At 39.1% G+C, this 53,356-nt stretch overlaps 4 protein-coding genes and 1 long non-coding RNA gene across 5 annotated transcripts in view; all 5 read right to left on the bottom strand.

Annotated features, from left to right (window-relative positions):
• LOC143849739 (uncharacterized) overlaps positions 1 to 165 on the bottom strand; it is a 1,278-nt gene extending 1,113 nt beyond the window's left edge. The window contains exon 1 of the long non-coding RNA XR_013235792.1: positions 1 to 165. This exon is cut by the window's left edge and continues 118 nt beyond it. This is a non-coding gene — a long non-coding RNA (uncharacterized LOC143849739).
• A 13,693-nt stretch (positions 166 to 13,858) lies between these two features.
• On the bottom strand, positions 13,859 to 14,491 carry LOC143850048 (uncharacterized). The gene has a single exon (XM_077359371.1). The coding sequence runs from the start codon at positions 14,489 to 14,491 to the stop codon at positions 13,859 to 13,861; it is 633 nt and encodes a 210-aa protein (XP_077215486.1).
• A 2,394-nt stretch (positions 14,492 to 16,885) lies between these two features.
• Positions 16,886 to 25,835, bottom strand: LOC143851587 (uncharacterized). Its single transcript, XM_077361057.1, has 7 exons — positions 24,033 to 25,835; positions 22,214 to 22,304; positions 21,568 to 21,725; positions 21,426 to 21,477; positions 20,959 to 21,041; positions 20,724 to 20,817; positions 16,886 to 17,793 (listed from the first exon to the last, which is right to left on the bottom strand). Exons 1-7 carry the CDS (start codon positions 25,638 to 25,640, stop codon positions 17,078 to 17,080), a joined length of 2,802 nt encoding a protein of 933 aa, XP_077217172.1. The 5' UTR covers positions 25,641 to 25,835; the 3' UTR covers positions 16,886 to 17,077.
• A 3,783-nt stretch (positions 25,836 to 29,618) lies between these two features.
• LOC143851322 (transcription factor SCREAM-like protein) lies at positions 29,619 to 31,446 on the bottom strand. Its single transcript, XM_077360709.1, has 4 exons — positions 31,253 to 31,446; positions 30,408 to 30,533; positions 30,110 to 30,280; positions 29,619 to 29,882 (listed from the first exon to the last, which is right to left on the bottom strand). Exons 1-4 carry the CDS (start codon positions 31,328 to 31,330, stop codon positions 29,787 to 29,789), a joined length of 471 nt encoding a protein of 156 aa, XP_077216824.1. The 5' UTR covers positions 31,331 to 31,446; the 3' UTR covers positions 29,619 to 29,786.
• Positions 31,447 to 38,974: 7,528 nt separating this feature from the next.
• On the bottom strand, positions 38,975 to 51,620 carry ER-ANT1 (endoplasmic reticulum-adenine nucleotide transporter 1). Its single transcript, XM_077359292.1, has 3 exons — positions 51,190 to 51,620; positions 40,398 to 40,769; positions 38,975 to 39,626 (listed from the first exon to the last, which is right to left on the bottom strand). Exons 1-3 carry the CDS (start codon positions 51,454 to 51,456, stop codon positions 39,315 to 39,317), a joined length of 951 nt encoding a protein of 316 aa, XP_077215407.1. The 5' UTR covers positions 51,457 to 51,620; the 3' UTR covers positions 38,975 to 39,314.
• Between the last annotated feature and the right edge of the window lie 1,736 nt (positions 51,621 to 53,356).

The following is a 53,356-nucleotide window of genomic DNA, read 5'->3' on the forward strand; positions in this document are numbered from 1 at the left end:
TGGTCGAAACTGTAGAAATAAAGGAAAAATAATGGTCAAACAAAGCAATGGAAGCTTCTATCTTCCTCTGTTTCTTCTCCTTCGTCAATCGAAAATAGAGATTAGAGTTTCTAGGGCAGTTTTGGGCTCCTAATCAGTCGCTGACAAGGATGGAAAAGAGGGAGTAAAAGACCCAAGAGAACTCTCTCTCTCTCTCTCTCTCCCTCTCTCTCTCTCTCTCTCTCTCTCTCTCTCTCTCTCTCTCTCAAGCCCCACCATGTCCAAGTTCATAGAGACTAAATTTTATTGACATGTCTAACCAAAGAAATTAGGAGACTATAGATCACGGATTTCATCTTAAACACTTAGGGGCCATTTGGATACGCGGATTTTAGAATACAGGATTTCTTCAAAATTGTAGCAAAGGGACAAGAGAAGAAGCGGACCGGCCGTCATTTTTTACTCAGTTTTTACTTCTCGCCCTTCTTTTCGATAACAAGAGAGTAGCAGATCCTCCCATATTTCCAGGTTTTAGAAATCTCAGGACGCAGGAGAGATTTTTTTAACCTGAATTTCTCACTTAAAATCCAAGAAACATTGTCATGACAACATACATCTGCTTGATCAAAAACCCTCTTTTACACTGTTTTCAAACTAAAAACTTGGATTCTAAAATCTGCGTATCCAAACGGCCCCTTAAGAAAAACAAAAATCTAGGACATTTGGACAAACAAACATATATAAAAAGGAAAATAAGAAAAGTTGTTCAAGTTCCTTGCATGTCACATGTACATAATCAAACCCAACAAAGTAGTCTGCAACTACAAGTCTAGCCTATTGTCTCTGGACCTGCCACAATTTGATCCTAAAACCTTGGATCAATGAAGTATCTTTTTGAACCCCAAAGACTCAAAGAGAATTTGGAGAATTGCTTTTCGTTTGGTTTTCTCTTTCAGACAAAGCATCCATGTGAATTGGCAATGAAATCATGTAGGTCTTATATAGGGATCCAAGAAAGCAATGGTAGATTACTAGTATCCCATGTGCGATCCATAGTTAATAGTGATCACATCTTAACAATGATTGTTTGGATAGTATACTCCTCAATTAATACTCTCAATTTTGACAATCTTGGTTTTACTTATGGCGCTGATACTCTCAATAGGTATTCAAGAAAACCTAAATGGGCACCACAAAACCAAGAAAAGGAAATCAAAATACCAAAAGAAACAAAAGAAAGGGGGGAAACGAAAAACCCTAACTTAGCAATAAAAAAAATCAAAGGAACAGAAGTAAAAAAAGAGTGAAAGAAGGGAAAATCTATTCCCACCAGCTACATCTAGGCCATCATAAACGCCTCTATGAACAGTACCAAAGGTTCCTCGTCCGATTACCCTCTTTATAACGAGTTTTGTGGGGTCAATCAAACAAATGGAGAGAGATAGGGATGGTCGAAACTGTAGAAATAAAGGAAAAATAATGGTCAAACAAAGCAATGGAAGCTTCTATCTTCCTCTGTTTCTTCTCCTTCGTCAATCGAAAATAGAGATTAGAGTTTCTAGGGCAGTTTTGGGCTCTTAATCAGTCGCTGACAAGGATGGAAAAGAGGGAGTAAAAGACCCAAGAGAACTCTCTCTCTCTCTCTCTCCCTCTCTCTCTCTCTCTCTCTCTCTCTCTCTCTCTCTCTCTCTCTCTCTCAAGCCCCACCATGTCCAAGTTCATAGAGACTAAATTTTATTGACATGTCTAACCAAAGAAATTAGGAGACTATAGATCACGGATTTCATCTTAAACACTTAGGGGCCATTTGGATACGCGGATTTTAGAATACAGGATTTCTTCAAAATTGTAGCAAAGGGACAAGAGAAGAAGCGGACCGGCCGTCATTTTTTACTCAGTTTTTACTTCTCGCCCTTCTTTTCGATAACAAGAGAGTAGCAGATCCTCCCATATTTCCAGGTTTTAGAAATCTCAGGACGCAGGAGAGATTTTTTTAACCTGAATTTCTCACTTAAAATCCAAGAAACATTGTCATGACAACATACATCTGCTTGATCAAAAACCCTCTTTTACACTGTTTTCAAACTAAAAACTTGGATTCTAAAATCTGCGTATCCAAACGGCCCCTTAAGAAAAACAAAAATCTAGGACATTTGGACAAACAAACATATATAAAAAGGAAAATAAGAAAAGTTGTTCAAGTTCCTTGCATGTCACATGTACATAATCAAACCCAACAAAGTAGTCTGCAACTACAAGTCTAGCCTATTGTCTCTGGACCTGCCACAATTGGATGATCCTAAAACCTTGGATCAATGAAGTATCTTTTTGAACCCCAAAGACTCAAAGAGAATTTGGAGAATTGCTTTTCGTTTGGTTTTTTCTTTCAGACAAAGCATCCATGTGAATTGGCAATGAAATCATGTAGGTCTTATATAGGGATCCAAGAAAGCAATGGTAGATTACTAGTATCCCATGTGCGATCCATAGTTAATAGTGATCACATCTTAACAATGATTGTTTGGATAGTATACTCCTCAATTAATACTCTCAATTTTGACAATCTTGGTTTTACTTAGGGCGCTGATATTCCCCTCTCCCCGCCCCTTGACGGCTGGCTAACGTATTCCCACCATTTGACCGCTCTCTCTCTCTCTCTCTCTCTCTCTCTCTCTCTCTCTCTCTCTCTCTCTCTCTCTCTCTCTCTCTCTCTCCACACACACAACAGGAACAGTTGGTGGGCCCAACAGAAAAGAACGTAGGCCCCGCCCATACCACACCATAGGATAATCCAAACCGTCCATTTGATGGGCCATAAACATAAACAGGTTGCGTCCCAAAATATTTTTCCATAGGTGGATCCTAGCCCTCCGATCTAAGTAGAAACTACATCTTATGCAACCTCTATAGATTGTAGGGTTGTGATCATCCTACAGAAATGATTTTTGGGGCACAACCTATTTACATTGTGGCCCATCAAATGGAAGGCTCGGATCATCCTATGGTCTGAACGGTACACTTCATTTTCAAAAATATGGGTGGGGCCTAAATTGGTACGAACCACACCATAGGATGATCCAAACCATGGACGGCTCGGATCATCCTATGGTCTGGACGGTACACTTCATTTTCAAAAATATGGGTGGGGCCTAAATTGGGCCTTAATGTTACTGTACGAACCACATCATAGGAGGATCCAAACCATGGACGGCTTGGATCATCCTATGTTGTGGACGGTACGCTTCAATTTGAAAAATATCGGTGGGGCCTACGATTGGGCCTTGATGTTAGTGTACGACCAACTCCATAGGATTATCCAAACCATGGACGGCTTGGATCATCCTATGTTGTGACGGTACACTTCAATTTGAAAAATATCGGTGGGGCCTACGATTGGGCCTTGATGTTAGTGTACGACCAACTCCATAGGATTATCCAAACCATGGACGGCTTGGATCATCCTATGTTGTGGATGGGCCTTAATGTTACTGTACGACCACAGGATGATCCAAACCATTCATTTGATGGGCCAACCCTTTTGGGGGCACAACCCATTTACGTTATGGCCCATCAAATGGACGGCTCGGATCATCCTATGGTCTGGACGGTACACTTCATTTTCAAAAATATGGGTGGGGCCTAAATTGGGCCTTAATGTTACTGTACGAACCACATCATAGGAGGATCCAAACCATGGACGGCTTGGATCATCCTATGTTGTGGACGGTACGCTTCAATTTGAAAAAAAATCGGTGGGGCCTACGATTGGGCCTTAATGTTACCAACTCCATAGGATTATCCAAACCATGGACAGCTTGGATCGTCCTATGTTGTGGACGGGCCTTAATGTTACTTTACGACCAACTCCATAGAATGATCCAAACCATTCATTTGATGGGCCACAATGTAAATAGGTTGTGCCCCAAAAATCATTTCCATAGGATGATCACAACCCTACAATCTCTAGAGGTTGTATATAAGATGTAGTTTCTATTTAGATCGGAGGGCTAGGATCTGCCTATGGAAATGATATTTTGGGACACAACCTATTTACGTTTGTGGCCCATCAAATGGACGGTTTGGATTATCCTACAGTGGTATGGGCGGGGCCTACGTTGTGTAAAGATGGGCCCACCAACTGTTCCTGTTGTGTGTGTGTGGAGAGAGAGAGATCCAGCCGTCGCGGCGCGGGGGGGGTGGGGGGGGGGGGGGTGGGTGAGAGAATACAAGGGGTGGGGGGAAATATCAGCGCCCTTTACTTAATAAAAACTTTCATAAAAGTACTTAGTTTTTTGCATGATTGAATAATATCAGTGCATACCACGTGCTGTTTTTTTTTTTTTTTGTATACCACATGTTTGAAGAGATAATATTAATGAATAGCTTATTGAGCTACTTAACCTACTAATACTAATTAAACTATTATTAAATGTAATTTTTATATGAGCATACTTCATCTCAATTATAGAGGAGCAGGAGGCTTTAATATATTTTTAATCCCTGAGTTATGGAAAAGTTGTGACGCTTGAATCTGCGTCCATACTACAATCTGAGTTCTCAACCATGGGAAAACTACTTTTTCTTTTATAAAGCCAAAACTCACAACATCTGATACCCGTTGCAAGTAGTCCTGTGACTTAACGTATTTTTTTAAAGAAACTCAGTTAAAAGCTGCCGACATAGGAGATCCGACCCCACCTTTTGCTCTGTTCACATTAACAACAAAAATAAGAGAAGTTTATCCTGTGAGTTACAATAAAGTCTTGCCTTGTCGTCAACAGATAGTCGTCAATTTCATTATGTTGGGCATTCTGAAATTCTTTTTGATGGGGTGTAAAGCTCCAGCCTCTCACAGGCCGCCACCTGTCCTGGAGTAGGTGAACTCCAGCCTCTCACAGGCCGCCACCTGTCCCAGAGTAGGTGAGCTCCAGCCTCTCACAGGCCGCCACCTCTCCAGGACACCTGTCCTAGACACCTCACCAGGTTTTTCCCTATAAATAGGGGTTCAAAGCTGACGGGTAATGCGAAAAAACCCCTCTCCACCCAAAACTCTTAAGACTAGCTCTGCACTCCTGCTAATACTGACTTGAGTGTCGAAGGGCCTGTCCGGAGTAAAACCCGGGTTGGTCTTCTGACCTCGCTTGCCTCTGTGCAGGACTCTGCCACTTCGCTCTCCTTCACTCCGGTCCCTCAGGACTCAGCTCCTCTGGTCATCCAGCTCAGCTCTTACGTCACTGTCGTACCTGTTACCGATTTTCGGTCTAACACTTTTCAAATGAAACGTTTTGGCATTCTTTATTTTTTAGTGTTATAATTCAGAACTGATGCAACACAAATTTTTAACTATTACGTATTTGGAAGTTTGATAAATCTAATAGAAACTTAAGAGAAGACCAATAGAACATGCTAAAGAAGAAGGTAAATAATGTCTTCAAATCTTTCTCCAGCGTTATATTCTGTTTTCAAAGAGTATGGTGGGTTTCCTTTTAATCTTCTTGGGGTTTTCTCCTTTGTAATCGAGCAACTAAGAACAAAAATACAGCGGAAGTAGATTTTTTCCACACCAAGAATGATGGAAGGGAAGAAGAAAGAAATAGATAACTTCTATTTTTTCTTTGAAGCAATAAAGCAGGGCTCAACAAAAGGAAGACCAAAAACGTTTTTTGGAAGCTCTCTCTTTTTTCTTCTTTTTTTTCATACCTTTAAAACCCATGAACCTTCATTAAATAAAGCTGCAGTACCGTAAGAAGATAAATCAAATACCTAAACACAGGGGTGTCAACGGATCCACTTCGGATCAGATCCACCTATGTCACGGTCACGATCCATTCAAATTCCTTATCGGTCGGATCGGATTCGGATTGTTCTTCGGATCCTACTTTCCACATCACGATCACGATCCATTTTAAATCAGACCGTCCATCGAAGTGTCCTATTATGTCTTACTAAGCTTAGTACAACAATTAAATTTTTTTTTTAAAGAGTTAGAATGTCACTCCACCATAATGAAAAGCAGTGATCGACTTCAAAGAAGTGACTAAAAACAGGGGGAAATATGTATCCACTATCCAGTATTCTAAGAAGATAATAGAAACCAAAAACTTAGCAGGAGTTTTCCGTGCTTATTGCTCGGATGCTGGGAAGGGCAAGGTTGCTGCGATGGTGAGGGTGAGGGTGAGGGTGAGAGCAATGACTAGCGATGGCGAGGGTGAGAGCAATGACTAGGGACAGAACATGGAGTAGATGGGTTATGGTTACAGATAGGAAGATGAGATGAGATGTTCCACAAATGGGGAGGGGTTACTTACACGGGAGGGAATAGGAGATTTATTTCGAAAAGGAAATTTCATTCAATAAAGATGGAAACCGGTAACTACTAAAAGAATATGACTATTTTGACGAGAATACCCCCACTTAGCATTGATGTTGTAATGATTTTGAGGGTATTACTGTAAGATGATTTCGGATCGTGACTGTCCCTAAGGACTTTCGCAGCATGCCTGGATCCGATCCGAAAATTTTCAGATCATATGATTGGGAATCCGAAATATGCCCATGGACCCTCTTGGTATGCTTATATCCCGTTCATTAAAGTTCGGATTCGGATGGTCCATCGGACCATCTGGATCCATTGACACCCCAACCTAAACAAACTAAAGTGCCTTATAAATAAAACTTTCCAAAACAAAGCAAACCTAGTCTATTAACTAAAAACAAAAGATAAAATAGGAAACCATAAATACTATCAAGCTTGAATTATTTTCAACAATCCCCCTATTAGCTGCTAAAATCCACCGCCACTAACATCCGCCAATCTACCACTGGTGAACACACAGAAATACCCAAGAGCTTGCACAAACAAGGTGGAGAAAATATATGCCAACAAATCACAACCACCAAAGGAAAGCAAAACAAGCAACCACAAGAAGACAAGAATATACGTGGTTCACCATAGGGTGGTGCCCATATGTACGATCCTAGGGCACTTCTTAGGGAATGAACTGTCGATCGCTAGTTGGTTCTAAGGAGGGGTGTTCGGCCGGCCGCAGGCACCCACACTAAATCCCCAAGGAATAATCTGATTTGGTGACTCCTGAGTTTTTATTATCTGGGCTCTTAGGGGTTATTTTTCGGGGATAACCTTGAAGATCAAGGTGTGTCTACTCGAGAAGCTCTGGCTCAGCATTGGAGTGCTAGACTTCGTATGGTCGCAAATGCATAAAATGAGTTGTCTACACTTTCTTGCAATTGCATTGAATAGCCTTCTTGAAACTGATAACATCTTGAAGATCTTTGAAATATTGTCGTAAGATTGTTGACGAAAACTGGGTAGGGGATGTGAAAGATTTGGTGGAGATATAAAATAGAATGCTGCTTCAATTCAAGGCGCATTACCAAGTTGCTTTCCTTAAGACAATAGATTGATGAGTTGTTATGCACAAGTTTCCACAAATTTGCCTCCAAGCTATTGATGCCCGCTGCCATTATGCACAAATGAAAACAAATCCTAAACACCGTCGGATTCAACAAGTCTATGAGACACTAGTTTTTGTTTCTGCAGAATAACAAATAACCAGAGAGAAAGAAACGAAAATATAACAAAAAGGAGTTAAAAAATCTATAGAGAGATTGGAGAAGGCTATGAAAATTTCAAAGTTGGTGGTCACTACTTGGATTTTTTAGAATGGTAGACTTCTAGTACTCCTTTTATGGACCTTCTGGATCCTTATCACTTTAAATTGCACCTCTTCATCACATTTGATCAATGTGGGCTGACAATCTGACCGTTGGATCATACCTGATTATGATTATACGGTCCAGATAGACTCTAGATCATGATTGTTGGCTAGTATAAAATTTCATTTTGCCCCGTAATGGCTATTTGACCATTGGATCGCGGCTTATCACCAATTGTGGTCTGGATCACACCCGATTGAGTTCTAATCGTTGGTACGAGTCTGGTCATGATCCTGCGGTCTAGATTACACCGACCAAGTTCTAATGTGTCCATCATACTGTCTAGATCGCATTGAATTGGCTTTCGACCATTACCATGCGATCCTACAGTCTAGATAATATCTGATTGAATCCCACCACTGGAACAAAACCAAGGATGATTCTGGGTCAGATCACAGCCGCTCGGGATCAAGCTAATCCGATCACCATACGATAACACCAATCAATTGAGATCATCAAGGATTACGATCAATGGCACTGGTATAATCGGAAAAAATCTGGCGCCTCATGATGATGTGTACGAGCGCGAAGTGCAAAGCCCGTGAAAAAGCAGCACCAGTGCCCTACGGAGCATGCGGTGCATGAGGCAACCCCATCACTTGCAAAATGACATGTGCTTTCAGTGGCGTGTGGCCAGACGGGGTAACCCTACTTTTAAAATAAATTATCCAACACAATGTCTTTACCACAATACGACGGGCTCTTTATAGAAGAGTTGGGTTAGCTATCCCTCATTGATTATCCCGGGACACTTATAATAAATCAGATGAAAAAATCAAACTAAAATTCCTGGACTGGATATGAAGGTCCCATATGTGCAAAGGAACTAAGAAGCATAGGAATATCATGCATCCAACATCTCCCATATCATAATTCTGCTGTGTCTTATCTAGCAGTGAAATGTAACAGGTCCAAAAAGTACTCGTACTACGAAGATAAGTACAAACCCATATCTTCCACCAAGTTCATGAACTAAGGCTTAGTTAGAGCAATGAGGAAAGCTGTGCTAACGTGGAAAGGTTTCCCATTGTTTCTACTTAATTAAAGTTGATAATAACACGCCTGAGCTCTTACCTTTAAAAAAAAAAAAAAAAGACTTAGTTAGAGGTCCACAAAGGATATGAAGGATATGGTTGTTGGCAATAATGTTTTCTCTCACTGGAGGATGCCTAATCCAAAGTGAAATGAAGAGTGTTAGGTGTGGGATAATGGAACTCGGGTAGTTGGGGCTTAAATATAAAAAAAATGGAAGCACATTAAATGAAGCAAGGCAGTGAGGATGGATTTTATTGAGCCTGCTCTTGTTGTTGGGAAATATGGGACCTCTGGACGTGACATGGGATCTAAATATATATTGAGTGGTTCTCACTTGTGCTCCAACAAGAATGGCAACCCATATTTTTGGATGGAACCTTGCAAATCCCTAGGATCAATCAATCAGACATGGGAAGGAGAGAGAGAGAGACGTGGGCTGCAAGTAGACCTGGCAAAAGCGACCCGTGCCCGCGGGTCGACCCGACCCACCCGCAAATTTGCGGGCACGGGTCTGAGTTTTAGTGACCCGCCAAAACTAACCCGCAGGTGACCCAACCCGCAAAAACACGGGTTGGGTCGGGTCAACCCACGGGCACCCGCAAGTCACTTGGCTTTTTAAAGGGTGGTGATTTTGTTATGCTAATCTAGTTAGATGGCTTTTTTTTCTAATGCAAAGGATGGTGATTTTGTCATGCTAATCTATTTTTTAAGGGTTTGATGCCTAAATAGGTTATGGCTGGCACCATAGAATATAAATAGGTTGTGGCTAGCACCATAGGTTGATCCCAACCCTCCGATTTGAATGTTAGAGGGTTGATCACTTGATCCTAACCCTCTATAGATCGGAGGGTTAGGATCAACCTATTGAAATGATTTTTGGGGCACAACCTATTTAGGCTGTGGGCCATCTAATGGACGGTTTGGATCATCCCACGGTGCCGGCTATACCCCCCTCATCAAAATCCAGTGATAATATTTTCCAAAATAAACTACTGTTTGAATTTGCAGGTGACCCGCGGGCCGCGCGGGTCACCAAAATTCTGAAAATGCGGGTCATCTCCTGACCCGACCCGTGTGACCTGCACCCGCATCACCCGCAGGTAGACCCGGCCCGACCCACCCGTTTGCCAGGTCTAGCTGCAAGGCAAGGAGTTTTGAAATTTTCCAAATCTCCCAAAAGTATCTAACGTCTCTTTCTAAAATTGGGAAAAGAAAGGAAGCAGCATATTTTTAATTCAAAGCAATTTCTATTTGAGTCTGGTTAAATTAAGGAACTTAATTATTTATTGCTTTTTAAGCCTTTAGGTGGTAGTAGTTGATTTAGAAAGTAGAGTTTTACTTGGAAAAGAAGTTAGTGTTTTATAAAAACCTATGTGCAAGGGTTGTTGCACAGTTCATGTTTGTTTTATGAAATAAAGAAATTCTTTCTTCTTGGTAGAGAAGTTATTTATCTTGTTCTTCGTGGATTCAACGAGTGCCCTTCGTGGATTCGAAGGTTTATTCCGATCGGTGTTGACATTGATCAACCTCGACTCGTTCTTCGCGCTTCCAGCTACGCCAGGTGGTATCAAAGCCCCGCTACTTTTCATGGCTTCCCACGGAGAACGAGAAAATCAAGAAACTGTGACGGTAGAGATGTTCAATTCTCTAAAAGCTACCGTTAAGCAAATAGCGGAGCAATTGACACAGTTAAATCTTGCTGAGTGCGAGCAACCCCAAATCGATGACAGTGATTGACGACGACACACTCAAGCTTTACCACGAGTTTCCCTTGCCGGTCCTAGAGATACGTATTTTCAAGACGACGATTATTTTAGCTAGGAGGAATTCAAAGAAATCATCCATCCAAGACATGCTCGTGGTTGTGTTCCGCAAGCCACGGCTCGTTATCACGAATATCATATTAAGGTGAATTTGCCCGAATTTAACGGCCAGCTACACATCGAAGATTTTCTTGACTGGCTCGCTGCGGTTGAAAGATTTTTCGACTATATGGAAGTTCCCGAGGAAGAGAAAACAAAGCTTGTGGCGATCAAGCTTAAGGGAGGTGCTTCAGCATGGTGGGAGCAACTTCAACTCTCTCGTACGAGGATGGGAAGCGACCAATCCGGACGTGGGCACGGATGCGTCAAATCCTTCGTGAGAGATTTCTTCCCATTGATTATGGTCAGGTGCTCTTTCAATAGTACCAGAATTGTCGTCAAGGTGGTAGATCGGTTCGAGATTATACGGAAGAGTTCTACCGGCTATCGTCTAGAAACGATATTTTGGAGACTGAGGCACAACGAGTGGCACGCTACAGAGGAGGTCTTCATCAGGCGATCTATGATCAAACCACCCTCCACCCAATTTAGACACTGTCTGAGGCGGTAAAAATGGCAGAACAAGTTGAGACTATGCTTAACCGTTCGGCCCGTATGAATTTTTATGAGAGTCAAACCGTTGTAGAGACATCACAAATGGCGATTCCGATGGCGAAAGAGAAGGCGGTTTTGGATCTTCCTGTTGGGATAAACAAGTCTACCCAAGCATTCCCGACACGAGGAAGAGGATGCGGAGATGTTCCTATTACTTCGACAACGACCCAAAATTCACGACGGGATCCGTACGAGTCACAATTCGAACAGCGGATCATATGCTACAAGTGCATACTACAAATCTAGTCGTTGGTGACGGACATGAAGAAGATGAAGAAGAGCATGAAGAGGAACAAAATACAGAAGATCCCATTCCTACTACTTGTGCTCCAGGACGATCCTTGGTGATGCATCATGTTATGTGCACCTCGAAAGTAGAGTAATTTACGCAATGCAACAACCTCTTCAGATGCAAGTGTATGGTCAAAGAAAGGATTTGCAACGTCATCATTGATGGAGGTACCATGGAGAATTACGCATCAAAGGACATGGTGAAGAAACTGAACTTAAAGATAGAAAACCATCCTATTCCCTACAAGCTCAGTTGGATTTCAAAGGGTAACGAAAAAAAGGTAATTGAACGTTGTCGTATTCCTTTTGAAATTGGTGCTTACAAGGATGAAATTTTATGTGATGTTATCAATATGGATACATGTCATCTTTTGTTGGGGAGGCCTTGGCAATTTGATAGGGATTCAATTCATACGGGGAGAGATAATGTCTTTGTTGTTCGTCAAAACAACAAGAGTTATGCACTTCAACCATTGGCGGATGAGAAGGACGCCAAGGCTTCTCAAGTGGAGGGGCAATCATGTTTGACAATAAAAGAATCATTTGCCAAATTCAAGAAGAAAGTGATTCTTGATGGCACCAAAAGGAAACAAAAGAGACCTACTCCGCCTACAGTTAAGTACAATGTTAAAAAAGAAAAGCATCGGCGTTGTAAGGTCTTTGAAGTTGGAGAGGCTATGACGGCATTGCCAATGAACATGAACTCGAGGTCGAGTTTTCCTCAAGTGGGAGGGAATGACGTGGGCTGCAAGGCAAGGAGTTTTGGAAACTTCCAAATCTCCCAAAAGTATCTAACGTCTCTTTCTAAAATTGGGAAAAGAAAAGAAGCAGCATATTTTTAATTCAAAGCAATTTCTATTTGAGTCTGGTTAAATTAAGGAACTTAGTTATTTATTGCTTTTTAGGACTTTAGGTGGTAGTAGTTGATTTAGAAAGTAGAGTTTTACTTGGAGAAGAAGTTAGTGTTTTATAAAAACCTATGTGCAAGGGTTGTTACATAGTTCATGATTGTTTTATGAAATAGAGAAATTCTTCTTTCTTGGTAGAGAAGTTATTTATCTTGTTCTTCGTGGATTCGAAGAATAGCTCTTCGTGGATTCGACGAGCGCCCTTCGTGGATTCGAAGGTTTATTCCAATCGGTGTTGACATTGATCAACCTCGACTCGTTCTTCGCGCTTCCTGCTACGCCAGAGAGACTCGAACTTATTTTACCCCAGATGAATTAAATGAATAGGGCAAAATTTCTAGGTACCATTGGTGTGAAACCGAATGAGTGCAAGAAGAACAAGTATTGTACATCTTGTTTGTCATGAATTTCCATGAATGAGTACCGAAATATTATTGTATCATCGTTTAATGGTTCATAGAAGAAAAAAAAACACACGGACTGAATGATCTCAACCATCTGATCTTGATCCACCATTTCCTACCGAAATAAGGTTTCAGATGATTAAAAACATTCATTTGGTTCAACTAATATACAGGTGGGTCAATTAGATGGTCCAAATCTAATAATGGGTGTGGGTATGTTTAATCCCTTAAGTTATATTATTTCGTTTATAATTCCTTAAGAAAGAAAGAAAAAAAAAAACCACACTGGGTGTTAGGTACAGCTTATACACATGATCGATCCTCAAATAGTGCATAAACATATGGAGTCCCGATTTACTCAAGCTATAAACCAAAGTAGTAATAACAATGTCTTTGACAAAGTACTACAAATGCAGAGAGGACCAAAGATTAATGTAATAAATAATAACAGAATTTTTCCCACCTCTCTATCTCAAATTCACATAGACAGAGAGGACCCATGATTCCAACAGGCAATAGTTCAAATTAAACTAAATTAATTTTCATTAACAAACACAATATCTTTATCCCCTAACAGGAGAAAAATTAATCATGCGTATGAGAAAAAATAAAATTTAAAAATACTTCAACTTAATAAATAATTTTTTCCTTAATCAATTAATATGCTGATATTATAGATTTTCACCACCCATCAGATTGTCAAACCCACAAATGGTAATACGTCCATTGTTTTCAGAAAACAAAAAATTCCATGAACTTCTATAGAACTATGGCTGTTCTTACTAGTTGACCTCTTACCCAATTAAGTTCTATTTCTACTTTAATTTCATGAAATTTCAGTTCCAAAATACAAAGAAAAAGAAGCAGTCACTAACCAAAACCTCTATAACTAACAACTCATTCAGAGCACCTTCATTGGAAAACATCTTTTACATTCACACAAACATCGACTTTATTATTCTAAGATCAACAACACTTGCTACCGTTTCAATTTTATGGTAACTGAGTCACTAACCATGCAATTTACACCCCAAACATGAACTAGTATATCCAAAAGGTTCTAAGAAAATGTTGAAAATGAAAACCTCTAGACAGGTACTTGTCTAGATCCATGGCCGATGATGGACAACAAGGCGTTCTTCATGACATCCATCGAGTAGCAGCCTCGGTGCCCACCGGCATTGTGACGACTGACCCCGAAACACAAAGGCGAAGTTGGTGATCCGATGGCCTGATCTTCGTCCCCCACCCTAGACGCAAATGACGACATGGGGCTCGCGAAATGCTTATGACCACGGATGTTCGAAACGCTAGCAGGTGATTGGGATGATGACGTTGACAATGACCATGATGATGATGCGGATGAGGAAGAGGAGATAGATGATTTTGATGATAGAAGGGGTTTTCTTGGAGTTAGCCTAGGGAATATGTTATTCAAAGTCTTGGATATTGAGGGCTTTTTTGTGGGATTTTTCTTGCAATTGAAGAGGTAGGAAGGAGGAGGGGTGAGAGGAGGTAGGGTGGTGGAAGAGACTGGAGTTTTAGGTGTGCCTGGTTGAGATTCCCATCTGAATGGGACTGCCCCACTTGCAACTCCATAGTAGACTCTGAATGAGTAGTTAGTCATAGAGCTTTCCTTGGACAGTATCCTTCTGTAGAACTTGTCATCTTGCTTAATTTGGAGGGGGTTTGGGGAATGATCAGGGCTGCTTCTGAGCATCTTGGCTTGGAAGCAACTTGGCTTTGAGTTGGGCTTTTTGAAGAAGGACCTTCGCAACTTCTAGATCTACCTTTGTCGTCTCTTTCGGTGAGTATTAATTTGAGGCCTACACATTCGAAGTACATAATATAACAAGAAACATGGATTATTGACATTAGGATTTGTGACATAATGTGACAATAAACTTAATTTACTATATTGATGTATTTGTATGATTTTGACCATGTCCCATGATACTTCATTCTAATTAGAACTAGGGAAATTCTAGTCTTCGGGTCTTTTTTTTTTGAAATGGTAATATTATAAATGACGGAAAAACGGGAGACCTAGATGGTATGGGAGTTCCATCTAATCTAAGCCTGCATTAATTTTTCGAGTCTGAGTCTATCTTCATTTAATCTAAGCCTGCATTAATTATTATATACTTGTAAACCTTACTCAACTATCACTATAATTCATGGGCTTAATAGTATTATTGGGATCCACACCTCTGAGAGTGTGGTTTAGGTTTTGTTTGGATCCTAATATGCTTACGTGGGTCAAATCAAGCCGTTCGTCACGATGGATGGTATAGATGGGGTTGGGAACTTAAGAATGGTTGGGATAGTTAGGTTTGGAGGTTATGGTTGTGGAGTAATAAATGCAAAGGTTGTGGTCCATGAAGGTTTTTATCATTATTAATGGTGGAGATATGGGCAAAGGGACTAGTATCAATCAAACATTATGATCCTGAGAGAAAGTCACAATCAAAGCTAGAACATATCAACCTTTGAAGATTCATTACGCTCAACAGCTTAAACATGAACTCCGTGAGATGCTTGGGCATTAAAAGAACAAAGGAAAAAAGAAAGAATAATAGCAGCAGAAAAGTCTACTGATCAAATACCACCAAAATTAAAAATTAATAGTAGAAAAGTTGAGTTTTTCATGATCCTTAAAATTTTCAGAGACATGTACCAAATTAGTGACATAATTGAATCTTGTTAAGTTATTTTGATTAACAGAAAATGTGTGTGTGTGTGTGTGTGAGGAAAATGGCATTTTCGCTCCTTAAATTAGGCTTTTCCCAACCAGATCATTTTCCTTACATGATTTGCAAACTGACATGGTGGCTTGCTTCAAATTCAGTGGAATATCATTTCTAATTTTTACCAAGGGAGCTAATATTTAGACCAATTAGTGCTGTTATTTACACCCATTTCATAATTTTATTCATTTGACAACGAGAAATAATATCTCATTTCCCTTTCCTAGCATTTCCAACACCCTTTGTTTGTCTTCTCTTAAAAAAGCGAAGACATTTTTAAGAAGAAAATCTTGCAAGTGGTGGCCTCTACAAGAATCTTGGGTTTTACTATCACTCAGTAAAAGTTATATTTCTGCCGGTATAATTTACCTAGACATACATTAACAAAAATGGATATTTTTGTCCGTTAATGCCGTCCATTCGGATTTTGTGGTTATGTCTGGTTAAAAGTTCGAACTTTAAGATATAGATTGGACTCTGATTCAGATCCAATTGCTGTGCCCAAATCCTGTCCATTTAATGTTCGGATCCATAGGACAGTCTGGGTCTATTGACACCCCTGATTAAAGGGCAATGATTTTTTCGCTCCCACTGTAGGATACTAGGATTAGGGGTGCAACTCGGGTCGGGTTGGGTCGGGCTGAGGCCAACCCTAACCCAACCCAAGAATGCATTCCCTCAACCCTAACCCAACCCAACCCAACCCGAGCCTCGGGTTGAAGATGGTCAACCCTAACCCAATCCGCCTCCAAATCGGGTCGGGTTGAGTCGGGTTGGGTTCGGATTCATCTAGGACCAAACAAAAAAATACAAGAAAGAAAAACATAATCCTGAGAAAATCATGATAAAATTAGAGGACGGAGGTCGGGTTGCCAAGACCTCAACCCTAACCCAACCCGAATTTAAATCGGGTTGGCTTTTCCCAACCCAACCCAAGCCAAAATCAGGTTGAACCCATCCGGTTTGGGTTGAGCCAGACCCAAGTTGCACTTCTATGTAGGATAATGCGCCTGTCTTTCCTTCTTTTAGGTACAGAGTGAGAAAACGCAAAAAGATCCAAAAAATTCCGACCCGTAAAGCCTGTTTCCCGATATTCACCTATTTTGACTAAAAAAATGAGATTCTCCGGATCAATCACTGCCAAATATTCTCACTAATCTTTGTAGGACAAGAATGAGAAGCGTTGCCAAACATGCCCTAGGATTACACACAAAATGCACTTAGAATGCAATCAGTTTGCACACCAAAGTGGACCCCACAATTACTTTATATCAATTTATGAAGGATTAAAGGTTAATAAATCCATCTACATTTCAAGATATTGACCTTCATCCTTGTTTAATATGGTTACTGGCAGATACTCTCAATGGCAAAAAGACTGAACCTATATAATATACAAATTAGGTATAGCAAGCCAGCATTTGGTTCCCATGAGTGAGCTCTATCACTTGTGTAAGAGAATATATCTTACATTGCCTATACAATCCACCCCATGCATGTAGGATGGAAGCTTCAAGTCCAAAAACTTAGCCATCTTCTCCCTGAATGTGGTTGGATGTCTAGTGAGGATGTTGGCTTCCAAAGAGGTTGCTTTGGCGGCTAAGATGAAGGGGCAATCCAAAATTTTGGTATATTCTAATCTCCCCACCGAGCCCGGCGGTCACAATGACCAGACCCCATGCAGTTGCAGCATGGATACCATTATTACTTCCTGTGCTTTTCCCATCGTACCACCGCCAAGATGATGTTGAAGAATTCGCAGATGTAAAAAGAGAGGATGAACCGATCGACCTAGAAGGAGAAATGGATGCAAATGATGAGCCATCAAACCCAGAATCCGAACGTGATGGACAAGGCCACGTGCGCTCTGAGAAACTCTTCTTAGGAGGAGGTGGGAAATTTCTCCTGCTACTAATGCTGCTTCTACTGTCGCTCATGAACATACCTTCAAGGGTGGGAGGTGGTTGTGAATTGTGAAATCTCATACTTGGTTGTTGGTGATGACTCTGATTGTGCCCTCTAGATTGTGATGGCGAGGGGAGTGGTTCGTACTTGCTACAACTTCCAGGCCATGGGATTGCGACCGATACATCTCTACAGTGAAAATGCTCGTGAGATCGAGTGGTAATTAAACCTTTGTTTTTCCCAGTACCACCCATATTGCGTAATTCTTCACGCTTCCATACGTAAACCTGAGAATCTTCGCTTGCACAGACAACATATCTCCCATCAGGAGTGAATGATGCTGATATTTGACTGCTTGTGTTCCGAAAACCTGTCAAACCACAAGCATAAGTAATGGTTAGCAAATAGTAAACACTCGTATGCAGGGAGATATTAATGTGAATATGAGCGCATTTCATCCACGCAAACACCATAGTCGTCTCAAATATCCAATAGAAATTGACAATGATGAACAAAAATGATAAACTTGCCACGTTTGAAGGGAAGCGTCTGTACATGAAACCAGGAATTCCTTGTAGAATGATGATTAGATAGATCTCATTTAAAGCATGCAAGAGATTAATGAACAAAACATCAACTAAATAGAAGAAAAAGGAAATTTAAGAGAATCACATAATTGCCAATCAAGCTTCATAAATGTATTTTGCCTCTTCACTACGGTTCATTAACATCCATCCACCCAATTGCGCATAGTCAAACACTTGGCATCACCAATTTAGGTCCTTGGCATGACATAAGATGATATCGACTCTTTCCCATGTAGATGCATGCCTTGGCGTATTTTTTCCATTCCTCGGCACCCTTGGTGGCCAATATAGCATTGAACTCCCTGGAGACTCCCTAGGATGTCTCCTAGGTAACTATTGCATGTCTGCTTATGTGATATCTTGTCCCCTCCTTATAACTTCCAAACTAAAATCCACAAAAATGGTGGAATTTTGCTTGAAATTTCTTGGAAATAGTGCCCTCTCTCTCCCTCTCCCCTCTCTATATTGGTAATGACCATAGTTACCAGAAACTCTTAGGGTGGGTGGGAAACCCGTTTCCCCTAAAACGCGTTTCTCGTGGGTGGGAAACTCATTTCCCCTAAAACGAGGGAAACACGTTTCGGAAACGTTTCCAAAATATGATAAAAAATTGGAGAAATGTTTCTGAAACACATGGAAAACTTATGTAAATAAGTGTAAACACGTGATAAACATATGCAACACTCGTAAAAAATACATATGAAATGTGTAGGAATATGTGTGGAACTTACGAAAATCATTTTGGAAAAAACAAATCATTTCCTAAGACGTTTCTCATACGATTTTCTATTGTTTCTCGTTTCTCATTTCTCCTGTATTTTTTTCATGCGTTTCCCGTTTCCGTTTCACGTTTCGTTTCCTGAATTTGTTTCCCACCCTAGTAACTATGGTAATGACACCCCCTACATATACTGCTACTCTATGAGTCTGCCACGCAACCACACTACTTAACACTATTCTCCGAGGTAATTCCAGGCTAATTCTCCTCCATGTTGACCACTTCATTACTCTCTGAGTCTAATCCACCTCCAATTCTCCCAATCTGCAAATTCACTCGGCTTCCTTTCTGTCTTTGAATTCAAAAATTAGTGTTACTTGATTGAATGGCTTTTCCCTTAAACTTTTTCTGGAGCTTCCATTTGTGAGCTGCCCACTCATAGATTATTTTGAGGTAGAAAGCATAACCTTTAAGGTCCCGAATAAGAAACCTTTTCAAGTCTCTTCGGTTTGCCTACACCGCTGTGGGTTGGTGATGACTACCGTTCCTTTCCCCGAAGCGATATTTTTGCAAAACAAGTTTCCCCAATATTGGCACCCTTCCTTCCATCTCACAAGATTCTGTTGGTTGCTTTATCCATTTCCATAGAGCTACTCGCATTCCTGGCTCGAAATCCTTGATCATCTACCAATCGCCCTATCCTGTTAATACATATCTCCATGTCCAATTTCGTCCAGAGCTTGGCACATACCTTGTAACTGTTCCTGAACCTGTAAGTTAGGGAACTTGCACTTTGAGCGACTCCAATCACCCCTATTCTAAGATCTCCTAATTCTTTTAATCCTATTTTCCCTCTTTTGGTGCCTTGAAAGAAATTTTTCCCAACTAGCAATGTCTTCCACTTAACATTCAGTCACATTACTCGAAACTACATAGGGAAAAAAAGGAACCTTGAGAAAGCAAGCTTTAATGGCAGGGAAAATCTCCTAGAAATCGAAGAAGCTTTCAGGGCATGTTCCCATTTCTTGAATCAAATATCAGACTTCCCATAACAATCCATAAGAAGATAATAGATCCATGAATAAATCATTTCATCTGCTGTTTCAGTGCCTGCTCTTTTATTAACAGCGCCTTCATCTCAGGTGAAGGAGAATGGATTTCACATGTTCTCAACAGAATGCAACGGTTGAAATTTATAGTTAAATCTTTTAACTATTGTTGCATTCTAGTATGTGTTCCCTAGATCAAGTCAGGACAACTCATTGTAGATGCTTTTTGCCTAAATAATACCAACAGATTGAAATGTTACGCTTCCTACATGTCGTCATCTCCATCCTATAACAAAATTCCTTATAACACTTTGCATCTCCATATTACTAACGATTCTTCTTCACGAGTCATGACTAAGTGTTTCACCTGTCATCATCCTCCGATCTTCCAACTTTTACAAGTGTTTTTCAGAGTTCTCTTAAAGCTTGCCCTTCTCCACAGCACTAAGACATTCCATAGTCTATCCACAAAATGATATGCTTCAAAGCTACTGATTTGAGTTACGAGAGGCCCGCATAACAATTTTGCAAGTTGAAAGTTATCTCTCCACTAAAAACTGATTTAATACTTGATAATAATAATCCACTACGACAATACATCTTTATCTCTAATAAAAGTATATTTTAGAAATCAATACTTGAACTTAAATAGATTAACGCAAGGTTAAAAGCTACATTATTGACTGGATTATTAGAAGTTAAAACCCTATGTGACTAGGGAGGTTTAAGAAAATCACATTGTAGTCCCCTTCATCAAATGATGACATTATAATTTTGCTAAAATCATAAACAATAGATAACAACAAGCATAATTGTTGTGGAATTTGGACATAATCTCCGTATTCGGATTTTTGCCATAAAAAAGACTAGAGGTCTATAAAAACCTAGAAACTAAGATATTGAATTCCAGATGCTCTGTTTACTCATGATAGACATAAGTTGATACCTCTGAATTTCTGAATAAGATCGATGCCATTGAAGACTCGGATCTGCGAATCAGCAGATGTAATCAACACTTCTGATGGGTTCCCTGGGGCAAACTGTTGAATGATGAATTAGAAATCTTGCACATAAATGTCACAGTTTTAAATTCCAGGTGAGCAAGACAAATAAATTTATTCAAGGATGGAATACAATCAAGAATTTGTGAAGAACAACATAAAAGAGCGTAAATAGAACACCTGGAACCCAGTAATCTTCTTTGCATTGGACTTCTTTTTCTTGCTGTGGATGTCTATTTGGCCTTCCTGATTAAGCTTGCATTCTGAGTAGTCATAAAAAATGGACATGAATATGTAACAGAAGTTACTTCAAATCTGACCAATAAAATGAGTCAACAAGGAGGTAAAACAAATATCAAACTATCAACCCTCATACATCAACCATCATTAGAGAGATAAAAATGTTTTTGAAGTCAAACGTCTCAAGCAAAAAGTTTTAATAACAGGACTTCCATGCTTCGGTAAATTACGTTCAAAAAAGGAGCTTGAAAGATAGTTTAACAAATACCAAAATTATAGAGAAGGAATTTTTTTATTTTGCCAGACGTTTGAATAAATTGAAGTCAGTAAATATTCAAGTAGAACCAGGAGTCTAGATTTCACAGAAATCACAGAAATCAGTGGGTGAATTTTGAAAAGGTGCATACCTGTTGTGTTGTATAAACGACAATTCCCTTTATGTGAACCGACTAAGGCACCCTTCAAAGCAAATATAAACCTCATTACCTAATAATGAAAAAAAATTGATGATGGAAAGCAAAATTGGAATCTAAAGGAGCATTGCTGCACCTGGCCATCAGGAGTGTAGCATGCGGCAGTAACCATTTCATGCAGATCACTCCAATCAACAACATGCCGATCCGGTATACTCCATATGCGGACCTTTGCATCAAGGGACCCACTAATGAAGTATCTATCGTCTATTGGATTGAATTGGATGCAAGTTACTGCAAAACGGAGTAAAAAAAATGGTAAATTAAACATAACAATGGAATTGTGCTCAAGTAAAACCAAACTAGTGTGTAAGTCCCCATGATTATAACATTAAAGCCTTAGATGTGTTAGGTATTTGCTAGGGACCATCGCAGAAGGCATTTCTCAGAACAGCTGTTGCATGAGCCTCATAGGCCCAGATTTTGGCTTATTCATTTAATTCATCTGAGGTGACTGCTCTCTCATACAACAGCCGTTCTGAGAAATGCCTTCTGCGATGGGTGGTACTGTTTTGTTCCTCTCCAACCGACGAGTGGGAAACAAGTCTAATTAGACTAGGCAGTACCTTGACTAATATTTTTATAGATAGACAGATACATACATAACACTGCATGACATGAAAAATAGAGTGAATGGAATAAGCATGGTCAATAATGCATTCTTTATTCAATGCAATCAAGAAATCACTGAGATATGGAAAGTTGAAGAAAAAAGGTCTCACCATAATCATTGTGTGCAAACAGCTTTAGACAAGTCTTGCTTTCCATGTCCCATAGTCTCACAGTTTTGTCCATTGAGGAGGAAAGCAAATGCTGCAAATACATAATAGTTAATTATTAGGTTTACCACTGTATTATGATCTTAAAAGTTTGAAAACCCATATATTAGAAAAATAATCAAAGATCCTTTATAACAAACTTGATACATTGAATGGAGTAGCAGCTAATTTAGCCAAAAGTTATGAACAATCTGCAGCAAGTTTTTTGTTGAATTCCTCGAGAACGGTGGTTCTTAAAGATAAAATGATAAAAGAACAGTTGTACTAAAAGAATAAAATTAGAAGAATCACTTTATATATGGAATTAGTAAGAAACTAAGGATCTTGTCTGTAACAGAGGTTCTCCAATCTTTCCTTTCTTGATGCATCATTGCTAAGTTTTTTGAAGTTAATGGGCATTTGTGATAAGACTTGATCCCCGTGGAGTTAACTTAGATGATGATTCCAATTTCAATTTGGGAAGTGTTCAACGAATGACCGAGAAAGGAAGAAAATAGTTCCTCGTCAAGAATTCAAGATGAACCTCCTAGGTGCTTTATCAAACTCGACCTTGATGTGAGTTCGGTTAGGTGAGTTGGGGCTTAATGCTTGGAGTGGTTTTTAGAGACAATAGAGTGTTGAAGATTATCGAATTTCTAAGACTAGGGGCATTCAAGTTATTTTACCTAATGCTGGATAAAACTCGATGTAACTAATACTTTGAATTAGTGAAGTTATGAATAGAGTTTAGATGCATACTTCTTTCCAATCTTCTATACACTTCTATGGATGATCATCATCAAGAGATTCTTTACATGTATCAGACGAGAGATTTCAAAATCAAGATCCAATGGCCTTCGCCACGACCAAGGTACTCTTTTCTGTTCCTTCCATCCCTATCATTCTTGTATTTTATTCTTACTAGCATTCCTATCCTTCGTTCTTCCTTTCCTTTATTCTTTATTCCTATCAAAACCATAGCATCATATCTCCCCTCCTCTACATCTTTTATTCAAAGAGGTCAAAATCCTTGCATCTTCTCCTTTAAATCCACAAACACTAGCGTTTGCTCTCTTTTCCACCCCTAAAATCCCACAAATTTCTTCTTTAGTTGCTAAGTTGATCATAACTTAAGTGACATGCAATGTAGCAACTCTCTATTTCCTCTATAAAAACATAAGAAAATCCCAATTAATTTTCACATAAGTAGGTTCATTTTAGCATACAACTATAACTTAAAATGGGTTTTACTTATCCTACCAACCAACTAATTTTCATCAACTAAGTTCTCAAAGGTTGCAGACAGATTCTCAAAGAGCTACACCTAAGACCTCAGTCACACATCCTCTGCTGCAACAAGAAGAGTGGGATCAAATTGTTGTAGGTCGTAGAATCCAGTTTTCAGGCAAGGACCAAGCAAGTAGGTTGGTAGTGGGAGTGGCATCTAATTAGAAGATATACGCAAGAACAGGCCCTACAGTTTCAAATTCTCAGTAAGATATTGTTTTTTCTACAATAATTCCATAACAATCATATCCCAGCTTTACCACTCAAACACGAAATCGTAAGAAAAGATTGAAGAACGGGGAGCATATTTCAATTTGACCATCGAAATGTAAAACCAACATGAATAGTATTAAAGGAATTTCACCTTCGCATCAAACTAACCATATGCTTGAGTTCTAGGATAAAAAAGAAGTGAATTCCATAGCGCAGTAAACAAGCAAAAAGTTGAAGGAAAAAGCTTGTAGCGTAGAATGGGGTGGTAAAATGTGGCGCAGACCTGAGATTTGGACCAAGAGAGGTCCAAGACATCATCCAGGTGACCTTGGAAAGAGCACACCGGTTTCTCAGAGAGCGAGAAGATGGTCTCAGGCATGACAACATAATCAGGAATGGAGCTCTTTCTGCTAGAAGATGAAACCTTCCCCCTTCTTTTTCTCTCCAAATGACAACTTTCACCAAGAGGAGGCCTACGATCCGGGGAACCATTAGCAATGGGGTGGTAAAGGAGGCCAGAGTTATTGCCATCTTCTGGTCTTCGTCCTGATCCAGACAACAGAGGCGTGCCACAATCATTAACTTTCCACACATGGATAACACGATCTTCCCCCGCACTCGCGAGGTAACGAGCATCATGGCTAAATTTAATGCTCCATATGGAACCTTGGTGAGCCTGAATCTCTTGGCACATGTAGAGTCCTGTAAGCTCCTTACAAGACTTCCCATGCTGGCGGACTTTCAACAAGGAGGAAGATGAACTACGGCTAGACGACCTCTCCACCATTGAATTTGAATTCTCCCTCTCCCCAACAAGTAGTCCAGTGGTCACCAAATTCGCGACCCCCTTTATATTCTTCAACCAATTCTTCCTGGTGGATGCTTTAAGGATGCTCTTAGCAATAGAAAGATTAGCAAGAGAAAGATTACCATGTTGGTAATCGTTCTTCCCGTCAGGACAAGTTCTAATATTCTCCCTCCTCATCAATTCCTTCACAATGGGAGAATACCCAACACATTGCTCAAATTCCTCCATGGTGAGCTGCCTCCCTGTCTCTAAATCACTCAACTGATTCCATGTCCCATCCTCTTTAAACTCATTCACAATAAACTCCTTCCCTGTGTCCAAATTCTTTATAGTACACAAAAATCCATTCCCACTACTTACAGACGAAAGCGTCTTCTTCTGACCATTTTCCCCATCACCTCTGCTTCTAATTCTCAACAGAGAAACACTACCAGAACCATCATTAGAAAGCAAACTACGAGAGTCACAAAGCGACGAAGGAGCAGAATGGATACGAAACAAAACCGGCGGCAAATCACTCCCAAAAATCTCTTCTCGGCGGCATTTAATGCCTTCTTCAACTACATTGGCATCGGATCTTGAACGAGAAATAACAACAACAGGACCAGATGATAAGGATGAACAAGAACCGTCCTTAAAATTTCCTCCTACTCCAAACCGCGATGGTTTAGGAGAAGCTTTAGCTTTCCCTTCAATTTTTACATTTTCTCTGTTACATTTGCTCGCGAGTCTTAGAAGCTCTTTGTGGCTTCCTAATCCCATTCCTTGTAAAAGGAGCTTGCGCCGCTCTTTAATAGACATTGGCTCTCCCATCCAAATGTGGTAGTCCTCCATGACCAGATCAGAATCACAATCCGCCTCCACATCCGATCGCCGAGGAATGAAGAAATCCGCAGGAGGAGCGACTGCGGAGGCGAATGAGATTCGACTGTCATCGAATTCATCATCGTCTTCATCATCGTCGGATCCTGAAGAGTGAGCAATGTTAACAGAGACAGAAGAGATTCGATCCAGAGATTCGAAGAATCGATCATCATCATCATCCTCAACTTCCAAACAGTCTGCCAAATCATTCTTCGTCATCCTTATTAGTCATTATTGTTCTTTCACTATCTCATTTTTTATTTTTTTTTACTGTTCTTTCTTTCATTTGGAAGCCAAACGGAGATGCGGGAAGGGGGGACGTGTTCTTCCTGTTTTGGATTTTTTTTTTTTTTTTTTTCTAATTTTGTTTGTGGTGGGAAGGAAAAGCGATATTTGGTCCAAAGTTTGGAGATATGTGGTTAACGGTATAGAGGAATTTTCTCCCCTCTTTTCTGCCAAAAATTGCAACAAACGTAAAAATGAAAATTTCAACTCAATATAACCTTTTTATTTGGCGGTTCAAAACCTCCTTTTACAGAGGTTCTTACTCTTTAAATAAGGGAGATGATTTTTTCAGCTCTGCGCCACCCGTTTAACGTGATTTGACATTAAAAAAAACGGTAAAGTCTGCCCACAATTCACTTTAAAAGGGGGGGCGCATAATCCTACAGGGGGTGAAAAAATCATCTCTCTTAAATAATTTCCACTCCATGTCTTGATAATCGCACCAACTCACCTTGTCTTTTATTATTTAACTAGCTGTCAAAGTCATTAGACTGATTACAATTAGGGGTGGCAAAATTGGCCGAACCGAAACCCAACCGAAAATTCGGTTTCGGTTGGTTAAACCAAACCGATTCATATTTCAATTCGGTAGAACCAAACCGACGATCGGTTCGGTTTGGTTCGGTCTAGACAATGATAAATGCGCCCCTTTTCATCGGTTCGGTTTGGAGGTTTAGTTCGGTTTGGACATATATATGTTCGGTTCGATTCGGTTCCGGTTTGAAGTGTAAGCATGTTTGATTCGGTTTGGTTTGGGGGTCAAACCGAACCGTAGCCACCCCAAATTACAATTCCAAATTAAAAACTCTCTTTAAGCCAATTAAAACAGAAAAGACAGGGTGAGTTAGTTCAATTATCAAAACATGGCAGTGCCAATATCAATAGCCATGATTTTTTGCTTAGTTAAAGATGAAAATAGCGGGTTTCTCATGTGTAAAGCTAAGGCGGCAATTTGGGTACAAGGATTTTATAATCTTGGATTTTACGAGCTAAAACGTGGATTTTTTAAGTTAAACCCCATATTTTACAAGCTAAAACCTGGATTTTATAAGTTAAACCCAGATTTATTAGACTGTACATTTTCAAGATTGTAAAATCCACGTTTTAGCTTATAAAATCTGGGTGTTGGCTTAAAAGATCCAGGTTTTAGCTTGTAAAATATGGGTTTCACAATCATGAATTATAAAATCCTTCTATCCAAACGGCCCCCCTAAAGGGTTTTCTTAGGCTGAAACTAGGAGTGGATCAAAGGATACCCCCAGTTCAGAACTTCAGATCGAATTCACCTCTGTCTTGGTCATGGGGCATCTGGATCCCTTTCCGAGTGCTTTTTAAATTTTACTTGTTGGGTCTAAGGTCACAATCCATTCTAAATCGGAATCAGAATGTCCTAGGTAATACTTAAGTTGTACAAGTTAAAGCTTATGATAAGGAGAGGGGAGAGGGAAAGAAACGAGAGAGAGAGAGAGAGAGAGAGAGAGAGAGAGGAGAATGGCCATCAAAACAGAAAGTGGCAATTAAATGTTTGTAGTTTTGTGTAGATTTTTAGATATATATTACAAAAATACAGCTTGTGAATAGACATAAATGAACATAAGAAGTGTATTTTCCTATGTTGGGACCCTCCAATCTTGGATGCTCTAAGTCCGGGTCACAATCCCAAATAAGTTTGGATTCTAGAATATAATCCAATGGACACAGTATCTTGTCCATTCACTTTCGGATCCATCGGACTCTCCCTAGGTCCATTGACACCCGTACATGAAACCTAGTTTTACTTATATTAAAACCCCTGATTGCTGCTTTTTATCTTTTATTGCTATATTTTTTATCCTTTCCCGCTATGTTAAAAAAAGTGGTTTGTTATTGTTATTTTATTTAAGACGGGATTTGTTGATATTGCCTCTCTCTCTCTCTCTCTCTCCAGATTTTTCTTGTTATTTTGTTAGTTTTTCTTCTTTTACAGTCTATTTGTGATTAAAAGATTAGCTTTTGTCGCTCAATTGATTATTATGTTGATTGTGTTGATCATTTCTCTTGTTTTTGAGACTGAAGAGAATTATTGTTTGCTTTTGTGACTACTGCTGAAGAAAATGCGAAGAGGCCGGATGATGAGATATTTTGTGGAGATATGAAATATATTGGATAATGCTTCCGTTGTGCGTTACAACGTCGCTTTCCATTAGACAATATTCGCCCCCACAAGTTGAACATTTTATGTGCACCAATTATCGTAAATTTGGGTCTTTTCAGTACTGTTTTGGAGTGAGTTTCTTCGGTGGGTAAGTTGTGAGTTTCAGGGTTTCGCCTAAATACTATACCCAGGCTTTGGAGAATACAGAGACTGTCGACCCATTCCTTTGGGAGTTGCTTATTACTGGAGTAGTCACAACGAACTATTATTACTTCAGGCTAGTAAAAATCAGTTGTCGACATTAACTACTCAGGTATATACGACGAGATTCTCAATATCAATGTACCATCTAAACATGCTTCTTAGTTTGCTACGTGCAATATATTAGTCTTATAATGCCCTAGCTTTTAAATAAACTGATCTAGCAAGCATTTAAATCTTTCTAATTCTTGATCGTCCTTCTTGGAGATTTCTCCAACCACGATGCTGAGACTGCTTTGATAAAATAATATTCTGGGACTAACACGATATACATGGTGCTTAATTACATGATGGAAATAGTAAACAAGAAGCTTCCTAATGACGTGGTTAGGCAAGATTTTCAATATCCACAGAGAGTGAAACCATCTTCTACTACTATGAGCAACAAGCAAAAGATAATACAAAGGGATAATTGCCAATCCCTTAACCCAATACTTAAAACACTCAAAACTAACAACGTAGAAGATTATACCAAAGATCTAACCTTTCGTTCAAGAGAAGCCCTAGCCGTCTCTCTTCTCCACATGAAAAGCTTTCTTTGTTTTTCTCCTCCCTTCTCATGGTTATACAGAAAAAATATATCAGTTTCACCTAAACCTAACTCCACTCCTAGTACAACTAGGAGAGGGCTCCAAAAAACTACTATGATAGACAAACTAGGTACCTTTAAGATAACACCCAAACCATGACACCTAGTCGCAACGTATGACCGAGGTACAAGCATGGCACCCTCCTAGCAAGGAAGTCTTCAAGTTGAACTTTGATGGTTCGAGTTTGGGGAATCCTGGGCCGAGAGAATAGGGAGTCTCCTTCATGATCACGAGGGGGAACAAGTAGGGCTTTTTCAGGTCTCATTGTTATTGCCGACTCCAACGAAGTGGAGATCAGAGTAGTGCATCAAGGAATATTTAAGGTTAGTCGACCCTAGTATTCATGATCGGGTAATAGTCAAATGCGACTCGCTTAATGTAATAAAATGGTTAAGAGTAAGTCTCTCCCATCCTTCGAGGTTTGCACAGTGGATTGATGAGATTTTGGATCGAGTGGTGGGGTCCTCCATATCTTTTCATCCTGTAAGAAGATCGATGAATAGCGAGGCTGATCGACTAGCTAGGGCATCCATGGAAACTTTCTATTTTCTCCCCCTTGATGGCTTTATGCTTTGGTTTTTAACTTTCTTGTCTTGTTCCTTTATTAGTTGTACGATCTTGATCATCTCGATCGCTGGGGTGTTCCCCAGTTTTCCTTCTTAATTAATACAATTCTTTGCCATTAAAAAAACACAATTAATATAAAAAATGTGAACACCAAATATTTTTTTCATGTTAGATTACTTATATACCACAATGTAAGTGTTATAGAAAACCTTCTAGCTAATAAATGAAATTGGGGATACAAGCATTAAGTTTTATGTTTTCCTTAATCTAGGCAACATTGTTCAAGAAAATAGAACCTGTCATGTGATTCTAATTGATGTTGGTTAGTCAATTCCAGCAATGTTGTTTACCATTCTACTATTTGGTCTGAAGTTAAGTTTATCAATAATCATGGAGAGAACTTAAATTACAAATAAAGAGGAAAACATTCTACCTTCATTTAAAAGGTTTCCACTACCCACAACAAAAAAGGAAAAAAACAAGGGAGAGAAAAGGAAAGAGAGAAAGATAATGGGAGAGAGTCTCCTATCATTCTTTGTCATTACTTCCACTGCAATTCATAATAGCTTGCAACACTGCTTGTTTGACCACTTGGGCATCCATGCTTTCAACTTGTTCTTGATTCTGCAAAATGTTTACACTTTAGTTTGCTTACTAAAACAAATCAAATATACAATGTGCATATAGATAGATTCAAATATAGAAAAACAGAGAAACATACCCCTATCAAAATTCGTATTAGATATATAAAGGGCACAGGATTAGCATAGTTCTAACCAGTAAGGATTTTCAATGATTGTGGAGAAAAAATTCATTGTGTGAGTTTGTGTGTGTGCAAATTTTCTTCTTACTTCTCCTCCCACAGCTTCTAGACGAAAGCTATCGGTACAAGAAACCTTGGCCTCGATCACGTTAAGACCCAATTCCTCAAAGGTCTCCAATATAGACACAAGCAAACCCGGGCTGCTCTTCTCTGAAAATACATTAACTAGAAAACTCTTCTCTAAGGTTTCAACAGTAACCTGTTCACAATAGACAACAAAAAAGGAAGAGGAGAAACCATGTAATCTTCTAGGTATTGGAAATAAGCAGAATAAAAAGAAACCAAAGAAGAAAAGAGAGAAAAGGAGTGGGTGATTAGTCATGTACCATAGGCAATTGATTTTGGTCACTAGGGTTTTGTGAAATTGCAATATCTTGATTCAATCTCTCAACCTTTTGCTTCAACTCTTTGATATACTTGGATGCATCCACTATAATTGATGTTTTATTGAGCTTCCAGAAAAGAAAATAGGATTAATTACAACCTACTTGAACAATTGGCTTTATAGGAATAATACAAGTTAAGGCTTCTAATTTAAGAAAATGAATAACAAAGGACATTTATTGGTTTTATTTGCATGAGTAGGGAAACAGTTCATACACATTGAACTTGTCAAAATTAGAAAGAAGTCATGTAAACTTCTTCTTTTTTTATAGAAACATGGGGTTCACAAAATTAACTGCAAAATGGGATTAGAAATGAATAAATTCTTCTCCCGAACAATCTCGTGTCATGTAAGCATTTATTTGAGCTCCGATAGTGATCCAATGTTCTCCTTTTTATCTTTCAAAGAAAGGGCTGTACATAATCGGCACAACTAATCCGTGAAATAACATTTTAAAAATAGATGAAAATAAAAGAAGGCTTAGGTGCAATTTGTTGCTACAGAAAGATGGGTGTTTGAAAATCATATAACCAAAAGCAGCTATACAGAGAAAAAGTGAAAAGAGTGAAAGAAAATAAGATATAGACAAGTACAAAAAGGTAAATGAGAAAAAAAGAAGGATAATCGGTTATCATATGTTCCTTGTGGTTTAAAATAAGAGAGAAGAAAATGTTTCAGTCAAATGATGGAAAAGGAGAAGAACAAAAACTATGGATGTGAAACAGTTTGATAGAAAAGAGGAGACCATAGCCAATGAATAAAAAGTTTCTGAAATTTAGGCATTACTGCATGAGAGTTGGTAACAGAACGAAGGAGCTGCAGCTTCTCATATAGAACAGCTCTCTTGTTCTCCCTAGACACCATAGCTCTCTCCCTAGCTCTCTCACACTCTCTTACTCTGCAACCTTGGTAGCTTCTTAAAAGAGAAGAGCCCTCAAAACTATATGATCGTCTGATTACTTGTCACATGAATGCCTCAATTACCTCACAAGAAATATAATATATGCTACACCTAATTACCAAACTACCCTAATTAGGTGAGAAAATTAATGCTATTTTGAAATTTTGGATAGTATATTTTCAACGATTCATAAAATTCTGATAGTATGTATTCAATGTTATCTGTAATTTATTTTAAAAATGAAAAATAGGAAAGTAGAGAAAAGTGCCATGAAAATAACGACCACAACAGCTAAAAAAAGCTTCTATTATTGCTGCTGTTGTTGCCACTACTAAATTACACCAATTATCCATTTAAATACTATAATACCATGCAATAGTTTTTTTTTTTTCTTTTTAATGATAAAGAACCGGGGGGGTTAATACCATGCAATAGTTGAAACTGTGAAATACATGTAATACTTAGATTTAGGGGAGACGATATCAGCACAACCATGTTTTGATATTTTCACTAACGCATCTTGTCTTTTAGTATTTAAAGAGCTGTCAAAAGGCTATTACAGTTCCCAAAAAGCTCTCAAAAGGCAAATCAAAAAGAAAAGACAAGCTGGGTCTTTGCAATTATTAAAACATGGTTGTGCTGGATGCCAATTCCCTATGTTGAGGTGTTTTTTTTTAATGGTAATTAAAGAATAGAAATTATAAAAGGAAACGCCCAACATGTATTGCCACTATGATCACGTAAAAGAATCGTTCCTATTTATAGAAATCTAATTTCTAAACTCTATCACTAGCTAAGAAATCAAGATAAACATTATCTCTAGCATCATATCTAATGCTAACTATCCAAAGAGAATAAAAACAATAGAATCGTCCTACATCATCCTGCTGGCCCAAGATTTTCCAAGCTCGACCCATCAAAGTTAAGCTTAAAGGATCCCTCCATCGGTGGTCCCATGACTGTGCGACTATTTGTCTCTGCTCCCCACTGGAGCAAACATCCTGCCACCCTCTCTATAAGTCATCCGCTAAGACGAATATAAAGCTAAGAAGGGCCTTAACCCATGCTATGGTCAACGCTATCACCTTGATGAAGAGGAATTGAGGTGTCTTAACTATGACACTAAACACCCAGGCATTTCTCTCTTTCCATAGCACCCAAATGATAGTTAGCAATGCTGCATTCCATAAGATTTTGCCTCGCCTCCGCCAGGGATTACACAACCAATTTTCCAAGAGCTCAGAAAGCTTGGCCAGAATCACCGAATCTATACCAAATCTACCAAATATATTGCTCCACACCTACCTTGTTGTTTTGCAATGAAGAAACATATGATCCACTATTTCTCATGCCTCCACACATAGGATGCAATGATCAATTATCCATATGTAGCAGTTCTGAAGATACTCCATTGTGAGAATTTTATAATAAAATGAGTTCTAATTAAGCTAAGGCACACACCCTTGGGGGATGCTTATGTTTAGGTGTTTTTGCTAATTGCTACAGTGGTTTCACTAAAATGAATTAGTTTTGGGAGCCCATGATGTAGATGTCATTGATCACAAAGGACCTGATTGTTTTAGATTTTGAGAAATGATTTTGGATACAGAACTGATTGCTCGACTCAAAAACAAACAAGGCCTAAGCCATTTCTGATTTAACTATCCCTTTAATGCCCAAATCTTGTACTGTTTGAGGGACTGGTTACTCATTCAGCATCACATGCTACGCATTGCAATGAGCTGTCTCAAAATGAAAGAAATGAAAAAACAAACAGAAAATAAAACAAAAACAAGTCGGTTAGAGTGGGAAAAATAAGAGAAGATTATGGAGATAATCTTATAGTATCAACAAGTAAGTGTAAAGATGGAGTATCTAGTCGCTCGTGTAGAAAACAACTAAATAAAAATAAGTAAATAAGGTGTGGGTGAAAAAATAACGTAAATACAAAAATGGAAAGGTGGCATTTTGCAAGAGAAGGAGAATCTAGTCTCTCTCGTGATTGATGGGGCATCGATAGCAGCGAAGAAAGCGTCAAAGGATGTTTGGCTGTGAATGCCTCCAAACTCCCTCACGGGGCGAAACACATCTCTCTCTCTCTCTCGCCCTCACACTTTTGTCCTCAATCCCTTCCATTCCACACGTGCCATGCACGTCCAAAATACCCCCTCACATACATGTTACGTTAATATTCCTCTCCCATTCTTTTTTCATCTATTTCTCTTTTCCCCAAATATCTCTTCTTCACCTTCAAAATTTTGTCAACCCCCCCCCCCCCCCCCCCTCACTACAAAGGCTTGTTATTCGATCCATTACATGCACGTAAAAACTATGTGTCAACAAAAATACAAGCAACGAGCATTCATCCAACAATCCAAACCATTAATCTCACTTCCACTTATATATGTGGATGGGTCAGACCCAAAATAAATTGATTAGTTTGGATTATGAAATTCTGTAGACCCAACCATTCAATTTCTAATAAATATGGGTGTGTTCGGCAACTATTCTAATTCTCGCAGAATAAACTGGCAGAAATGGGAGAGTCCGAATTGCTTGAAGCGACTCCGCCAAGCTTCGGAAATCTGATTCTCCCACATTTGAAGAATTGGGCATGATTTTTTTTTTTTTCCTCGTTAAACACAGAAAAGAAAAAAGAATTACAATGGAGAATGATTGCCAAAAATAAATTCCCCTAAAAATGGGGTGATCTCAGTCTAAAGAAGTCTGGAGAAAATGGACGATATCATGATTTTATTTAATTTATGGGGTTCCCTCATGTCTATTCCATTGCCCTTGTATAGCCATTGTCTCCAATACTCACGGACAAACCACGTACCCACCTATTCACATGTGTGCCTCTTTAATCATTACAACAAAACAATCTACCCATACACATACTCCTGCTCCTACCTTTGTCTCTACCCCATCTTAAAATTTATCCATTCATAGGGATTTTAGGGTCTAGGGTTGTGCTTTATCAACCAAACATAAGGTTATCTGCCAACTAATCTCACTTGGGTCATTTCAATGCTTTCAAATTATTGGGTTTACGTCTCATAATTTTTTGTCTCAACTCGTGTAGTGTCACTATTTTACGGTCTAGAGCTTTATAGGGTTTTGGAGTGGAACAATAAATTCAAATCTCGGATGCGTTCTTCCGTCTCAATTGTGGCCTTTGGTCTTTTGAGCTCCAGGATTTAAGGTTTATGAAATTACCTAAATTGTAGATTTCTTCTACAATCTCAGAGTTCCAACTAGCTCTGATATGTGCTTGAAAAATTAAAATGGGAACTATATTTCTTGTAGTAACCAGGGCAAATTTTTGATTGATTGACAAGAAAAATGGGCCCTGCCATGCGTGTAGATCGATTATGCTCTAAATGGTTAATTTATGCCGTGCCCCAAGATTAACTTCCTTGATTACATCAAAATTTGCCTCGAAAATAATGGCTCATGTGTACTAGTTCTCTCTCTCTCTCTCTCTCTACACGCCCACACTACATCAAAATTCGCCTTGAAAACAATTGTGTGTGGGTACTGGTTCTGATGCTGACGGAAATCACCAAGAATAGTTCGGTTCGTTGGCATGGAACAATTTTCTTATTTTTTAATTTGTATTTTCGTTATTTTATTTGTAGTATTTTTATAAGGCATCAAATCTTGCTCTTTTGGCCTGATTTTGGTGTTTTTAGAAAGGTTTTTCGATTGCCTATCTAAAGACCACAAGATTACTCGATTTGGACTTGATTTGGCTAAGTTATAGGCAACTAGTTTTAAGATATGGTAAGTGTCTATTACGGGATTACTATTTTAGGTAATTTTTTGTCAAGTTTTAGATATTATTTATGTTATTTAAGATGTACGGCTAAGATTAGTTGCTTAGGCCGTAAGTTAGATTTTAGAGTTTCTCTTATTATAAATAGATGTTATGAAAGTAATGTACGACTTTTGATTATTGAATGAAATTTGCCTTTAGGCTTTTAGAGAACTTTTTGGTTGCTTGGATTAACACTTGCAGGAGTATTTTCTAGTTTCACTCTGAGAAATTCGACTTCAACGGGATTGAAGTAAATCACATCCCCTTCGACGGTGATCAAAGTATTTTATTCCTTACGACGGTGTTCGAAGGGCCCCTTTTTCATTTATTTTATCAATCTTGCATCTGCTGCTGCGCCACGAAGAGCGTCTAGATTTTTAGACTGCATCAGTTGGTATCAGAGCTGACTCCTTCCTTGGGTTGAAGAAAAAGTTAGGTAGCAAAGTTTGCGTAGATTCGTGATGGCTACAGTTTATCTTCTATCACTTCAGAGAAGAGTTGCCGAATGCCAAGATTGGGAGGTAACACCAGACTTAAAATCGTTTTATTATTACTTTGAGCATAGAATCATATAAAATTAGGAATCCCCACCAATATATGATGAATATTCAGAAGACGAATTTTTAATCGTTGGTAAAAGTTCAGTTGATGACCAATTTATTTTCTATAGTGATGACGTGATTAGTGAATCACTTGAAGCAATAATTGATGCGCCCTATGAAATCTTTAATGGAGAAACAAGAGAAAATGGATGTGACAACATATTAGGTGAATTATTGGAGATTGAAGAAATGGGCGAATGAAAAAATATTATATCAATTTCTTCGTCAAATTATATTGATCCGTTTTTATTGGATGTTGTGCCGAAATCTACAGTGAATATTTATGAATTCAAGTCGGTTCAAGTTCAAGATAGATTATATTTTCCTCTTTGGAATTATGAAGCAATATTTGATCTTCTACAGATTCAATTGATGAATGTTCTTCGATACTTTAAAACTCTAGGATGAGTTTTTTTTAACTAGATGAGTATGATGCGGATGGAAATCACCAAGAATAGTTCGGTTCGTTAGCATGGAACAATTTTCTTATTTTTTAATTTGTATTTTCGTTATTTTATTGTAGTATTTTTTAGGGCATCAAATCTTGTTTTTTTTTTTGCCTGATTTTGGTGTTTTTAGAAAGGTTTTTCGATTACCTATCTAAAGAGCCCAAGATTACGCAATTTGGACTTGATTTGGCTAAGTTATAGGTAGTTTTAGGATATGGTAAGTGTCTCTTACGTGATTACTATTTTAGGTAAGTTTTAATCAAGTTTTAGGTATTATTTATGTTATTTTAGATGGACGGCTAAGATTAGTTGCTTAAGCCGTAAGTTAGATTTTAGAGTTTCTCTTATTATAAATAGATGTTATGAAAGTAATGTAATCGACTTTGGATTATTGAATGAAATTTGCCTTTAGGCTTTTTGAGTTCTTTTGAGAACTTTTTTGTTGCTTGGATTAGCACCTGCAAGAGTATTTTCTAGTTTCGCTTTGAGAAACTCAACTTCGATGGGATTGAAGTAAATCACATCCCCTTTGACGGTGATCGAAGAATTCTTATTCCCTACGACAGTGTTCGAAGGGCCCCTTTTTCATTTATTTTATCAATCTTGCATCCGCTGCTGCGCCACGAAAAGCGTTCAGATTTTTGGACCGCAGTAGGTTCTATATTTATGGATTTACTATACGGCATTTCAAGGCATACTTTTTGCATGAATGAATAGCCAAATTCCCTAGAAAATCCCTTACATTATATTATATGTGATTGGCTAGGGGCCATCGTATAAGGCATGCGAGAGCAGGCACATAGGCTCATATTTTGACTTATTCTTTTAATTCAACTGAGGTGGCTGCTCTCTGATGCAACAGGCCATCCGCGAAATGCCTTCTGCGTTGGACGCTAGCAAATCCCTAAAATAAAAGGGAACTGACCCCAATTAGTGTAATTCAACATGGAATGCAGTTGATTTCGTTTCATTGTTTCTAGGGGTTTCCATACACTTCACTGCGCTAATAGGATCATTATCACCTCTCTCTCAAACGTCTCTCTCTCTCTCTCTCTCTCAAACGTCTCTCTCTCAGACGATGCTTTGACTTGTTCGCTGTATAGACTTCAATTTTTACTTTATTGATGCCTGGGTTAGTGAGTAAGTTATTATAAAATAATTAAAGGAGCCACTATAGACAACCTTCAAGTGTGTTTTTTTCGTAGGTAAGCTGGGATTGAACCACCGACCTCCATGTTGAAGAACAGAGCCTTGGCTCAATCCCAACTTAAAGTTAGGCATGGCACATAGTCTGTTTGTCCTATATGTACAAAATAAAGAAAAAAAAAAGGTCAAATAAGACAAAATTGCAGGTGGAAAATGAAAAAATATATTGGGTTTCAATTAATTAAGATCTATAATATTATATCAACATCTAATCTGATTTATGTTGCATAATGCAGAGCTGTGCGCATTTCCATGGACCCATTTTCCAAATCACATAAAAAATAAAAGCATTGCTTAGACAATTTTTCGTGATATATTTCATAATTTATACTATAATTAAGGAAAAAGTAAATGAAATATCCTCATAGAAAATGTAGAAGAAACCACTTCAAAAAAAAAAATAATAATAATAATAATTTAGAAGATGTTCACTGAATCTTTTTCATGTTAATAGAGAAGCCATAATACATAGTTATGGCTTTTATCAACTAATTAATCCGGTTATTTTTTCTAGGGCGATGATATTTTCAACCCCCCCTTTCTATCATGATTTGACGTCAAAAAGTGTTAAAGTTGCCCACTGTTCACGTTATAAGGGGGGCGGATGCATACTGAAGAGGGGTGAAAATTATCATCTCCCTTTTTCTGTTACTACAATTTCTATTAATTACCATGCCTCCCAATATAATTGGTTTACTGTGTTTCATTTAATGTAACTTATATAAGATAGTTATGGGTTTCATCTGACTTACTTGATAAGGTCACGTGAGTTGTACATTGGGGAAGTACATTCACATGCAAATGTGTCGATGAAAACAAAACTAATTAAAGTAAAAAGTGGAGAGATGAAGGCCTTGTTTTAAGTGGGAACAGCAAAATTTCTCATAGGTACAACCAAAAACATATAAGAAAGGATAAGACAGACACCAAGACAAGAATTCTTTATGAAAATACTAGTAGAGGGGGTTGGGCCTGTAGCTCAATGGTCTGAGGCTTTGTTTCTCAACCTTGAAGTGGCAGGTTCGAACCCAGCTTACCTAACAAAAAAATACTATTAAGGTGATAAAAAAAAAAGTGTGCGTGAATTCCTACAAAATTTAAAAAATCAATTTGAAATTGACCAAATCTTGGGTCAATTTCACCATCTTCTTTATTTTCTAAACATGATCCCATTTTAGAGGTGTTTTCCATAATGTATTGGCTATAGTTTGAACAAAGGAGAAAATTGGGAAATGGTATTCAAGAGAAGACCGAGAGTAGAGAGTTCTTTGAATACACATCTCCCAAAGTTTCACTCTTCAAAGTTCAAACTGCTGTGAGAAAAGGAGCAAAAAAGAAACAGAGAAAGAAACACAGTTTCTATAGATCATTCCTCTTTCCATAAACCATGGAGACACTTCCAAAATGAAAATCTGTCATTAAAACAAAATAGTTTACGTGTGGTGTAAGTATGAATTCCAGTAATGCGTGTAGGTTCTGAAAAGAACGGCAGTAAAAAATAGAGAGAAGGTAAGTCATATAATCAAACCCTGACACCAACACCATGGAAGCTTTTTTATTGCTCTTCAATTGAAAATGAATCAATGTAATTCTGTAAGGATGCAAGTACATTTCCTCCCCATTAATATACACAGGAATCAGTATTAACACAATAATAATTCATATCCTTTGAGACCCAAGAACATTTTTTCTTTGATCTTCTCAATTCACATGGGGAGAATCTCAATCCTGGTTTTGAACCATTTTTTCCATTTACTTGTAGTTGGCCCCTTATTCCTTTGATCTCTGCACTTCATGGTGCCATCAGAATAATTTATCGAACGATTCATAACTGATTTACAAATTGCGAGGGGATGTACTTGTGGACCCATCACTTCAAACTTCTCAGTTTTGGTTCGAAGCCATAACCATATCTATATGCTATCTGATGCAATTGATCGTATCCTGCTAGAACTCCTGCCCCTGCCATTCCTGAAAGCATGTTGGCAGTCACCCCTCTAAACAATGCGGCAAAACCCTCATGGCGAATAATCTGTAAGAAAGCGTGTATGGCATTCTGATACTTGGTAGGCTGTCCAGAGGTAAGCATCATTCTTCGACGCAGAGTATCGAAGGGATATGCACAGAGCCCAGAAAAAGTTGTAACACTCCACCCTAAAATGAAACTGGCAAAGAAATTACCCTGCAACAACAAAATTAGTTGATGTTGAGAGCTTATTATGCAACTTGGAAACCGATATAGTTATTAAAGCTGGTTACCACGTAAACACCCGGTACATTGACATGTCTATATGTATATACAATAACATGAGAAAGAATAATGATTCAAAAATACGGTCATGTTACCATTGTCATCATCACATGTCCACATGGAACAGAGTGAACTAGTTTTACATAAGTGAAGTGTGCCATTATCAACTAAGGGATGAGTGCTATAAAAGTGAGTACTTAAATGATGTAAGGTGGCTTCATGTGACTCAAGTGTATAGAGGGCCCAGTTGCGTGGAACATGGCATAACCAGAAGCCTTGTTAGCATGACACAGGCATATCATACAGGCAGCATTCTTTGGAAAGTACTTTATAATATGTAAGCATGCAAAAGGAAGTAAAATCTTCCTATAAAACTTCGTGCAGGAACAACTCAACTCAACTCAACTCAACTAAGCCTTTGCCCCAAACTAGTTGGGGTCCCAAACTCCGTGCAGGGTACATGGAGATATAAAAAACATATGTAATACAAAAACAGAATAAAAGACATAGGTTAGACTATCCAAATGCCATCTCAGATATGAATGCCCAACATGCTTACCTAATAGCAGTCTTATTAAAAAATTAGGCATCCTAATTACTGAACAAGCAAAATAACGGTAAGGGGTCTATGATGGATCTTCAATCATTGACGTCGAAATATCTAAAGGCAGTAGTTCTGCAACAAGAATTAGAGGGGCATACCTCCAGTGGTCCTACGAGAACGATGGGCTTCATGGTATCATAGATTCCAAAATACAGACCCCTGTAGAGAGTAATCCCCGTGATTGATACCCCAAAGCCCCGATAAAGACCGGCAACTCCATCACTTGATAGGGTCTTCCGGTACACATCTAGCAGTCCCTTAAACTGGCGCTGACTGCTACCTCGGCCTTCCAGTGCATCTGTGCCCAGTCGGGTTCGTGCATAATCCAAATGGTATAGAAAGAAGGAAGTCAGTGCGCCGGCAGCACTACCGGAAGCTACATTGCTCGCTAACCACTTCATATACCCATCTTTCTCCTTTGAGCACCCAAAAAGGCCCCGGAAGTAATCCTTGAACGCAAAGTTGAGAGCCTATAGACAAGAAAGCAATATCCCTTTGTAAAAGTTTCCATTTGATAAAATAAAATACTACTTGCAGAGAAATGGAACTTTCACAAGCAATTCAAACTGATGCATAATTCTTTATTTGACAGTGAAATTCAAATCGATACATAATTCTTCTTTATTTGGCATTGAACCTTGAAATTGTATGATGGCCAACTCATCAAAATACCATCAGATGTTGATTAGCAAGAAGTTCCTATAAACTGGATACATTGAAACGCTGATCAAAATTTACCTTTCATATAGCTAACTCGGATTTCTGCAAGTATCCAGGTGATGGTTAGTGCTTGCCCTGTTTTGAAAGGGACCTATGCTAGATAAACAACAAAACCTTGGACAGTGGTAAAAAACAAAACCATGGTTTTAAATTTCCAAGAAAGGACTGAAATGTTTCTATTCCCATCTCCACCAAAACAAAATTCACATGATTTCCTTTTACATCATTATTTCCTCGAAATTTTGACAAAAATTCCTGAAATTTCTGAAATTTGACAAAAATTCTCAAAATTCGACCGAAATGGTCGGAACGACATAAAAATTGAATGATGTTATTATTTGCATTTCATTTCATTAATGCATAGAATAATATTTGATAGGCAACATCATTGAACTGCACAATAAAGTAATCCTACTATGCATGGGATATCAGATCGGCATAGGACCAATAATACCTCGTAACTTTAGGTGGTATTGACATAGAGTTGGGGTCCTTAGAGGGGATATTGGTGGTGGTGGTGGGATGGGGTGGGGGGTAATTCTGCTCAAATTTTCAAGAACAATTTAAATTAATGAGAACATGCAAAGGCAGCTTAAGTTTTAAACGCAAAGAAAAACGTTAAAGGGGGTGAATTTATCCTCGAGCAGTGAACCATTCTCACAGAAACTGTTCAGAGAGAGAGAGAGAGAGAGGGGGGGGGGGATATCATTTCCCTTTGTAAAAGATTAAAAACTTTCATCATTTGCATATGTTTCCATGTGTTTCCGTGATTTTAAAAGATTTCCACTGAAATCGAAATGTTACTGTTTCTGTGACGACCGAAACCGAAGCCAAAACCGAAATTTAAAACCTTGTTTCCTTGTGGAAGGTTTGAAATATAAACAACACTTGATAACATTCTTTATCAAATAGAGCAATGCCATTCGCTAGTAACCATTCACAAAAATAAAAAAATGTATATGTCTAGATAATGATGTAACAAGAGAAGGTACATAAGCATCAAAATGAGCTAGACGAAGGAATAAATTTCATTTTATTTTGTCATAAAGGAAAGAAAATATGATGATGCTTTCCTAACTAACATGCCTCACTGTCGAAACTAGAGACAATATCAAGAGCCAGAGCAACTAAATGTAAATTATGTAGAGATGGATGACCAAGATGTTGATTCCATAGTTGTAATGAATCTGCAATATGCAAAGCAGCATCAGCAAGGCTACAATCCAGGCAGTCAACGTTTGACTCAACTCCTTCACCAATTGTCTTCTTTGTTTGGAGATTGTGAAAAAAAACAGGAAGAAGGACAAAATGTTATGGAGCAGCCAAGAGCGTTAGTTAGTGTACTAACAGACAGTAAATTAGAAGGAAAGTTAGGCAAATGTAAAACCAATTATAGTGAAAGAGACTTTGTGGGGGCATACAGTCCCTTAACTAATGATAGGTGCAAGAGATCCGTCAGCAAGGGTGACGGAAGAACGACATTTTGACATGCCAAGAAAAATGAAAGTCGATGAGTCACCAGCCATTTAATCAGAGGCACCTGAATCAATTATCCAAGGGGAAGGGCAATGAGAAGTAATAACATTGAGCATATGAGCCACCACAGTCGAGGAAGAGGAAAGGCAAACAGCTGAAGATTGGAAAATCTTGAGCAACTTTTCGTAATCATTCCAAGGAAGTAAAAAATAATCTTCAGTAGGAGGAACAGGCATTTGAGCCTCGCTGGATTCAATATCTGAAGTGTCTTCTCCATCAACAAAATATGACGTGTTATCCCAAGCAGGTTGACAAAATTTATCCCAACAATTATACGAAGAGTGACTTGGCAATTCACAATACGTACACTTTCAATCAACCCCTTCTCGTTTACCATTGTGACTTCTCCCTAAGCCACAACCACGACCACAGCTATTGGCCACAAATCCACAGCCAGCGCCTCCATGCTCAGCAGAAGACGCATGGGCAAAGTACTCATTAATAGATAATTGGAAGGATTAGGATGAGAGACACCCCATTGGAGGCGAGAGTAGAGATTGTTCAACGAGGGCAACTTGTTGTGTACCAAGATTTGTGCACGTACAATCATATTCAAGGCCAGGACCAGATAGAAATTTAGCAACCATGAACTCTTCCCAATAAGAGTATTCATAGAAACACATTCAGTTTGCAGTTCATAATTTGTGGATTGGCTAGGGAAAGCATTTTGCTCTGTTCAGTCCACCATTAGTCGTCTGTTCGGTTAATGACAACAATTCGCCAAGTTTACAGGCCAGATTCCGTAAACTCACGGGCAGCATAGGAGACTGTTAAAGCATAAAAGATTAAATAATGCCATCTCCAACAGCTTAAGCTTTTGGAGTAACTGGTAGTTTAACATGATATCAAAGCAAGGTCCTCGGTTCAAACCTCCTTGATAGCAAAAATCCACATGCAATGGCCAAACCCAAAAGAGGGACCCACATGTGCCACGTGCAGGCCAACCCTAGAAAGAAGGTCCACACTTGAGGGGGAGTGTTAAAGTATAAAAGATTAAATAACGCCATCTCCAACAGCTTAAGCTTTTGGAGTAACTGGAAGTTTAACAGAGACCACGGTATAGTGTTTCAAATATTTGAGTTTAAGAATTCTACCATACCATTGGCATTCAACTAATAACTTTGTCAGACATTTCCCAACCAGAGAACACATATCTAAAAATTGCTCAATTCACTAATTTTGGATCAAATAGCAAACCAATTTGCAGTTCACGGCGAATCTGCTGTGCTCAATATGCTAAATTTAGAGCATGTGGGCTTGCGTGGGAAATTCTTCAACTAACTACCAATACCCAACTTTTATAGTAACAAGAGAAAACTATATAATTTCTCAGAAAAGCAAAAGAAGAAAAAGAACCCAATTATGGGAAATTTCTCAAACAAACAAAAGAAGAAAAAGAACCCAATTATGAGAAGGGTGGAGAGTAGTGTGCCTTAATGAGGAGAATAAGCAGAAAGTTGTCCATACTGGGCTCCTCCTAAGCCGGGTTTTTTTAAACTTAATTTTGATGTGTCTAGTTTGGGGAACCCTGGACCTGCTGGCATTGGGGGAGTATTGAGGAATGACCGTGGTGAGGTCATTTGGGTCTTTGTGGGGCGGTGGGGCCTATCGGGGTGAAGGACTCTTCAGAGGCTGAAGTGAAAGCTGCCCATAAAGGCACCAAGTTACTTGCTAATGAACGGTTAACTAATGTGGTGATTGAGGGAGATTCCCTCAATGCTAAGGTGGCTCAGCGGGTCGGCTTCTCACCCTTGGAGATTTGACCATCTATTCGAAGAAATGCTTGATTGGACGGGATCCTCATAGTTTATGTTTAGGCGTATTCGTAGGTCTGCTAATTCGATAGCATATGACCTGGCCAGAGATGGTGTTACTATGGAGGAGTTGGCCCTTTATGATTCTCTACCACCTTGAGGCCTTGCTACTAGCAGTTGTTGGAGCAAGCAGCTGAAAACAATGGACAGCAGTTGATGGAGCAAGCAGCTGAAAACAATGGATCTAACTAAGAAAATTAGTTCAAAATTACAAAAAATTTCTGACTTGAATGAAGGATGACAAGCAATCTGGATTGTGATATAGTCGTACGTCTTCGAACGCCCACCTTAAAGTGTTATTCGACCCAACTCCGGTGCAGGGATCAGATGACCGAACCACCTCCAGGAACAACAGGAGAATAGATTGTTGGAATGCACCACCAAACAATCCGATCAGGCAAGCTCTCTAAGGAAGCTCTAGAATAGTCTCTTTTTCCTTCGTATCTCTGGATGCTAGAATGAGGGCTCTATTTATAGAGTTCAAGCAGCAACCCAAAGGACACAAATTAAATGTGACCATTCATGAATTTATGAATCTCTTGATGAAGCATGCATGAATCTCTAGGTGACTTTTCATAAATTCAAAGTCCTTAAGAGCCATGCATGAATCTCCACATTCATTGAAACTTCTAAGAATTAATGTTTCAATGAATAAAGAGCCTTGCATGACTCCTAATCCAAAGATTCATGAATGAAACATTAGTATTCATGAATCTATACATACATTGAAAATTGAGCATCTATGAATCATTGAAACTTGAGCATTCATGAATCGCTATATTCATGTATGAGTCTCAACATTAGAGCCCAATAAATAGAAATTCAAGGTTTGAAACTCACGAAGATTTTAGTATTAAAACCAACAATCCCCCACAAGTTTCAAACCTATCAACAAGGTATTAGAGAGCACTAGTCACATTGTGCATAATGAAAATGTCAGAAGACTTGAATTTTCAAATAGATTATCTGAATTGTAGTGCAAGTACATGGTGGACTTAGCCTTGAACCAGCACATTTCTACTTTTCAGTAATCACACATGACTAGATCCAGAGTGCATGTGCATAGTGGACCAAGCTTTCAACTATCACACTACTCACAAACTTGCCTGAAACAAATAGCACACACAGTGCCCGTCTTGGTTCTGCGAGGGCTCTAGGAGTATACCAGCTCCATAGGAAACACATAGTTTCCACCCTAACATAGGTGTGTCCTTTAGTGTGTTCCTGTCAAACACCCCGTACCCAAAGTACTTCGGACCACATTAAGGCTTAAAAGCCAACCTTTTTACTATTACAGATTTCTGTGTGGGCTCTAGCAATCTCTCAGACTACATAGGAGATGGTAAATCTCCACCCGCACATAGGCGAGCTCCTTAGAGTATACATAATACTCAAAGTATACACAATACTCAGGACTCATTAAGGCACTCAAGCCAACCTCAACTCAAACATTTTTCTGTATGGGCTCTAGCAGTCTTGCCTACTCAGACTACATAAGAGGTAATATTCATCTACCCATACATAGGTGAGTCCCTCAGGGCATGCACCTGCCATGCATCCCGCACACAAAGTGCTTTGGGCTCATTAAAGCTTACAGACATCCTTTACTCCAATAGGTAAAGTGCACTAACACAGGAATGGTCTCAAACGATTAATATTAAAGTGCACTAAAATAAATCTATCTATATTTCATTCTTTGAACCATGAACTATATTGGATGGTGGACTAAGCTTTGAACCACTAACAAAGTTCAATGGTAGATACAGATATAAACAGATTACACAGGTATGAGACCCATTCCGACAATCGTCTGCTCAATCAGTTCCCTTTTCAAACCTTTTGTCAAGGGATCTGCCAAATTCGCTGAAGATCGGACGTCTAGCAACGACTCCGTGAATTATCAGCTCATTCAGATAGCCATGCTTCAGCCGAACTGTCATCTTCCTTCCGTTGAACAGTGAGTTCTCAGCAACAACACTTGCAGCCTGATTGTCACAATACACTGTGATCGCAGTCAGTTGCTCCTTCTGTAACGGAAGATCTAACAAGAGATCTCTGAGCCACTCTGCTTCATCTCCTGCACTTCCAAGGGTGAAGAACTCATATTCCATAAATGATTGTGCTATCATAGTCTGTTTTTTAGACTTCCACGACATGGCTGCACCACCCAGGGTGAACACAAATCCGCCTGTCGATCTGCACTTATCCGGTTCTGAGCACCAACTAGCATCTGAAAAACCTTCGACCACTGCAGGATACCCAGAATAGATTAAGGCATGATTAAGGGTAGCTTTCAGATAACTCATCAGTCTCTGAATAGCATCCCAATGTGCCTTTCCCGGATTACTAGTAAACCGACTCAGCATCCGAACAGCAAAGGCTATATCCGGTCTTGTACAGCTCATGGCATACATCAAACTGCCAATCACCCTCGAGTATTCCAACTGTCTGATTGTCCTACCAGTGTTGGGTCCAAGCTTCTTGTTGTAATCATACGGCACATACAGCTCTGGTAAGTCGAAATAGCCATACTTGTTCAGCATCTTCTCAATGTAATGAGATTGAGATAAAGCAATCCCAGACTCAGTCCTTAAGATCTTGATCCCAAGAATTGTGTCAGCAGCTCCAAGATCCTTCACAACTGAGTTGAGAGAAACTTCTTTATAGATGTCACAATCTGTAAGTCACTCCCAACTATGAGCATATCATCAACATACTTTGCTATAAAGGCACTTGTCAGATCCACTGACTCGGAAACCATACCCACGGACAACCTTGTCAAACTTCTCGTGCCACATCTTTGGAGCTTGCTTCAAACCATAGAGAGACCTGATAAGCTTACAGACTTTGTTATCAAGACCTTTGACCACAAACCCCTCTGGCTGCTTCATGTAGACTTCCTCAGTTAGGTCACCATTTAGAAAGGCTATTTTTACATCCATCTGATGTCTCACCATCTTCTCGATTGCAGCTATCGCTATAAGTAATCGAATGGTTGCAATCCGACAGACCGGTGAGTAGGTATCGAAGAAGTCAATGCCTTCTTTCTGAGTGAAACCTTTAGCAACCAGTCTTGCCTTATACTTCTCAATGGTACCATAAGCACGCAGCTTCCTCTTGAAAATCCACTTGCAGCTAATAGGTCGAGCACCTTCTGGAAGATCCACGAGTTTCCAAGTGTTGTTCTCCATCAAAGAGCTCATTTCGTCTTCCACGGCTTCTTTCCAGAGCAAAGCATCTCTGGATTGCATGGCTTCTTCAAATGTTTGAGGATCACTCTCAACATTATAGGTGATATGGCCAAAAGATGTGAACTTCCTTTGTCTCTTAGGCCTTGGCTCATCAGCTTCTTCCACAGGAACATCAACAGGTTCATCATAGATTCCATTTTCCTGAGAGGTAGAGGGAGGAGCAGGAGCGTCAGGGTTAGCTTCAACTTGAACCTCTTCTCTAACATTCTCAGGTGAGTCCTTTAAAGAGATTGATTTGTCCTTGATGAACTTGTCTTCGAAGAATTCAGCATCTCGGGCTTCAATGATAGAGTTGGTGTTGATATCGAGAAATCTGCAAGCATCACTATCCACAGCATATCCAAGAAAAACAGATTTGTTTGCCTTGGCTCCAAGCTTTGGCCTTCTAACATCTGGCACTCGAACATAAGCCAGACACCCCCACACTTTGAGCATTCTCAAAGATGGTCGATACCCGAACCAGAGTTCATGAGGAGAGATCTTCGTCTTGGCATAAGGAACTCTGTTCAAGATGAAGTTGGCTATAAGAAGCGCCTCACCCCAATAACAGGTTGGAAGTCCAGATGTCAGAAGCATAGAATTCACCATCTCGGTGAAAGTCCGGTTCTTCCTTTCTGCTATCCCATTTGACTGAGGAGAATGCCGTTTCAGCGACAATCCCATGTTCTTTGAAGTACGCCTCAACATCTTTAGAGCGGTATTCACCTCCTCTGTCGCTTCGAAGTCTCTTGACTGAACGTCTCAATTGCTTCTCGACTCGAGTTCAAAACTCGACGAACTTATAGAAAGCCTCGTCTTTGGACTTCAGTAGATAGACATGACAGAACCTTGTCTGGTCGTCGATGAAGGTGATAAAGTACTTCATGCCACCTCTCGTAACAAAGCTCTTGAAGCGCATGTGTCAGAGTGGATTAGGTCCAACACCTCTATACTCCTTGTAACACTAGGAAAATGCTTCCTTGTGATCTTGGCCTGCGCACAGACCTCACATTTGCCTGGTTTCTCACCCCTACAGTTGGGTAGAAGGCCTTGTTTACACATGTCATGCAACTCTCTGTAGTTGACATGCCTAGCCTATTGTGCCACAACTCAGAGGAGTAAGCAGAAACAGAAAGTTCATTTACTAATTCAGGGGCATGAGTTACAATTCTCATCTTAAACATACCATTAGTCTTGTATGCATTGCCAAAGTACAATTTTTTAAAGGATAGCACCGCCTTACCACCTTGAAAATCCAAGCGCATTCCAGCATCACAAAGCAGACTCCCAGATACCAGATTCTTGGCAATTAAAGGAACATGCTTCACATCTTTCAGTGAAAGAGTTTTACCAGATGTGAGCTTTACCACCACAGTTCTGACCCCGAGTACATCAACTGAAGATCGGTCTGCCATAGCTACTGATTATGGTCATGCGGTGTAGGTGGAGAATAAGGACTTGTTGGCACAGACATGAAATGTAGCACCCGTGTCTAGCCACCAGTCCGTAACATTAAAGGGATCCACCGCCTTCGAGACCATTGCCACGAAGTTCTCGACCACAGCTACAGACTCCTTCTTTGGTGCCTTGCAGTCATTCGCATAGTGGCCAGGCTTTCCACAGTTGTAGCAGTTTCCCTTCTTCTTGAAAGTCTTCTTCTGAACATTTAGATTAGACTTCTGGTCTACCGCCTTTTTCTTCTGGAACTTGGTTTGCCTTTTCTTCTTCTTCTGGGTTTCACCGGTATTCTGAACGACCATGTTTGCAGTTGTCTTTGATTAGTTATTCGTTTTTAGAACGAATCCTAACTTCATCTTCAATTCTGATGAACCGCTTCAGATCAGAAAGTTGCACTTGCTTTTTCCAACGGTGCATTTCGGTAGAAAAGGACATCCAAGATGGAGGCAACTTATTTACAATTGATCCAGCGACAAAGACGTTGTCGAGCTCCACCTTATCTTCCTTCAACTTCTGAACGAGTTTCTCCAATTCCTTAACTTGAGGTAAAACCTCCTTATCATCTTCAAATTTCATGTCAAGAAATTTGTCGATAAGGTGGGTTTTGGAGAGACGCTCCTCATCTTGATATTGCTGGTCCAAACCATCCCAAATCTCCTTAGCAGAAACCTTTTGGGTATAGACATATGCTAGGTGGTTTGAAAGGCTACTTAGCAAATAGCTCTTGCAGAAGTCAATGTCACGCTCCCATTGAGCATCTTTGGCAGCATCATCCTCACCAAACTCAGGTTTGGCATCGGTTACAACATAAAAAATTTTAAGCAATTGCATGCCGAAAACAACCTTTCGGTGCCAAGCATTGAAATTAGAACCATCAAAGGTTTCCAATTTCAAGTTGCTAAAACCCATAGTAGTAGTATCCATTGTTTTCCAACGAATAACACTTTAAGATTGTTGGAGCAAGCAATTGAAAACAATGGATCTAAGAAAATTAGTTCAAATTTACAAAAATTTACTGACTTGAATGAAGGATGACAAGCAATCTTGATTGCGATACTGCCGTACGTCCTCGAACGCCCACCTTAAAGTGTTATTCGGCCCAACTCCGGTACAAGGATCAGATGACAGAACCACCTCCAGGAACAGCAGGAGAATAGATTGTTGGAATGCACCACCAAACAATCCGATCAGGCAAGCTCTCTAAGGAAGCTCTAGAATAGTCTCTTTTTCCTTCGTATCTCTGGATGCTAGAATGAGGGCTCTATTTATAAAGTTCAAGTAGCAACCCAAAGGACACAAATTAAATGTGACCATTCATGAATTCATGAATCTCTGAGACATGCATGAATCTCTAGGTGACTTTTTATAAATTCAAAGTCCTTAAGAGCCATGCATGAATCTCCACATTCATTGAAACTTCTAAGAATTAATGTTTCAATGAATAAAGAGCCTTGCATGAATCCTAATCCAAAGATTGGTGAATGAAACATTGGTATTCATGAATTTGTACATACATTGAAAATTGAGCATTTATGAATCATTGAAACTTGAGCATTCATGAATCGCTATATTCATGTATGAGTCTCAACATTAGAGCCCAAAAAATAGAAATTCAAGGTTTGAAACTCACGAAGATTTTAGTATTAAAACCAACAGCAGTCTCTTGTGTTTTCCATTGTTTCTCTTTTATGTATTTTGACCATCTCGGTCTTTCTTTTAATGAAATTGGCTACCATTAAAAAAAAGAACCCAATCGTGTTTTCTCTAAAAAAAATCCCAATTTCGACTGGGTAATCAAATCTTCTACAAAAACCCAAAACATAAATATAAAAAATATAATCTATTTGTCTAGAACTAACCCAGACAGACGACGGAAGAAAAAAAAACAATAGATACTTTCTATAAAGAGCTTAGTTTCAATGAATACCAGAAGTCATTTCCCTACATCAAAAACACAATAATACAGAACCAATACATAAAACCATATAAAAAAACATAGCACTACAGGGCAAAAAGAAAAGAAATCATAATAAATAACCAATTTCTTTAGACACAAACAACAAAATAGCAATTAAACCCAATTCACAGCCATAGAGAAGAAGAATTTAAAAAAAAAAAAACAAAACAATTACCTGGGTGGGGAAATATCGGATGATATTGGCCTGATTCCCTCTCCAAAGAGCCAACACACCTTCATCTCTCACCACCCTCCCAAAGCAATCCCCAATCCCATTATAAGGTCTCTTTAATAACCCTCTCTTCAATAGCTCCCCTTGATTCTGTAACAGGAGCTTCACCCTCTCGATGGGGGCCGCTGCGCTCTTGGATATGGTTGCAGCGGCCCCACCCATCATGAAATCAACGGCCATTTTTTCCGATGCCCTCTCGGAGATCCCCATCCCCTTCTCTCTTCCTCCTCACAGGGGGGCCTTGGATGATATAATTTGAATTAGAGGTGGGATTTGCAAGATTCTGGGGCATTGATTATTAGTGATGAGGAATCTCTTCAGATTCTTCTTCGGTTCGTGGACAATATCCAACTAGTGGGTTTCACTGGACGACACTCTGTGGTAGCCCACCTAACCGAAATTGCATCAACAGGAGTTATAGAACCATTCATCTAGTGGGCCCACTATGAAAGACATACTTGGCGAATGATCTTAACCTTATGTTTGCAGGGTTATTAGATACGTTCGCCTCCTTTTCTTCTCAGGTTGAAATTACCGAAACGTACCAAATTTCGGTCGAAATTTCAAAGAAAATCTTAAATTTTTATTCCTTAACAAATTTCAGCCAAAATTCATCCCAAAAAACTGACATTTCGAGCGTCTTTACGGCCAAAATTTCAAGATTTTGGCTAGGTCCGAAAAATATGCTAAAACTGAAAGGCCGAAATTTCAAAGAAAATCTTAATTTTTTATTCCTTAACAAAAATTCAGCCAAAATTCATCCCAAAAAACTGACATTTCCCAGCGTCTTTACGGCCAAAATTTCAAGATTTTGGCTAGGTCCGAAAAATATGCCGAAACTGAAATTTCAAACCATGATTATGCTTACTTCTTTTGCACTATAATCATTTCCCATTATAAGTTTATAACCTTGCATCTTTCTCTTATGGTTAAAATAGAAGCTATTGAAACTGAAAAAGTAACTTTGGCCGTACACTACCCTTTTGTTTTGATATTGTCAGCACGCTTATGTTTTACGTTGATGACATCTACTACTGTATAGCTTGAGAAAAAATGATTTTTTTTTATTTTTTTTTGTGAGATTTACATTACTCTTTTACCATTAACCCATTTGCTGATATCTAATATCTATCTCTATGAGAAATAATTTGAGGGTAAAATCGTAATCAGCATACGAAAAGTACCAACCCCGGGTACCTGTCTATGACAATTACGGAAAAAAAAAACTACCAAGAAGAGGTAAAGACATATGACAATGACAAAAGAACTACTTTATATTACTCACACACTTGCAAAATATTGACGGATTCCGGGCATCTGAAGAGGGACAACAATTATGGAAACCTCTATCGATTGAAGAGCTAGGATCAGCCTATATCGATTGGAGGGCTAGGATCAACCTATATCGATTGGAGGGCTAGGATCAACCTATGGGAAAGATTTTACGGGCACACCGATTGATGTTATGTTCCATCACATGGACGGTTTGGATCAACATATAACCCGATATAGATCGAAGGGTTCGGATCGACCTATGAAAATTATTTTTTGGGCACAACCTATGTAGGCAGTGGCCCATCTAATGGACGGTTTGGATCATCCTATGGTACGGGCCATACCGTACATTTTAATAAAGTGAGGAGTGCGATCATCAAAATACGGTGAGTAGTGCCATTATAAAATATGGCAGTGAGGACATTAGCACTATATATAATTTGAAACCATTGTTGTTACTTGGATGTTCCCGCGCGGGTCGGGTTCAACCCGAATTTGGGTTGGATCGGGTTAAGCTTTTTCGCAAATCGGGTGGGGTTGGGTTGGGAAAAATCAAACCGAATTGGAAATCGGGTCGGGTCGGGTTGGGCTGTTGGGCAACCTGACTGACTCGAAACCTGAATTTGGGTTCCATTTGAAAAAGTTATGTATGTGTGCTTTTCTTTTTCAACACTGAAATAGTCTCCACATTCCACAATGGACGGTTTGGATAATCCTATGGTGCGGGCCATATCGTACTTTAATAAAGTGAGGAGTGTGATCGTCAAAATATAGTAGCGCGGATAACATTTCCATTTGTTAATTGTTAGTCTCTGTTCGGTTTGGATTTTGAGAA

The sequence above is a fragment of the Tasmannia lanceolata genome, unplaced genomic scaffold (assembly GCF_043159265.1).
Source record: "Tasmannia lanceolata isolate RefF3 unplaced genomic scaffold, GAP_Taslan_0.1 ptg000018l, whole genome shotgun sequence".
Classification (NCBI taxonomy): Eukaryota; Viridiplantae; Streptophyta; class Magnoliopsida; order Canellales; family Winteraceae; genus Tasmannia; species Tasmannia lanceolata.

What these genes read in the sequence shown, in the direction of transcription:
- LOC143850048 (XM_077359371.1), bottom strand. Translation starts at nt 14,491, where the DNA reads ATGCTCAGAAGCAGCCCTGATCATTCCCCAAACCCCCTCCAAATTAAG.
- LOC143851587 (XM_077361057.1), bottom strand. Translation starts at nt 25,640, where the DNA reads ATGACGAAGAATGATTTGGCAGACTGTTTGGAAGTTGAGGATGATGAT. An exon ending in GTTTGCACACAATGATTATG is followed by an intron (nt 21,726 to 22,213) that starts GTGAGACCTTTT and finishes TCCGTTTTGCAG; the next exon opens with TAACTTGCATCCAATTCAAT. An exon ending in GCTACACTCCTGATGGCCAG is followed by an intron (nt 21,478 to 21,567) that starts GTGCAGCAATGC and finishes TTTGCTTTGAAG; the next exon opens with GGTGCCTTAGTCGGTTCACA.
- LOC143851322 (XM_077360709.1), bottom strand. Translation starts at nt 31,330, where the DNA reads ATGGTGTCTAGGGAGAACAAGAGAGCTGTTCTATATGAGAAGCTGCAG. An exon ending in CTGTTACCAACTCTCATGCA is followed by an intron (nt 30,534 to 31,252) that starts GTAATGCCTAAA and finishes CTTTTCTGGAAG; the next exon opens with CTCAATAAAACATCAATTAT. An exon ending in TAGAAGCTGTGGGAGGAGAA is followed by an intron (nt 29,883 to 30,109) that starts GTAAGAAGAAAA and finishes AACATTTTGCAG; the next exon opens with AATCAAGAACAAGTTGAAAG.
- ER-ANT1 (XM_077359292.1), bottom strand. Translation starts at nt 51,456, where the DNA reads ATGGGGATCTCCGAGAGGGCATCGGAAAAAATGGCCGTTGATTTCATG. An exon ending in TCCGATATTTCCCCACCCAG is followed by an intron (nt 40,770 to 51,189) that starts GTAATTGTTTTG and finishes TCTTGTCTATAG; the next exon opens with GCTCTCAACTTTGCGTTCAA. An exon ending in TTCTCGTAGGACCACTGGAG is followed by an intron (nt 39,627 to 40,397) that starts GTATGCCCCTCT and finishes TTGTTGTTGCAG; the next exon opens with GGTAATTTCTTTGCCAGTTT.